Here is a 72089-nt window from a genome sequence, read left to right on the forward strand (position 1 = left end):
CCAGCTTTTGGACAACAGATGTCAGGTTGGGAAAGTTATATTCCAAGCAATACATGAAAAATGCAATCTTGGAAATAGAGCTCTTATCACTGTTTCCACGGTGCCAGTAAAACACGTAGTATGTACATATATTGTGGGCCAAAGATTATAGCTAATATGTACTTAAATCTAAAGAGCATGCAAATTTGTGGGTAAACATATAGATAACGTTAACCAGAAGACTAAGACTTTTGTGATTTCTTTAGCATGACTGCTTTCCACATATTTCATACTGATGAAGAACTGAAGTCTAAGTCTCTGAAATAATTAGACTGAGTATATTTAAATTTGATTAGGATGACAGAGTTCCTCAAACAGTAGCAACTTGATTGACTCGTGCCAATGTTCTGTAGCTTTCATTCTCCAGTTAGATGAAATTTTCCTACTTGTCCACATATGAAAATTGTTTTATGCTTACTGAATTTTCATGTCAGTTTCTTGTTTGAGTATATTTAATCTAGATCAGTTTTCAACACACTGCACAAGTGAGGGCACAAAACATTAACTTTATTTAAGATTTTAGTTTGGTACTTGTTTGTGTTTCTCTGTGTTGTCCTCCAAAATCTGACTGATCACACTGGGTTTTTTTTTTTTTTTTTGTCATGGTCTTTCTTCAGGCACGTGATCTAATAGATCTTTTCTCTGACTTAAGGCTTAGAATGGACAGCTCCAACAAAAAGATTTCCTAACAGGAATTAATGAGTATCACGAAACCAAAGTGAAAACATGAATTATTTTAGCAACTTTCTTTTACAGTAATAATGAATACTTTATTTTACATACTAAGTAAAAATGTTTAACACTGTGTTACAAGGTCTTGAAAGACCCGAGTTTTATATTATTGATAGCATTTTCCATGTTATATATAGTCCTAGACAATTATTACCTTGCCTTCTTGACCAAATGTCTTCTGGGCCAGTATTGAACATTCACTTATTTCCACAGGTGAACTGCAAGTAGGTTCAGTTACTAAGATTACATCTGAGGCCTGTAAAATCTAGACTTTTAGTTTGTTTACAATGACTTTCCAGCATTGTGTTGACACAAAGTCTCTGCAAGTAGTCTCAGATGTTTCAGTTAAAATGTTAGAATGTTTCAGGTTACCCAGAAATTTCTCTGCTTCCTAACTTTCAAATAAAGCATTTCCAAATATTTGTTGAAAAGAATATGTAAACAAAGTTTACTCCCAGTTTCCTTTTTTATATAATATAGCAATATGCTTTTATATAATAAAGAAGTTAGATACCTACATATCATGTTGATAGAATACTTTGTAAAATATATATTATGTAAAGGTACCTATATAATAGATGATATATTTAATAAGATTTATTGTTTTATTTTCAACAAATGAGTTTTGTAATGGAGATCATGTTTTATGAGCTATTTTTAATCAACTGTCAATAGAGAATTCTTCTTAAAACTCTTTGCTGATACATCTTTCTTCATCCAATTTTTGAGCTCCTATTTCTCTGCTATCCTAAAAAGTAAGAACATCTCTGTTCTACCAATATTTGTCAATTATAGAAGCCATTTATATCACTATGACACTTATCTAACTTATCTAACACGTTCAGACTTATCTAACTCTAAATACCAAAGTTGTGGTTTAACCTAGAAAGCAGCTGAACACCACACAACCTTTTGTTCATTGGATAACAAAACAAGATATTCTACGTGATCAAAATGAAACTCCTGTTTTAAATTAGGACAGATTTATTTTATTTGAATATTTATTCAGTCATGGTCTGATGGGTAATACTTACTGACAATGAGGAAATCAAAGTGCTAATTTCACACACATTGTTTGGCAGTGTCCTTTTTTTTAAAGCATTAGTAATGGTGTAATATTGTAAGTCACTATATGACTCATCTGTTTTTGCTGTATCTTAATAATTGCGAATATGGTCTTCTATCAAGTGTATTTCTATTGCCCTTAGCTGTGAAAAAACTTGAATCCTTTGAATGTAAGAAAATGTGATCATCTTTCTCTAAAAGAATTAAATACTGATTTATAGTATCCAATCTGGTTTAAAAAAAAAAAAAAAATTAAAATTAGAGGGCAAGGAGAAAATATGTTATTATTCAACATACTTCTCCTTTGCTTATTTAGGTTTGGAATTTAAAAGTAATACAATTGAAACATAACTTCTATCTGAATTGCACATAGAATACAGAGCTACAAAAATAAAAGCGCTGTTTGCAGGAATTTTTCTGTTTTGTCTAAATTGTAAACTGCTGTTACACACATTTTCTATAGCTATGAAAGCCTGTTTGTCAAAGGCATTTTTCATAAAGATTAATTCCAAGGTGATAATATTAGTCACACTTATTTGCACTTCATGTTATGGATAGTCTCACTTAAATATATTTAAATAAATTAACTGTGTAGAAATGCAACAAAATCTAATTCCATATATTATATATATAATAATGAAATTTCAGTTTTCATACTCAGTACATATGAAATTTCAGTTTTCATATTTGTCTATTTCCCTTTCAATCATAAACTGTTGGTCAACATTATTATGATTGTTATGTATCTTGTTAAGAGTAGTACAGTAAGAACCACCCAGGTTAAAGGATGAACTCGGAACTAGTTTCTGCATCCAGTTTCTGCATCCAACCTAATACTGTGCATCATCCCTCCTGCACTGAAGGGCTGTCATAACAGTTGGAGCCCAAAGTTTTGAACTAAATGAATACCATGAAGAATTTACATGGATGCTCCATAGATTATGGGAATAATATGTGTGTGCATGTATACAAAAATGCAAGATATGCATTGGTAATTAGTTAGGATGTGTAGAAATTATGGGATCGAACTTTGATGTAAATGGCATGGAGTAAGAGATGGATATTGTCTTAGTTTCAGCTTGGAATTAGTTGTTTTCTGAATGATATGATCCCATTTTTGGTTCTAGGAGAAAAACAACGCTGATAACACACTGATGTTTATAGCCGCTGCTAAGCAATGTTGTACAGAGCCAAGGCCATTCTCAGTGAAGAGTCCAAGTGGCTGCGAGGGAACTGCTCCTGCTGGCCACACTATTTCCAATGCAGGCCAGGATGCCGTTGGCCCTCTTGGCCACCTGGGCACACTGTCGGCTCAAGTTCAGCTGAGCATCAACCAACACCCCCATGTCCCTTTCCTCTTCACAGTCATTCAGCCACTCATCACCAAGCCTGTAGCACTGCATGGGGGTTATTGTGGCCAAAGTGCAGGTTCTGGCACTTGACCTTGTTGAATCTCATCCCATTCACCTCAATCTAGTGATCCAGTTTATCTAGACCTCTCCGAAGGGCCTCCCTACCCTCAGGCAGATCCACACTATGTCTAAACTTGGTATCATCTGCAAACTTAGTGAGGGTACACTCAAAAGCATCATCTAGGTCATCAGTAAATGTATTAATCAAGATGGGCCCCAGTACTGATGCTTGGGGGACTCTGCTCATAACGGGTCACCAGCTGTACTTAACTCCATTAACCACTACCCACTGGGCACGGCCCTCTAGCCAGTTCCTTACCCAGAGAAGATTATACCTGTTCAGGCAATGAGCAACCAGTTTCTCCAGAAGAATACTGTGAGAGATTGTGTCAAAGGCTTTGCTGAAGTCTAAATAGACTATATCAACAGCCTTTCCCTCATCTATCAGGCTTGTCGCCCAGTTGTAGAAGTTCAGTGTTCCTTGAAGTTCCTTTGAATTCAGACCATCTATGATTTTAAGTGAGAACTTGGCAGACTCTGGTAATTGAAAGTAGAAGAAGAAACAAAATCAGGCAAAACAGAAGAAAAGAAGAAAAGAAGCAAAAAGTCCTTCCAAATCTCCCTATTTTTTATACTGAAGTCCTATTTATGATAATACAAATGCTTCCTGTTCCATAGCAATATGAATTCATGAGGTAACAAACATATTTTCCCTATTTTGACATCCAAATGCCATTTTCTACTTATATTTCTTTCTAAGAACAATTTTGAAGCAGTGCAACTAAAAAGAAGCATAAAGTCAAAACATAAATTATCTTGTCAGAGTTTTTTTCCTTCTTCCCCACTGTTGCAAGCAAAACATTTACTTTCCCTTTTGCTTTGGTACTTGCAATAAGTCTCTATCACAAATTAAATATTTAGAACAGTTTAAGGGTATAATATACATCCTTTTATACATTATCATACAGATTTCAGGTTCACCTTCATCAGAAATCGTCACTTCAATATATATATTTTTAAGCAGAGCAAAAGACTTGTTTATGGTGTAGCTCAGCTTTATGTCTAAAATTCTTGTGACTTAGATTTATCCTTGTTTTGTAAGACTGCTTACAGTGTCCGTAGAAGTGATAGTTCCTTTAGAAAGTTTCTATGTTAATATGAAGTCTGTATGAAAGGAATCCTGTTTATTTTTCTTCAGAGACCTATGAAGATAATGAAATGCATTACTGATGTTCTTTTTTGGGACTGCAGTACTTCTTGAACAAGATAACATATGTCAGTTTGTCAAGAATTTCTGCATTCTAGTTTAACCTTCTGTGCCTATATTGCTACTTGAACAACAGATACAAAGATATTTTAGTATACTAGCTGGAAAAAATCTTTTTTAACATTTGTCATCTTGTGTCTGGGTTCTTATAACCAACTCTTGGCCAGCCTTCCTACCTCATTTATTTTCTATTTATATTCCATTTAAAACACATAGTCAGCATGTCGGATATCTTCTACATGTCACAACTCCCATATTATGCTTTTATGCAGTTGGATACAGTACTAGTCTTGGGATAAATTTACACAATTTGCATTGAACCTTATTCAAACTTCGGCTTTTTTTTTTTTTTTTTTTTTTTAATTTATATTTATAATAACCATTGGGACTAGGACTCTGGGTTAAGCATTTTGCTTGTTTTATCATTTGTACACTGTTTAATTTCTGGGTACAGATCACTTTCACGTCTGACTTCTAGCTAATGACAAGCTTTTGCATATAGTTTCTGCTCCAGTGAACTTCAATGTTTCTACAGTAAGATGTAAATTCATATTTTGTTTATTAGTTATTTTTTGTTTATTGTTGTATCTAACATTTTGTCTGAAGTTTTGATAATGTGGCGATGATTATGATTTGCAGACTGTAAAAAATGTTCAACAATTAGAGCAGGTTTTGAACTAAAGGAAGGTGAATAATTATCAACTTGACTCAATAACTGCGTTTTATTATTGCACTGCATTATATTCTAGTATATATTGCAGTACATTATCCATTGCATACTTTTTATATCTACTTAAATATGAACACTGTGGACTGCTTTGAATAAATATGAGTGAACATCAACAGATGCAGGTTTTTCCGGTGATGTCCTGATTGGGATTTACCTTGTCCTTCACGGAAAAAAAAATGCTAATCCTGGCATTTTTTATATGAAGAAAACTATCTTTGACTCCTGAAATAAACTACTCTGTACTAAATATGAATTTCTATTAAGATTTTCTATACTATAAGTTTCAGAAAAAAATGATTGCATTGACTCATCATCTGTATTAAATTTTTGTTTTATAAAATTCTTTGAAGTTTATTGACTGCATGGTGTCTACAGCAAGGTATGGCTATTATTGTGTTTGACATTCAAATTCACAGCAGTCATAAGCAGTTGTATAAGGAATCCATGCAACATACAAATTATCCAGCAGTATAGAAACTCAACTGTTGAGTCCCGAAGCAAATTTTGAAGTTTTTGCCTCTTTTTTTTTAAAAAAAAAATAAAAATGAGAGTAAAAGTTCATATGAATATTCTTATTAAAAAGTTGCAGTTGTCATATGCAGATAAAATGAAGAAGTTATATTAAAAAATGGAAGGTGATACATGATAGTTGATCAGTCCTTAGAGATTTCATTAGCAATTCCCTTATCTATGGAATCAATACCATATTCACAGTACAGCAGATATACATCTGTTCTAGAAACAATATATATATTTGCATCAATGTTATGAAGTAGTAAGGAGCATTACCTGTTCTAGTAAATATTATAGCTAACGGCTGTTGGCAGAGTATCATCATGGGTGCTGTTTTTCCCATAATTGTAATTATAATTGTCTGGAAAACTTTTCCCATACAGATGTGGAAAGTAAATGTGAAATACTCTGTAGTCATCAATTACACATCTTGCTCAAAGTTACAGATTTAGATGCTGAGAATCAAATAATTTCCTTAGTTACCTAGGTAGTTCTCTTAAATTTCACCATTTCCTAAATAGTTTCCTTAGTTTTCTAGGTACTTTTGGTTAATTTTTGGTTAATTTTAGGTTTTCTATGTATTTTTGGTTAATTGTTCTGGTTTGTCATTAGACCATAAATGCTTCATCTTTTTGTCTGTACTTCTGTCTTCATCCATTATTTCTAGGTCTGTAAAAACAGTGAAAAACTTCGACTAACAGATATTTCAGTCCTCCAGTACTAAATAATTTAGTAAAATTAATCTGCCAGCATTCTCCAGGTGCCTGTCTCTCTGCTGTTTTTCTGAACTGAATTTTATTCTGTGTTTTTGGGTTATTTCACAACTCTCTGTAAGTGACCTTCCCACTTCTGTCAAATTTCATCTTATAACTGACTTCTATAGATGTTTCAGAAAATTTTCTATTCCCCAAAGTACAGAATCATGCTCTTCCCTAACTAGGGTACTCATGAGAAAGTATGGTACTACCACTAGGCCAGAAGGACTAACTGCCCTTTGTCTTTCTGTTTTTAACGCTGTTATCAAATTCAGATCAGGTTTAGGATTTTAGTTTCTAAACCGTTTTCTGCAGTCCTTTTTTTGGCCAGGTCAGCCAGTTTGCTCCCTTGTTTTTGAGTGGTTTGTTTTACAACATCTGCCAGCACCTGTTACAAATGGGAGAGTGTGTCACTACCACTAGACAGAAGGAATAACAGCCCATTTTAACAATGCACATGTACAGTAGCAGCACAAACAAACAATAATCAAGCAAGCACCACCCATGACAACTACTGTGGTTTTGTTTAACATTTATCTCTAAGGAGAGACTCTAACCATGGGAGACTCTAACCTCTTACCCAGGTCTTTAGGCCTACCCTGCACAACTTTTGTTATGTCTGATGGGCAGACAAACAAAATAAATTAAAAATAATCCCTTGGTACCCACTAGTCACCAGTCTTCATTCTGGGGCACTTTAGTCCAGGGTCCTTCCACAAATATCTCAGTGCTGGCTGAGGTTCTGTGCTCCCAGCAGCCACCAAGGAGCTAGACCTTTATCCCATCTGGGTCACTAAATTGTTACCACAAAGTGGTTGGTTGGCAAACTCTCTAAGACTCAAGTTGGGGTGTTGGAAAGCAGACATTCTTTATTATCAGTGCTAGATGCATGGGAGTTGGCCCTTCCTACCATGCATGCCTTGCACAAAAGATTATCAGTTTATATACATTATTTGTGTCACATATGCAGAAATTTCCTAGAGGTAGGTTACGTATTCGGTAAGTGATTCCAAGCAGGGCCTCCTATTTACTTTGTCCAAAGAAGCAGCAGAACTTCCTTATCTCCTTGGTCCAGAGACACTGATCTTTCTGTCATCCAAACAAATGACAGGGATATCCACCAATGAACACTAGCAAGTTTAACAGTACCGTTACAACTTGTATCACTATTTTATTATGATGTTCCACCACATCAGAGGCAGATGTTGGTGGTATGGAAGTAGAGGCTGAATATTCCCACCAATACTTCATTACATTTTGTTCTCATGTGAAAAATAACACCAGAGGAGCAGTCTGACAAAATGACATCTGATATGGAAGTGCATACAAAGCAAAGGTGCGTCACTGAATTCTTCCATGCAGAAAAAATTGCATTTATTAACATTCATCAAAACTTACTGAATGTTTATGGAGATCAAACAGTGAATGTTAGCAGTGTGTCATAGGTGGTACATTTCAGCAGTGGTGACAGAGATGTGAAAGACAAGCCATTTCCAGATGTCCATACAGATGTTATGAGCTCGAATGCTCTTGTTCTTTGCTGATGAAAATGACTGGACAATGGTGGTGTGTAAGACATTATTCTGTTAACTTCTGTGTCTCAAAGCTTGCTGGGGACACAGATGGACTTGTTCAAGTCCCGAGCAAGGATTGTGAAATCCTTTGTCTGAAGGACACAGATGAACAAGTCCAGGCAAGTCCTGGGCAAATGTTGTGAGATCCTTTGTCTGAGGGACGCAGATGGGCATGAACCGTTGTTTCTTAATCTCACGTCAGGTATACAGATATTAAAAGAACCTCATGCTAAAGTCTCCCCTTAATCCCTTTCTTTTTTCATCTCCCTTAAAAATTTCCTTCATTTCAGTCCACTCTGTTTTATCTCCAATGTATGTGCAATCATGATAAAGTGCCAGACTTACTTTTAATTCCTGATGCTTTTCAAAGAGCTTATGTGATATACAAAATATATATATATCATCTGAGTGGGCTGCATGCAATGCTTCCCTGATTTGTATTACTGTTTCCTAAGAGAAACTATCATATGCTGTACCTGTAAATAGGCTCATTTTTCTGACATGATCTGGAATTCTCTGTAGACAGAAACCCTTAGTGGCATGCTGCAAGCAATGTGGCAGTTTTCATAACTCTAGCCCTTGATGCTGCTACATAAGGGGGAAAAAATCATCAGTGAGAAGAAAAATGTGGATGAAAAAAATGAATTTTTCAGTGTTCTTTTTCAGCAAACTATACAATTTTTATGGGTAAGACTTAGGTCTTTTCTACATACCAGTTGCAAGTGCATATTCAGGTGCTAAGAAGGGGAAAAGCACCATGTAAAGGGTGAGAGGTAATTTTAGAGTGATAGAGAAGTAACATGAAAAAGTGCAGTCATGAAAGACAATACTCCATACACAAGAATTTCCCCTGAAATCTCTTCTAGAGGTAGGTGGGTTCTCTTCTCTCATCCCATTTAGCTGGTGGCTGATGTCTTTCAGGAGAGAAATGTAATTTCTGAACACAGCCTTCTCAGTGGGGCTGTAGTTTTAAACTCACTGTGTAATGGAGTGTATTACAATTTACCATATGATGAGATGGCCTTGTCTGTTAGCCAGGAAGATGCTTAATGTTATATATATGTCAAATGAGCCAAAAAGAGGGGTACCTTGAACCCTCTAGCAAAAGGGGAAACTTCCCCTATGGCAAGCATCCAGGTCATTTTTTAAAAGATCTATTTTGTCCTGGAAATTTATTGAGCAGCACTAAGTAACTTAAGATAAAGGAATTCCAAGGGCAGGGCAGTATCTGCTGAATCAGTCACTGAACTGATCACAGTAACAGGTGATGTCCTTTTGGCAGAAATAATTTTCAATATTTGCAAATGCATTTATTTACATTAAAAAAGAAAGTATTTTAGTATTCTCTAAATACTCTGAGGTAATAGGTAATAAGTCCTTACCTATTCATATTTGTACACATCAAAAGAGTGAGTATTATTATCATCAAATCAACCAAATGCTGAGGATTTGACTGGGTGTTCTCTAGCACACTTTTGCAGTGATTGACTCAATGCATCTGAAGGCATAATAATATTTGTAATGCTTACATAGCATCTAGCTGTGTAAAAGCAGAAAAATACCCAAGCTAGAAAATACAGAATCTTACTGAATTAATTTTGTTTTAGCTTAAGTCAGTGAAGGTGTTGGTTTTCCAATAACTTTGATCATAAAAACAAAACAGGAGGTGCTCCAGGCCTTTTTTCATCTTCATGGCCCTCCGCTGGACTCTTTCCAGGAGATTCCTGTCTTTTTTTATTCCAGGGAGCCCAGAACTGGATACAATACTCCAGATGAGGCCTCACCAGAGTGTAGTGGGGATTAATTCCCTTGACTTGCTGGCCACACTCTTTTTAATGCACCCCAGGATGCCATTGGCCTTCTTGGCCACCAGGGCACACTGCTGGTTCATGGCCAACCTATTGTCCACCAGGACACATAGGTCCATCTCTGCAGAGCTCCCCTCCAAGAAGTCGTCCCCCAACCTTTACTGAATTTGATTCTTATATATAATGTATTCTCTTATATATATTGCTTTTGCAAGCATCTGGATGATTATATGCCAGAGTTGAAATAAGATGATAACGGAAGGTCTTTGTGGCTCTTAATAGATGCCTTCTTAAACATCATTTGTTGTTTTTATGATAGGACCTGCATGGTCTTCTAGAGATGTCTCATGCACAATTTTGCTGCAGGGAAGCAGCATCTAGGACTATGTTATAAGTAGTTTGAAAAATAACTGTGGGTACGAAAGAGGCCAGGTAGAAATATAACATTAAATAAGAATCAAGGCATTAAATAAGAATCAAGGAAATGGCACTTTCTGTTGTCTCATGGATGTTTATCAAAAAAATACAACATCTGCCATTTTCATCACCCAGATCTGATTTAATCAGATACACAACTGTCATGGAGTTCAAAGTAAGCACAACACTGAATCCTTCCATCTTAATTCTTATGCACTGTTCCTATGTACAAATAGAATTTTCAGAGAATAACCCATTGTTTGATAATTATAAAGTAGAAAATAAACTGTAATAATAATAAAAATAACCTGTCTTATAAAGACACCTTGAGACAGACACACTGTATTGTAAAGAACCAAAAAACTGTATAAACTTTATTCATGTCTTTGTCTTCCTTTCTGTGGTGAAGTGTAGATTTATGAAATTGTGGAATGGCTCACCAAAGATTGTACATAATTGTGTAGGAAAGGTAATCATGTGAATGGCTCAGCTATTCAGAAGCCTGGATTAATAGTGAGGAAATAATTAGTTTTGAACATAAACTAAAAAAGAAAGAATAAACACTCTGACATTTTAATTATCAATTTTATTATTTTGAATTTAATATATGACAAAAAATTAAAAAAGATGACTGATATGATAAAATACACCTGTGATATACTGCTCCTATTTAATATTTTCAAGTCATCTTTATTATCCTCTCAAACAACATAAGAACAAATCTGCATCTGTTCAGGTGAATTTTATTTGTCATTCTTGGGTTTAACTATTCCCTTGTTCTTTCTTGTATTGAAAAAATTATCCATTACAGAACACATGGCAAATACTTATTAAGATTTATTTTATTTTTATTGCCTTTGCAACATTTGATTTTTAGCTGTGGTTATAAAATCTTAAATCTTCTTCAGTTTGGAACCTGACATCTACCAATAAAAAAGCAAAATGAGATACACACTAACAGAGAATAAAGTTTATGTTAGCTTATATTTTCTGGGAAAAAAAATAACAATACAACAGCATATATCTGAACAGTGATAGAATTTCCAAGTTCTACCATTAAATTATAATCATCCTGAAGTGATAGATAGAGGTAGTGACTTATCTATGTGCCTCCAGGATTATATAGTTTCTTTTGAAAGAATAATATACACAGAAATAATCATTCCTTTATCTGATAAGCAAACCATGAGGATGACACAATTATGTGTTAGACTATAGACTCCCATAGGCTGTATTCACATATGAACACATGAAGATTTTATTGCTTTGATTTTCTGAACTACATGCAATTATTTAATATGTGTTCTACAGCAGATATGGAAACTATCTAATAAGCTGCAGAGAGCTATTGATACTGTGTAAATCTTTACGTACCCTGATTTGGGCTAATTTCTTTCTCTGAACAGAGAGAAACCAAAATAATGTGAGCAAGTAAGCATACATTCATTACACAGTCTATGTAGGTATGTTGGTATCTGCTAATGGTCAAATAATTAAATTATTTCTGGAGATGTACAATTGAAGCTGAAAAAATCAGACTCATAGCTGAAAGTGTCCCATAAAAGTTATCCAGTCAATGTCTAGGAGACACTTCTAAATAGGTATACTTGCTTTTTTATACTACTAGGTTACTATTAAAACTAGCTGGAAGGCCAAGTCCCAAGAGTAGTGGTGAATAGGGTTAAATCCAACTGGTGATCAGTCAAGAGTAGTGTTCCCCAGGGGTCAGAACTGGCTTATATCCTGCTTAATATCTTTATTGATAACCTGGATAAGGAAATTGAGTGCACCCTCAGGAAGTTTGCAGATGACATCAAGTTGGGAGGAAGTGTCCGTTTGCCTGAGTGTAGGCACGCCCTACAGTGGGATTTGGACAGGCTGAATCAATTGGCTGAGGCCAATGGGATGAAGTTCAACAAGGCCAAGTGCTGAGTCCTGAACTTTGGTCACAACAATCCCATGCAGCACTACAAGCTTGAGGTTAGATGGCTGGAAGATTGTGTGGAGGAAAAGGATCTGGGGATGTTGGTTGACACTCAACTGAACGTGAGCCAGCAGTGTCCCCATGTAGCCAAAAAGGCCAATGGCATCCTGGCTTGTATGAGACAGATTATAGTCAGCAGGATCAGGGAGATGATTGTACCACTGTAGTCAGCTCTGGTGAGGCTGCACCTCAAGTATTATGTTAATTTCTGAGCACCTTACTAGACATCAAGGCCCTGGAGCACATCCAGAGAACAGCGGTGAAGCTGGTAAGGAATCTGGAGGACAAGTCTTATAAGGAGCTGGTATTGTTTAGTCTGGAGAAGGCTCAGGGGAGACCTTGTTGCTCTCTACAATTACCCAAGTACATGAAAGAAGATTGTAATGAGGTGGGGGTCAGCCTCTTCTCCCAGGTAATAATGATAGGGTAAAAGGGAATGAGGCCTCAAGTTACACTAGGGGAGTTTGAGATTTGATATAGGGAAAAACTTCTTCCCCAAAAGAGTGGTCAGACTCCGGAATGAGATGCCCAGGGAGGTGGTGGAGTCACTGTCACTGGAGATGTTCAAGAAACATGTAGAAGTAGTATTTAGAAGTAGTATTTAGGCACATTTGATTTAGTGGACAGTATTTGTGGTAGGCATACCGTTGGACAAATTATCTTAATGGCCATTCAATCTTAATGTTTTCATGATTCTATTGATTCTATGTTTCTTTGATTCTATATCCTTTCTTATGAACTTCACAACATTGTTAGGTATATTTCTAAATGTTTGTCAATTACATTTGACTCCTAGGATTTCTGGAAGAAATCGGTTACATCTGCGTGATTGCTGACTTCAGCCTGATAACAAAGAATCTGAATAGTTATAACTTCAGTTTATACATGAACAGGAAATGGAAATTACTTCCCAAAATCAAGTTCAAAGGAAAACAGAATTCAGAATTTTCATAACTGATTTTCGAATTATTTTTATTAACAAATCCACAACAGTCTTAGGGAGCCATCTGTGACAATAAAAAATAGTCACAGAATCACAGAATAAATCATAGAATGACTTGGATTGGAAGGGACCGCAAGGCCCATCTAGTTCCAATTTCCATTCCACAGTCACTCAAAATCTATCTACTGTTAGCATTCTCGAACACTGAAGTGAACTCACTGAAAAGAGAAAGAAATATATCATTCTACCATGAAACCTGAAACATATTCAGTGTTAGAAATAGGAAAAATTAAAGTTCCGATGCCTCAATTTATTTAGATAGAACCCAGTGAGAAAAGAAGATAGCACAATATTCTTGCGACAAAGCTTGCAATATGAATAGGAACTGGTACAAATTGTATCTGTTCTTGTTATCATCCTCTTTTAATGTCACAATTCCCTGTAGTTACCTGAGTGCAAAGTTAGATAAACTATTGGCTTTCAAATTAAATTATACGGTTGGCAGTAGGTCCAGTTAACTGAAACTGCAGTTTTGATTTCACTTAAAATAAGCAAATAATGAGATACAATGTGCTGAGCAGTTTGAACTCAGTGAACAATAATGAATAGTTCATAGTTACAAAAAGGACTAGCTTTAACTCTTGGCTGTCTTTTGATTTTAGAGCTGATTATTCTGTACATGTTTTATGTTCCTATGTATCTGGAAGCTTTAGGTTAATTAGATGCATTTGTATTTAAGTACAAAGAAACTCGGGATGACACCGCTTATACTAATTCGATTACGTGGGATGTAGTGAACATTTAAAAATAGAATATGTGGCTATTTATCACAGGATGGGAGATTCAAGGTTATTTCAATACAAAGATATTTTCTGCTCAGATATTACAGTGAGGCCACTCTGATCAGTTCAAAGCATGTCTGCGAAGGATTCTTGTTGATTAGATCTGCACAAGACTGCTTTCTCACCTACAATATTTTCTAATGTCTTTGTGATACCAGAAAAAAAAAGTTGAATATTAATGTCTAATTCTTTGCCTATTCTAAAGCAAAGGAAATCCTATTCTGCGAATTCTCCTTATCCTTCTGGATAAGTCAAGAAAAATAAGAAATAATAGTCTTAATTTTCATCTTCTGAATGAATTGAGGGGTCTGGAACACAGGCCATATGAGGAGAGGCTGAAGGAGCTGGGAATGTTCAGCCTGGAGAAGAGGAGGCTCAGGGGAGACCTCTTTGCTCTCTATAACTTCCTGAAGGGAGGTTGTAGTGAGCTGGGGGTCGGCCTCTTCTCTCATGTCATTAGTGATAGGACCAGAGGGAATGGCTTCAAGCTACGGCAGGGGAGATTCAGGCTGGACATGAGGAAGTATTACTTTTCAGAAAGGGTGGTCAGGCACTGGAATGGACTGCCCAGGGAGGTGGTGGAATCACCGAGCCTGGTGGTGTTCAAGGAAAGACTGGATGTTGTGTTGAGGGACATGGTTTAGTAGGAGCTATTGGGAATAGGTGAACGGTTGGACTGGGTGATCTTTTAGGTCTTTTCCAACCTTAGTGATTCTATGATTCTATGAATAAAGGGGAAAAAATCTAAATGTGCTCTTTTATTATCTTCAGAGAATTTCACTGCAGCAGCATGAATGAAATGATAATGACTGTCTTAGAAAAGATAAATTTACTTGTAAAAATCATATATCAGGTATACTTCAAATTCCTTAATTTACTCATTTCATATAAGTGACAAATTGGTGGGATGTCTCCACTGAAGTACATTACATTTTTTTAAGTGGTCATTTTGTTTTTCCACCACTGGTTAATCTCCATTTAAGGCATCTCCAAAATTAACACACTAAAATGGGCAGACTTTTCTAAAATATTTTAAATCCCAAAGCTATGTAAATTCAGATGAGACAAATATAATAAGATGAAATGTTTAAAAGTAGAATTAGATGCAAAATATATTGCAAGCCATTTCAAAAAATTTTTCGCCTAAATTACAATAGGTATGACAAATCTGCCAAGCTGCATTTCATCCTGGAAAAATGATTAGATGATTTTTGTATCAATTTCAGTTAATAAAAATGAGAAAAACTGTAAAAGGATTAAAGCTACTCACCATTATGTATGGATAATATATTTGTAGTTCTATTGGGAGTTTAGGCATCTATCTAGTGTTTTTTAGGAAGGTACTGAATTTGCTGGATATGTGCATTTTTGCTGATATGAATTTTTTTAATTTCAGACATTTCATTTGAGATTGCTTGAGATCTGATTAAAAAATAAAATAATACAAAAGGAATTATTAAACTAATATAAAACTTTACTATCTTAAAATTCAAATATTTATTTTAAATGGGAAATCTGGTTCTTACAGGCTAATTTTATGTTACTGGATTTAAAAGATTTTTTTGCTCCAGGATCAAATATAGGTTGTGATTGTATCAAAATGAAATCAAATATATTCAATGATTTTTCAGTCCTGTATCATCCACCTCACTGTGCACCACACCCAACCAGTGGAAACTATGATTTACAGACTGGAGACATTACTTTTGAAATTCAGATTTTTATTTTTTTTTAAATTGACATTCAAGTTAGGCTTGCAATAAAGAAAGCATTTTAACTACCTTTCTACTTATGTTCAGACACAGGCCAGGTATTCTAAAATTTGTCATATTTGCCTGAAGTATCTATTTCAATGCACAAAGTATGTTGTTTTAAGAAAGATTTTGTCACTGTTTTCATAACTTTTATGTTCATATCTGCAGTATTTCTATTAAACTCACGTTTTAAAATTCACCTATTTAAACCTGCACTTTTGTGAGTTTTCTGGTTATATATATTCAGTTTTACCTCATGAAATGATGGTCAGCTAGCTGGAAATTAGACATAGCTGGAGGTTCATATTACATGCCTTTAGAAATGTTAGATTTTCATCTAAGCCAAATATTTTTCTTTCTTCTTCTGACTCAGATCTTGTTTCTCATATTTCAATTCTCTTCCAAATAATCTTCAACTTTGATCTTTGAACTCTTGCTTGAGAACATGCATAAATTTTTCTGCATTTTTCTAGTTTTTGTGGTAACTGGATATACATAAAGTATTATACAAAGGCTCAATGGCTCTTGTACAAATTGTTTGTTAAATGGAAAGACTAATTTATTTGGATTTTGAAAAATGATAACATTTTCATGCAAAATCAAATCTCTCAAATAGCATGGACAGCTTCTGTTTCTTGGCAGTAAACGTCTCCACTGTAGTAGCATCTCCAGCAAGATTGAATGAGATTCCATTTGCCACATGATCCTACATGACCACTCCAGCATATGAATAATCTACTGATTAGCTCAAAAAGCATCTCTTGTATATCTCAACTGCACACAAAGTGCTGTACTAGTTTTGCATTTCCATGAACAGTTCTCTCTTGGCCTTTAAGAAATGTTTTATCTATGAACAGTCTGATCAGTTTTGCAGCATTAACAACCTGTGGGTCTTTGGAATACTTCAAATGGAATATTAATCAACACATTCAAGGCCAGTATTCGAACAAGACCCATCAGGTGCTGCCTGAGGGAATTGCTTGCACTGTCTGAAATTCCCACCTAGAGAGCTTCTATAACAATCAAGCAGCTGCTAATAGTAAAAGTGGCCAATGGTGCAGTCAGTCACTCGGTATCAGGTTGGTCCTTTGTTTCAAACCAGCTTATGACCTTCTGCACACAGACAGCTTGTTGGGATGTTCCTGAACCAACCAGGGAATTAGCATCCCAGCCCTAATAACCAGACACATCACAGCTTCAGGTGAAAGGCAAGCTAGAGTTTTGACTTATATCTCACCACTTCATAGCAATCATTAATTTATAAATGAAAATGTTTTGGCACTTGTAAGATTAAAAAATAAATATACCAATGCAAAGAAAATGTGATTGAAGTAGGGATAGGGCTTGATAATGTCAAATTACTGGGGTTTATTTTGATTCTGCAAAAGAGTAGGATTTCCTTTCCTTATCAGTGGTAAACAGGGTTAATACATATATACATAAGAGCAGAAAATCTGCAGAACAGGCATGCATATTTGAAAGACACTTCTTATATTATAAAAATGTACCCTCATAAAATCTTTTGTGTAGGATAACATTTGTCTTCACCCTTGTCATGATGGATTTATTTGTTGTTCATCCTTTTTTTGGCATCTCACCACAAAATACACCACAAAAAATGCGATGCAAAAGAACAGTCTTTATGAGGATGGAAATGGATAAGTAACATTTCTTTGTACTAAAAGCAAGAAATTGTTTCTTACTTTTTGACTGTCTGTTCTACTCTGACTTGGTTTTGCTGACATACCTTTGCATTTATCTATTCTGTAAGAGAGAAACATCAAGGTTACAGTAGCAGTGTATTATTACATTTATTTACAATATTATTATGTGTACAATGTTGCAAGCATTTAACAACTAAGTATTTTAGCCCAAATGAAACTGAGCTCTGTTGCAGTCATTCAATGCAATTCTCTGAATCTTGTCTCTTCCTTTACTTGCTTTGTTTCCAGTTTTATTGATTCCTTTGCCGTACATGCTTGCCTGATTAGAGATTTGTGTGGACAAAATAGACACCTGCTTTGCTGTCATTAGTTTGTACTGTTTCTATCCTGTCTACAGCTATGGAAAATGCAGCTGAAAGGCAAGATTTTTTAAGCATTCAGTGCCTGTTTCCCTTTGCCTCTACCAGCTATGGAAATTAAAGAAGGCTTAAATTATTTTCTATCCTATCAGAGCACCAAGTAACTTGTTTCCTAAGGCAATGGCACTTTCAATCCCTGTGGACTGCCCTTTTACAGAAACTTGGTCGTGTGCAATATCTTTTCTTCTACCTCTGTTCTCTCTCCATTCCTAGCTATAATTGAAGTCTATCACATGGAAAAGTTTTATCCTGCTGTCTTCAGACCATTTCAAATTTTTATCAGTTTTCCAAATATTTTATCAAGTATCACTACTTTATCAAGTATTATTTTCATAATAAATGTATACATATTTTATGGAGGCATCTTCAATTTTTATCATTCTACAGTTCCGAGCGTTTCCTCTGAGCCTGTTCACCTCATAGTACCTCTGTAATTCTTTTCTCTTAATTATATTTTAGCATGCAAAAACAACGGGACATCTCTGATGTTATACAAAACCTGTCACAGATCTTACTAAAATTTCTTGCCAATAATGATTTTGCTGATAAGTCTCATAATTACCAAAACAGAACACTGTTTAGTATCATGTGTAGAAAATCATAACAACCTGATTAAGATACTGACAGCATAATAATGCTTCTTGCATTCATAATGATGGTTGGACAACCCACCTACGTGACTGACAAGTCTAGAAAACCATCTTTTTCATTTCATTGTCTAGAAAACCATCTTTTTTTTTTTTTTTTCCAAGGACAAAATTATATATGGCTCAATTATAATTTCCTTCAGGGTAGAATTCTGTACACTTCCCCACCTATGAATACCATGTGCTAGAGCAGCTATATTAGGATTTACTTATCTGGGGAAATGAAGGCAGTGCTTAATCTTCTCACCAGAGAGGCTGTGATCGCTATCCCAGAGAAACATGGGGATCTTATCCCACTGATCCTTTTATGTCCACCTGCAGCACCCGAATGGTTTAAACATGATTCAGCCTACTCTTTTCTACATTAAGTATCAAATGCCATAGAGAGCAGCTATATATCACAAAAGCCAGAAGGGTGTTTTTCTCAAACTGAGTGTTGTGGTTTGAAATTTTGATGAGTATAAGAAAGAAATTTACTTAAAAAGTAAAAGAAAAAGCTTTGTTATCAGCGAAATGTACTTGTGTAATGTAATATTTAGGGTTTTGAGTATGGCTTACTTGTCAGTGAATGCTAAGAAGCGCTTCTTCAATCAGTGTATTTCTGCATTCAGATATGTAGCAGGCAAAAAACTCATCTTGCTTACACAAGAAGTGGCATAATGTCTGTGATTAGGACAGCTGAATTTAAATTCGATCTGCTAAAACCCTCTGCTTATCTGATTTCCATTTCCAGAAGCATAAGGACTGATTCTTGTCATTTTCCTCACAAAAATAAATGCCTTTTCTTTGACAGTTTGTGAAATGAAGTGAGCTTGGCACTCAAGGAAGGCTGCTCGCTCATACAGTTCCTTCATGTTATGGTATGCCAGGCATTCTGCAGCCTAAAATTTCTTGGACCAAATGGCTTTACTTGCAGAATAAAATGCAAAATCAGATGATATCAAACAGGTCTCTGCCAATGCTCTACAGCATCTCTTCATTATTTTGTGGTCCCACTGAAGTTAGGAAATATATTGAACCTGGCTTAAACTAAGTCTGACAGATAAGAAGACAGAATCTTTTTGAAATAAATTGAGGGGACACTATTGATCTTCTGGAATGGTAACTACTATCTAGGTCACTTTTAATGGTGGCAGAGGCCTATGTTTAAGTATCTGAGTAAAGCCTTTAGCTGACCTGTAGCCAGGGCTTAAGTTGTCTGGGTCACAAAGCCCAATTCTGTTCAGCATGGATGCATGATATTCACTCAGTTTTATCAGAAGATTGTTGCTGAGCTGTGAAATAACATAGATGATAATCCAGGCTAGATAAAATAAATGAAAATATAGAAATGAAAGTGTTGAGATGGTAATAGCAATTCAGGGATCTAGAGAAAAAAAAGCACTGACAAGAGAAGAAGAAAAGCATAAAGTCATAAGTGAAAAAGCAGGGGCCTGGGAGATCTTAACTTGACAATAAAAAGGATCATCACATTCTAAGGACTGATGGAAGCTAACACTCCTCCAGGTGCCTAATAAGAGGCTAGTCAGCACTGGGGTACTGAGAATGCACTTTAGCCCAGTATTTTGTGAGACCTAACTCTTGTATGCATTTCTTAGCCTCTAAATAACTGCTGAGTTCTCACGGGAATGCACATGCAGCTCTCACAGTCTCTCTGTGCACAGCAAAATAAGCCTGAAAAAAAATGTAATTCAGTGAGATAAGGTTACAAGAGAAGACTAATTCAGAATGAGTTGAATCACACTCCAGAGGATAACTTTCAGGCAGATAATACAGAACATCAGTAAGTCTGATCTTTAGAGCAGCCTTAGCACCGCTGTGAACAGATAAATCAATCAATGCAACCATCCAGACAAGATATTTTTTATTTATTTTTTTTTTTTGTTCTATGATATCCACATCTTCCAGTTTGATAGAAATAGTTTAAAAATTCCTTGTATCTCTTTTGTGAGAAAATTTTTCACTGTTTCACTGGTCAGGGAAGTACTGTTGTATTACTTGTTCTTGTACAACCTTATCAACATATTTTCTTTGTGGGAATTCTGAATAGATTTTTAGTTTTAGTTTGATATTTACATATGAAAGAAAAAAGAAATTATTTTCTCACATAGCATCAGAAAGGCAGGACTAAACAAACAAATACAGCACTTATGCAATCCTGTTAGTACCTTGCTAATTAATTTTCCATGGATCTGAAATGCTATGAGAGTTTATTTGCACAAAACAGCACAAATTCTGGAATTATTCAACCTCACTTTTGTCTTCAAAGGGGGGCATATGAATTAAGAGCATAGTAAATCAATGCACCCTCTATAATTTTTGCAGTGAATTGGGGTCTCCACGGGGTGCACCAGATCTTAGTTTAATTCTCTCATGAAGTGGCCTTCTGTTAAACACAGAAACAGCTTATGTCATTTTTTATCTAGGCTAGGCTCCTCAGGATGATGCCAAAAGTTAATAAATTAATTTGATGACAACAACATTAGATAAATAGGTGGATAGATAGATGGGTAGATAAGTGTCCTTCTAATGGGGTAGATAGATAAGTGTCCTTCTAATGATATATATCATATCTAAAAGCTGTTAATATGCTGAAAAGGGAGGAAAATCCTTTCCTTCAAGCTTACTCCCCAGTTTCCAGGAATATATGCCCTGTTAACTCACCTGGCTGCAAACCTGTTCAGTAGAACTGAACTGCCTGTGTTACTCTATTAGCTGATAGATGGTTACTTCATCACTTGAGAGCGACATACTGATGCACTATCAGTGTTCAAAAGACATTTGATATATTTTTGTTCAGTTCTTCTGCTGTGAGATAGGAAGTTTTGTAGGGTTATGCTTCTCCTTCCATAAGGTCTAAAGAGCTGACACTCTCAGCTGTCTAATTCCATGAAAACAAAGAATGCAATCAGAACCCAAGCTGCCTGAAATAATGATATATTTGATCTGACTTATATAAGAAATCTATTTCTTCCTGGTATTATTTCAACACTACCTCACAGTTAAAGGCAAAACTATAGTCATAGTGCAACACATCTCTAGACATCAGTGCTTTGTAAAACAAAATGAAAAAGAAATTAATTTAAAAAAAAAGAAAGAAATTGAACTCCTCCCGGCTATTGGTTCTGTATGCACTTGAAAATCTCTTTATCAGAACCAGAGGCAGAAAGGCTACGGTATTAAGATCTAGGGCTCTGAGCTCAGACTGAATAGTGGTCATAAGAACTTGATGAATTATTGATGAGTAAAACCAGAATATTAATTCACAGAGTAGTAAGATATTTTTGTATTTTATCTTCTTCTTGTGTTAGTGGTAGATTATTCTGTATAAGTTGGCACACATATATTTGATGTATCTGACAATGAGGTATCTACATCCCATGTCTATAAACATGCAACCTTTAATGCTTTCTAGCTCCTATTCCAACTTTAAATGCTGCTGGTGAAATCAAAATACATTAATTTTTAAGAACAATGATTTTGACAGGGTATTCAGTCCCTCTGTCTAGAGTTGGTAAGTCCTATTCACATGTTGTCAAACTTAGAAAAGCAATTATGACACAGATATCAAATAAATTTTTATTTCTGCCTCTCTGTAGGTTGTGTTGTTATTTTAATTGTATGCCGACGGTTGGACTGTGAAAAATACAGAGAGAATGAGCATTTCACAGATCATTTCTCTAAACCATGGGAGATCAAGGTCCTCTGCCTATAATAGTTGATACTCATATTGGCCAGTTAGCTGGAAAATGCCTTAGATACCAGGCTGTAAAAAACGCTGGCATTTTTATATTATTTTGTTTCATTTTTGTTATTTTTATTTCATCCTTCCTCCTAAAGATTGGCAATATAAAATGAAAAAAGAAATTAATGTGGCAAGAGAAAAGTGTCTGATTTTGCATCCTAGTAAAATAACATTACTACTAATATAGGAAATAATCTATATTTTCTTTCCAGTATTGCCTATTTGGTATATCTAGTACTCCTTAAAAGTAAATTTGTAGATTTCCTTTAGACCTGTGCATTCTAACAAATAATTTTCAACACTGGAATTTTGTCTAAGTTGACTGTTTAAACAGAAACAGCAATAACTTGACAGATTTGTTAAAATAAATAAAATCACAATTTCTAGATCAGAGAGATAGGTTTGGATTTCCTTGACACTCAGAATAGTTCAGTAAGAACAGTAAAACTCATATTATTTTCCATAAGAAACAAAATAATACCACAGAAATCCAGAATCAGAAATCACATCAGGAGGGGCCTCTCGTCATCTAGTCCAGACTTCTGCTTAAAAAAGGATGAATTAGGTCAGTTTGTGCAGGGCTGCGTCCTGTCAAGGCCTGAATAACACCAGGGATGGACATGCTCTCTGGGCAACCTGTTGCAGGATTTGGACAAATGTGGAAAATACCTTTATCTGACTGCAATGTCTCAAGTTTCATCTTCTACAGTTCACCTTTCACTCTCTCAATGGGCACCTCCAAGAATCATCTGACTCTGTATTCTTTTTATCTGTTGATCAACTAGCTGTGGAGAGCAACAAGGTTTTTGTGTTTAGCCCCAGTATATATGGATACATGGGGTTATTTCTCCCCCAGAAGAGATTTTTGCATTTGCTAGTTTGGACTTCATAAGGTTCTTGACAGCCCATTTCATAAGAATTTCCCACCTGTAAAAGATGGAAGAGAGGAAATATAAGTTTCAGCTAAACTTTAGAAGATTCACAGGCCTTTAAACAACTCTAGCTGCTGCATCATACCACCATTCCATTCCTTCTTATATATTTTTTTTCCTCTTGTGACATTAATATACATTAATTATCAGTTAAGTGCTCATTTGAGGCTTCGTAATAAATTTTCTTGATAAAACTCTGTCCTTATATATATATATATGTCCATTGACCATTCAAATAAATATTTACATTATGACTTAGTTTAATCAAGAATATTTTCTGAATAGAGATGTCTAGATCAATTATTTAACAATCTCTACAATAAAATTCTACTTGAAGCAGCAGTAGGACATATTGGAATAACATGTATACTGCATTGACAAACACTGAGAAAAACATGTATGTCTTTTTAATTGGCATTATTATAAAAAACATTCCAAGTGACTTAATTCTTTTGCTCCAGTTTTTTGACCAAATTTGTTTTACTCAGTCAGGGGAAACTAAAGCTGTTTGTAATTATGATTAATTTTGCACAAACCACTTAAATTAGAGTGCCATAATAACTGGAAACTAAAGAGCTATTAGACTGTGTGCAGTGAAAGAAGGGTAAAGCATATTTTGCCCTGTAATGAGCTGCTGGCAAAGGATATAAATTCTGCCTTTGAGTTATTAAATCAAAGTTTGGAATGAAGTGTGAAGAAAGGGAGAAAAAAATCCAACTTATTTAGAGTCCGTTGCATTATTGTTTATTTTCTTTGAGAATGTAGATGTGAAACATTACTTCCATTCCAGTCAACAGAAAAACAAAGGCTTAACATTATGTATATACATGTATACACACTTACATTTAACTCACAGCATTTAACATGATTAAATTCTTCTGCCCTTATTATGAGTTTAGGGGGAAGAGGTAGGAAGAGGTGTGCTTTCTCCTGGCTGTGTGCTGAACCAGCTGTGTAGGGACAAATCTTGGCCTTGATATGAGTTGATTTTCATTGGCTTGACTCTTGTACCTGGTGACTGTATCTGCTCTGCTTTAGCAATGGTCCCATTTGGGAGGGGTTGGCACTACCACAACCACCAATCACTTTCTGACAAACAGCCCTTGTGTGTAGGTGTCCAGGGCCATTGCCTGTTGAGAATGCTTACAGATAGAAACATAAGCAATGCCCGAGCATGGGGGAAAGATTCCCCCAAGCATTATATCCTCCCAGTTAAGACAGTATGAAGCCGGCGGCTCACTGTCTTATCCCAACTCTCTGTTGTAGGACTGATAAAATCAGCATTATATCCAGTGGAAGAGAATGAAAACAGATAAAAGGAGCTACTCAGAGTTCATTGTATTAGTAATTGTGCTGTGAAGTCTCGTGGAACCACTGTGATTGGACTACTAGCAACTTTTGTTTTCTCATTAAATTGTTAAGATTATAATTAGGCTACTAACTTACATACATACATACACTGTGCTGCATTGTTGCCTATAACAATGTTTGGAGTGAAACATATTGTATCTAGTGACACAAAGGAATGAACTGCTTTAAACAGTATCATCTGCAGTTGCATTTCATGTTCTTGTCCCATAAGAAATCTTCTTATCCACAGTTCACAATTAATTCTCTGTTCATTTTAAGAATAGAGGGCAGGTCTTCCTTCAGTATATAGAATGGTAAGATGACAAGACTGTTTTATGTGCGTGCCTATAAAAGTACAGCCTGAGCTGATTCTGTCTTACTCCTCACTGGTGTGATTAAATAAAATTCTCAGTTTTGGTCAGATCTTATATTTTTTTTTCCCTATTTTTGCCCAGTCTACATTAAGACAGGAGAAAGAGTTTACTGAGTTTACTGAAATCCTTAAAACTCATTTTTAAAAATCCCAATAACATTTACTCTTATTTAACTGTAAAATTAATATTACACTCCTCAATTTAGCCATGAAGAGAAAGGTATTATTATTGTGGCTTCCTTTTGCATCCATGTACAGATTTATTAAAAGAAAAGATGTGTCAGAAAAGAAAAGGTCTATCTACAAATCTCATTTTGACTTCACAGATTCATTTAGCATGGCCCTCTGCTACTGAACGTTCAGGCTCTTGAAGATGTAGGAACTTGGAGAAAAAACTGTTCAGCCTCATTCTCATCTTAACTAGTGATTTACACTCTCCTGGCCTCCTCCTTCAGCTTTTTCATTCAGATGTACGCTACCTGAAAATTAGTGTATCACGTACCTCAAGCATTCCCTACAGTCTGATGTTTAAGAGCTGCATCCTCCTTACGTTCCATTTTAGTTTGAGAATTTGACAGAAAAGAGACATTGTCCCTAGCAGCACCCAGGAGCCCTATTCTCAAATTCATATCTTTAGGAATATACATGCTAGAAAGAAAAATCTTGCTGGCTACTTCTTCATGCTCCTCAATTATACCTGTTGGCTATGTCTGAACGTTGTGCTCCAGGTCTGGTTATTATATAGGCCTCTTGGCAAGTGAAAAAGGTATTTGACCCTCTCTTATCGTCTAGAACAAAGGCTCCAGGAACTCTTCACTAAAGGAAAACTGACAGAGTTTGTTAAGAGCTGCTAGAGCATTACTTTTAGATTCACAATGTGACAAGCAGCAGTAAGTTGTTAATTTGTTAAATAGACCAAATCTGTTATGTAATAATCTGTTTAATTTTCTAGTAGATTAAGGAAAGAGATTCTCCTCTACTCAGTACCCAATAGGCCACATCTGGAGAGCTGATTCCAGTATAACTGAATTTTCCAGTATAAGGAAAACACTGAGTAATTGGAGTAACTTTAACAGACTCTATCAATCTGCTCATGGGCTGTGGAGCATTACTCCTGCAAGGAGATGCTGTTAGGCACACCCAAAGCTTTCTCTTCTGTATGTTCATCTAATTTAACAATGCCTTTTTCCCATTGAATCGTTCTGTTCTCCTGTTCCAAACCTGGAAATTTCTTCCAGTTCTCAAAATGTAAGTATAGTCTTGATTCAAAATTATGCATCATAGTAGCGATATAATTGCTATAATAGCCATATAATTGCTATAATAATCTGCTATTGTCCCTGGGAAATTAACTATCACTAGAAAGAATATAACAAATAAAATAAAAAATAATAATAAAAAAAAAAAGTGGCAGGAAAATAGTTCTAGTTGTTATTACTGTTTTCTTATTTGAAAAGCAAAGAAAGTGTTAGTAGGAGGACATGTACAGTAAGCAAAACTCAACAATGACTATCATAAAACTCCCTTTTGGATGAGGAGACAACATATCACCGGATGATAGATAAACAGCTGAAAGTAGATGAGAGGTCAACAGCTGAAAATTAATCTTTGGAATCATTTTTTGGTCAAGAAAATTTATTAGTTAAATCTTTATATACAACTAGTACCCAGAGCTGTCATTAACAAGTAGTATATAATAGTTGAATTAAGAGTACCCGAATGTTGACAACTGTGGTATCATTATAATTCTTTATATTATATTGAATTATTTATTCCTTATATTATATTGAATTATTTCATGTCTTTCAAAATCTTATGTGATAATTGCTGTGTAGGCACACAAAAAGTGATTCCCCATTGCCTCATTACCATCAGAATTCTTGACATTCTAATAATTTATGACAGAATGAAAATCCTCGCTATCTCTAGGTATGGATTTGTTAAAAGAAAAGTTGAAAGTGGAGATCTTGAGTTCAAACAGAGTACTCAAGGTAAATAAATGCATTTATTTAAAGAATGTTTTGTAAGAAATATGCTGGATTTGTCAAAATTAGTGCTCCACATCTCTACTATACAAATTAGTTACTGGCAAACTGTGATTAACACTAGTGTATGACATAATCTATATATTTTTAACATGGACACAATTCCAAAGAATCGATGATGAATGTACTTGAAACGTATATTTAGTATAAAACGTCACTGCAGCATACTGAAAACAGTGTTTTCTAGTGGGACAGTTGACTACCTGGAATGCAGTTATGTTACTAAACAGACAACCATGATTTTTATTGTACAGTCAGCAACAGCTTACATTTGTCTGAAAATGTTTTGAGTAAATTTGTAGTTGAATAATTTCGGCTATGGATTGTTGAACAAGAGTGAAATAGTATTGCAATATCATTTTTAGATTCTAAATGATGCCCAAAGGAAAAAAGAAAGAAGAAAATCATGACTTGCTGGTTAAAGATCTCCAGGAGTTGAGATCTTTTAGAGCAATACGTTTGCTTGTTATCAAAATCAAGCATTCTGCAGAACTGAGATCACTATAAATTTTATCTACATATGTGCATCATCTCTTTTCTCTTGTGACAGCAATAGGATCTGAGTGAACAGCATAGACATGTGTCAGAGGAAGGGTGGGTATTAGAATATTCTTCACCACAGGATGGTTGGGCACTCAAACATGCTCCCTTGGGCAGTGGTCAAAACCCTGAGCTACCAGAGTTCAAAAATCATTTGGATAACATTCTTAGACATATGGAATTATTTTAGACTTGTTCTGTGTGGATCCAGGAGCTGCATTTGATCTTTGTGGGTTCCTTTCAACTGAAGATTTTCTGTTTTTCTATAATTGTATGCTTCTTCATTGTAGCCTGTATAGAAATCATAGAATCATAGAATCACCAAGGTTGGAAAAGACCTTCAAGATCATCCAGTCCAACCGTTCACCTATTCCCAGTAGCTCCTACTAAACCATGTCCCTCAACACAACATCCAGTCTTTCCTTGAACACCACCAGGCTCGGTGATTCCACCACCTCCCTGGGCAGTCCATTCCAGTGCCTGACCACCCTTTCTGAAAAGTAATACTTCCTCATGTCCAGCCTGAATCTCCCCTGCCGTAGCTTGAAGCCATTCCCTCTGGTCCTATCACTAATGACATGAGAGAAGAGGCCGACCCCCAGCTCACTACAACCTCCCTTCAGGAAGTTATAGAGAGCAAAGAGGTCTCCCCTGAGCCTCCTCTTCTCCAGGCTGAACATTCCCAGCTCCTTCAGCCTCTCCTCATATGGCCTGTGTTCCAGACCCCTCACCAGCTTTGTTGCCCTCCTTTGAACATGTTCCACGGCCTCAATATCTTTCTTGCAGTGAGGGGCTCAAAACTGGATGCAGTACTCGAGGTGTGGCCTCACGAGTGCTGAACATAGGGGAACAATCACCTCTCTGCTCCTGCTTGCAACGTTGTTTCTGATGCAAGCCAGGATGCCATTGGCCTTCTTGGCCACCTGGGCACACTGCTGGCTCATGTTCAGCCGAGCATCAATCAATACCCCCAGGTCCATTTCCTCTACACAGTCCTCCAGCCACACCGCCCCAAGCCTGTAGCATCGCCTGGGGTTGTTGTGGCCGAAGTGCAGCACCCGGCATTTGGCCTTGTTGAAACTCATCCCATTGGCTCCAGCCCAGCTCTCCAGCCTGTCCAGATCCCTCTGTAGGGCCTCGCTACCCCCAGGCAGATCCACACTTCCAGCCAATTTGGTGTCATCTGCAAATTTACTGAGGGTGCACTCAATGCCCTCATCGAGGTCATCAATAAAGATACTGAAGAGGACAGGCCCCAGCACCGACCCCTGCGGAACAACACTCACGACCGGTCGCCAGCTGGATTTGACTCCATTCTCCACCACTCTCTGTGCCCGGCCCTCCAGCCAGCTCCTTACCCAGCCAAGAGTGTACCCATCCAAGCCTCGGGCTGCCAGCTTCTGCCGGAGAATGCTGTGGGAGACAGTGTCAAAGGCTTTGCTGAAGTCTAGGTAGACCACATCAACAGCCTTTTGTGCATGTATATGTGTAATGTGCATGTGTATATGGTGCTTTGTTTTGAACTTGCTCATTTTATAATTTTAATAGAAGAGTGTTGGTAGCACCCTAATTTTTTTCCTTTTCTTGACAGTGATTATACAGTGTCAAGGTTTTTGCTGTTTCTTACTCTGGCTCATCAGTCAGTAGGCCTGGAGCTGGTATTAAGCTAGACAGGAATGCAATCACATCATATGCTGTAATCAACCAAAGGCATATACTGTGATATATAGCATCATTCTCAACAAGAACTAAGGGGAATGTTTTGGGGGGAGAAAGGTAGCTAGCTTGCAGACTGATGGCCTTCTTGTGAGAGGTGGTGAGCTATTGCCTTTACATAATTTGCTTTGTTTTGGTATGTGATTTCTTTGTCTTTCCTTCACTTATCAAAATATCTTCATCATAAGTTTTCTTGCTTTTTCTCCTCTTGTTCTCTTCCTTATCCTGATAAACTGAGGAGCTGAGACAAAAGCTGCAAATTATCTAGCTGTTGACCAGGGACAAGTCACCACATTTGTACATAATTATATTTCTGAAAAATTTCCATATGCCAGTTTCCTTTATGAGCTTTATAGGATTTGTGTTTATCTTGTTTAGATTAATTGCTATATATATTTCCCTTTTTTGTATATATACCCTTTCATAAGTTTTTATGGCAGTACATGTACGATGTTAATATGTCATTGCTCTAACCATTCCAGTCCTAGGAACTGTAGTTTTCACATGGCTGATGTTCATAAAATCTCTTTATTTTTTCTTGCTTAACACCTTAGATCAATAAATAATTGAATATTTCCTTTTTGTGTCCTGGTTTGTTCTGGTATCTTGATTATGTGTTAAATTCCATTAGTTCCTTTTATCCATTTCTGTCGGCACATCTACCATGAAGGTTCTGCTTCTGATTAAGAGAGGACCTGAAGTGGTTTATCTTTCTGGAGACGCTGGAACAATGACCACAGGGGGCAGGGGGAAGTAAAAACATAGAGAAACAACCAAACCAAAACAAAACAAACATATGTAAACAACAACAAAAAATTATTAGCTTTACTTCATCCAACTCAAGCATAATGATAGTTTGTCTTATGTTGTGTCAGCCATGGCTATGTTTAATGTCAGACTGATAGAACCCAATGTATCAGAGATCTTAATCAAAGGCTTTTTGAAGTCACTAGTAAATTATGAATGGATTTACTACGTAATGGATTTTAAAAGAAGGCATAACTGACTGAAATTCAATATTCTTTGTCTGCTCATTGATAGCTGACAGTAGAACATGTCATTATTTTTTGAAGACAGTCTACACTTCTCAGACTATACTTGAAAGTGCAGGCATAAAACTTCTTCCGCTATTTTTTTACTTTAATTGATTTAATCCCTCAGGCTATAAGAGACTATAGCCTTTGGTTTAAGCTGTCTCAAGGCTCAGAAAGTTATTAGCTACTTCTGGTGTATTTTCTTGTTTGTTCTCAGAAAGCAAACAAATAATAGTAAAAAAAAACCACCAGGCCCAAATTCAATCTGTGTTTTTCAGAGAAAGGGATGAAACTGTGTTAGCTATTTTGCAGTAGATACATTATTCAGAAAAGTTTGCTGTACTCCAGCTCAGTCAGAATGCTTGTCTGTCTTGTTCTACCTCTTGAAAACAGAGTAATGTAGAAAATTTCTCTTGGAGTACTACATGAGTGTATCTGACCTGCATGAAGAGTATCACATCCCTAGGACCATTCCTAATGAATCCGTCCCCAGCCAGACTGGAAACCTAATGTTCTTTAATATTCCAGTTTCATTATTCTCATTTTCTATAATTTAACAACTTCTCATATGATACTTAATGGAAAAGTCATGCAATATTGAGCAGTAACTGCTGTTAATTTCCTGCTGTATATCATTTGCATTTTTTGTTACTAGTGGAGAGTAATTAACATGCTCTAATTATCATACTGATTGTCTTCCTATCTTACGACAATATAGTCATCTCAACCCTCATTGATCTTACATAGTACATTTTATCACCTTCAGCAATAGTACCCAGGGATGAACAAGGCTTAGTTTTTTACTAAAAGATTATGTGATCCAGCAGTAAACGGTTCCTTAAATGGTTCGATTTGGAACAAGTAATGTAAGTTTTTATAGTGCCTATCAAAAAATATGCAGCCCTGCTACTGCAGTAGTACAATGCCATCCTTCTGAAGGAACAGAATTGCAGCTCTATTGCCTTCATCACAGGGAAGAAATGTTTTCTTGTGTTCCATTCAGATTATCTTTTATTCCTCTGTCTGGGAATAGTTAAAAAGAAAATACGCTCATCTGGGAACATGCTTACAAGTAATAATGAGTTTATTTTCTTGAGAGGATACTTTTAGGAGACTAGACATTTATCTATGGGAAAAATAATTTATTTAATCTAAAAGTTATTCATAATCTAAGTCCTTAGTCAATTTTAGGTTCATCTACAACTATCTTATAAAGAATAACGTGGATAGGAAAAACTAAGTAAAATCATATATGTTTGAATGTTGTACGCAAGAATGCTGAGACTTATTGGTTTGGGAAAGAAAAGAAACATTGAATACAGCGAGATACATTTATTCATACAAATATATTGCATCTTTGTCACAAATTCAAGTCAAACAATTGGTGACATTCAAAAGGAAGATTCCGTATGACTCTATTCTGCATTTATTTAAACATGATTGTTTAGGCTAGAAGACACAGATTTCAGCAATTAGGATTGTGTCATGACTTTCTTAGAGTCAGAATTTCACTTCCAGCAGAATATTACAGGGGACCAGCAGTTACTAAGATTCATGTCTTCATTTTAAATATTCTCTATTAATGCTGAACTGGATATAATTTCTCTGGAATAAGAGTGACGTACATTTTTTTCTACTTCTCAGGAATATCCACACTATTTACTTCTTTTGGAAATCTGTAGGAATCTAAAGATTTAGAGGAACTGGGAATGCTGGTGTAGGTCTAGGACAAGCTGTGTTCTTTTTCTTGTTTTTGCATGGTAAATTCTGTTGCATTATAGATTCATTTTTCTATGCAATCACAGGGCAGTTGTGCTCAGAAGGAACAGAAATACATTTCATGAATGGTGATCAAGACTGGTAGCTGTAAACAAAAAAAAAAAAGGAAAGCAAAGAATTACAGACTTCTCAGGAAGGAATTTACTATTTACCACAAAAATTTGCTATTTATGTGGAAGCTATGCTAAAGTGCATGGAAGAGAGGGAGGTGATATGGGACAACCAGCAAGGCTTCAGCAAGGGCCAGACCAATCTTATGACCTTCTACAATGGCATAATTGCATGAATGGACAAGGGAAGAGCTATTGATGTCATCAATAAGGAATTCAGTAAGGCCTTTAACATGGTCCAATATCCTTCTCTCCAAATTGGAAAGATCTGACAAGTGGAGTGTTTGATGGAGAAGGAGCTGGTTGCAAGATCGTGCCCAGAGAGGAGTGGTCAATGAATCAATGTTCACATAGAGATCAATGACGAGTGGTACCCCACAGGGTTTGGTACTGGCTCTGGTACTTTTCTTTACTATCTTAATCAATGGTATCAACAGTGAGATTGAGTGCACACTCAGTAAGCCTACAGATAATACCAAGCACTGTAGTGTGGTTGATATGCCTGAGGGTTGGGATGCCATTCGGAGAGATCTAGACAAGTTCAAGCAGTGGGCCCAGGAGAACCTCATGACGTTCAGCAATAGTCTAATTAATTTGCTGAAAACCACACACTTTCAACAAATGGGAAATTAGGAATTAGAGAATTTTAGAAAAGAGTTTGTTAATGCTTAGAATTCTAGAAGAAATATAAGATTTTTTTTCCCCTCATCTCTTTTCAGTCCTTCTTTCTCCTTTAATACTATATTTGGGTTAAGGAAAAAGTGGTGAGTCATTCAATTGAGGAATCTGCTCCAGGATTCTATCAAAAGGCTGTACATGGCCTTTCTGTTCCAGTGATTCATAGAAGTATTTAACTTTTTTATATTTTCCTTTTGGTTTCTAAATACAGATATGTAAAGTAAAGAGTAGGTACAATGACCCTTGGAAGAATAGAAAAGAGATGACATCCCAAAAATAATCCCAGGTATTCAGTCAGCATGAAATGTGACTTGTTAAGTTCCAAGGTAAAAGCAATAAACATGTATTTCTCTAAATCAGAAAATATCTCTCACTGAAGTAGGTCACTCATTGTTGTAGTCTCTTACTCTTTTTTTGAACTAATGTAAGCATTTTAAAATAGTATTGCAAAATAAGTATGCAGTTATTAAAATAATAACATAGATGATTTATTCTTCTGCAATTTTTTTTTTTTTTTTTGTGGAGACTCAGGGTTTTATTTCAAATTAATTAAAATTGGTCTATATGTTGTAAGCAATTTATTCTTCAGTTAACCTTTCTTCTTTAATGTTTACTAACCACCTTTGATATTGGCTCTCAGTAGATCCTCACAAAAAAGAGAACAGATTTGGCACTCTTACAATATCAATTTGTTTTCCTCTGCACAGTCATTCAACTTAATAAAATACAATAAAATAAATTTATAATTTATCTTGCTAGTAGACATAAAGATGTTACGGCCTTTCAGCTTTTGAATGTGGATTTTTAATGAGTTTTAAGATTTCTTGAATTTATGTTTGAGTATTTATTATTTGAGCTTGAATTAGTTAAACTATGCATACAATTAATAGAATTAATTAATAGATAATTAATAGAAACACATCTGTCCAAAGCTGAACTTGTCTCTCTATTCTAGGAACTGGCCTTGTTTCCTTTTTTTTTTTCAAGGACACAAACTTAATTACTTCGTTTAATAAATTGATAAAGAATAACAGCGTGCTTATTCTTCTTTAGTCTCTAACTAGGTTTACCAAGGTGATTTTTTGTCTCAATGCTTTCTTCTGGGGATTCCAGGGGCAGAAGTAGTCACTGGCCTCGCAATTTAATTGCTGGGTGCTAAGTAGCTAATACACAGTGTACCCAAAAGGATATATAGATACTGGGCAAAGGTCTGAATTAACTTTTGCATGCTCCTCTATAGTTAATTCCATTGCCAGTACAAGCCAGAGTTTTTCCACAGATTTCAGTAGCTATGTCTGCATATGGCTGTTTCGCATGTGAATAGAGAAAGACACTATTTTCCCATTTCTTTCTCTTTCAAGGTTCAGGGAGAGCAGTGTGGAACAGAAGACTCCAGTCAATAGTTCAGGGGCCCTGAATAGCTGCAAAGATTGTGCTTCAACCCCTACTGCCTTGTGACAGACTTAGTGATTTGCCCAGGACTGATCTAATTATGTAAGCTTAGCCCGCTCTCAGTTAGGTCCAATGTCTCTAATAACTATTGCCCTCCAAACATTTTGCCAATAATACTGCAACTGTCATTTGTATTATATTGCAGAGATATCAACATACTGGATTATGTATAAAAATTTATTTCAATAGCAATGGATGTTTTACAGTTAATGTCCTTTAAGATTATGAAACACTTTCCTCGTACGGACTACTGGCCAAATTAATTTCCTAGAGGAGTACAGATTAAACACAAATCATGGCTTCAAATGGGAAAGGTCATGCTGTTCACCCACAAAGCTTCAATTCAAATTGTGACTTTATGACTTCTACCACTTCTTGCCACTCTGAATTATTCATCAGGATTATATTTTACTATCATAAGTTTTCTTACCCTTTGAATTTGGAAAACAAAGTTTGGGCGCTTATATCAATAAAAGTAACTTTTTAAAGAGTAATGTAAGCCTCCTAACACTGTCAGGGCAAGAGAGAGAATAAAACATTATGTTTTAGGTTGAGAGCAAATTCTGTTAGTCCAAATATTGTTGAAAATGAATAAAATTTGTCCTTCAGATTTCTCTTCTTGGATTTCCATGAAATAATCAAGATTCAAGGGACCTAAGGAGATACCCAGTCATCTGCTTTAGCAGAGTCTGCTAGGGCAGGTTGCTTAGAGGCAAAACCACTCACGTTCTGAATTTCTCCAAGGATGCATATAGCACAGCCTCTCTGGACAATGTAACCCATTCCACTGTTGGACTAAATTCACAGTAAAAAAAAAAAAAACAAAAACAACAAACAACTAAGCTTTTAATTTGAACTTCCCATATTTCAGTCTTCAGTCTGTGTCCTTTTTCCCTTTTATTAGACATCACTGAGAAGAGCCCAGTCTTAACCCATTCCCTACCCCAATGAAATATTCTTACATGTTTATTTGAATTGCATACATTTGAAACAATGCATGCATTTTTTTTAATATTAACAAATATTCTGCTGCCCAGGGGCGTTCTGGCGTCTCCTTCTCTGGAGATGTTCAAGTCTCGTCTGGATGCCTACCTGTGCGACCTGATGTAGGGAACCTGCTTTGGCAGGGAGGTTGGTCTCAATGATCTCTAGAGGTCCCTTCCAACCCCAACAATTCTGTGAAAAAAAAAAAAAAAAAAAAATCTTTTGTAGAAGCAAAACATTTTAATATATTATAACCTGCATGTTATCAGAAAAGTTTTGCACTTACCTAACATAATTAATTGTCTAGATTTGTAAAAGAAAATACAGCAGAGATGCACAGATTAAATACATTGTATTTTTGTTTGTTTGTTTGTTTGTTTGTTTGAATTTCATCCACCCAAGGAATGTGTTCCCTTAAGAAGCTCTGGGGAAAAACAAACAAGCAAAGAAAAACAAAAGACAAACCCACCCAGAATGTTTTTTGTAATTACTACTATAGGTTGAAATAATAACAAGAATTAGTTATTCTGAATATAAAACTCCTGAATATGAAACTATTTCTTCCATGTAAAAATGCAGTGATGTAATCATTAATCATTTAACACCCTTGCAAAGTTAAATAGGATAATTTTAACTGAAAGTATAAAAAACCGTTTCACTGCAGATATGAGAAATATTTGGAAGATAAAGAAAACACAGATAAGTAAATTTAAATCAATGTATCCAAAATAAGAGATGCATAGCTTCTTGAAAGAATTAAGTAATGTACTGTAAAAACATCCATCATTAAAAAAAAAGACATTTAGCATATATATAGTACATGCTATTAATACCACTGTAAAAGCTTCTAAATGACCTTCCAACAGTGATGACACCAATGGCCAATTACTATTGATGACTATAGTATGAAAATTTCACCTCTAAACTTTTTTGGACTACTAAGTGAGTTATAAATAGTAGTCCTATTAAGTGAACGACCCAGTATTCAATTAATGGTTAATGATGCATAGGGAAATAGCTTCAAATACTCTAAAATGGACTTGAGATGACTTGCAAATTTCACGAGTCTTCTGAATACTGAATTGTGACTAACATCAAGTGATACCACTTTTACACTCTTCCTTCATGTATTCTGTTACATACAGAGTGAATTCTGGAAAGGATCAGTTGCAGTAATTTATGGAAGTGTCCCAAAATCACGTGAAAGATTAAAAGACAGAAGTGGTCAAAATGTTTTGATTTCTTGCGGAGTTTTTATTATATTGAAATCACAAGTTTCTGAATACTTTTAATTATGTCTTCCCATATTCCATCCCGTTCCTGAATCTTACTCTAACTACTTAAAAAAAACTTTCTTGGTGAATATTTGAATGTTTATTCAATGAAGTTTTGCATGTGACCTCTAAATTCTGAGTATATTTTAGTTAGGAAAATCACAGAAAAATCTTGGAATTATAAGAAACGTTGAAATTTCATATAATCTCTTCCCAATCCATAGCTAAAAATACCATGTGAGTCCGGAAAAAATCTTTAATATTTTGCAAGGCATCTATTGATTGACATAACATAAGTTCTATAAACTGCTATAGTGTTTCACTATAAATAAGATTATACAGAACATAGCATGTTTTGAAATAAAGCCTTTTATTTTAGTATTTGACTAGTTCTATTGTGATACAAAATAAGTCCATCAAATATATATATATATATATTTATAGTACCTTACGGTTCTGCAGTCTCAGCTGTCAACCACATTATCTTTCACCTACAATTTCTCCGCCTGCTGTCATTTGTGAGCTCTATCTATAATATTAGGCTACAAATTATGCAGCAGGATGTGTGTTCTTTGCATGTAGTAAAAATGATAAGATAGTTTTGGTCACTCTTCATGTGACTAGTATAAATTCAATCACATCAGTATATGGTTTTAAAAAGCATTAACACTTGGATGCAGGGTTATCTTTAACTGAAAACAGATCTATTCCTGAAGATAATTTATGATTGTCCAAATAGGTTATAGGTTAAGGACAATTGCTACAGGTGATCCTCAAGATTCTGAGTCCATTGATCTAATGTTTCATATTTAAGGAAATTCTTACTAATTTCTGGTTAAATATGTAAGATATTTAATAGTAAGAGTCATCACTTCTCTGCCACTGATCTGGTATATAAATATTTCCTATTTTCATCAGAAATTATTCAATTTTTTATTTTTTTTTTTATTTATTTATTTTTTAAATTAGTGTCCTTACTGCCATGAAATTCTTGGGAAAAGTAGTATAAAATGAATGTTGTTTAGTCTGGAGAAGAGGAAGCTCAGGGGAGACCTCATTGCACTGTACAACTTCCTGAAGGGAGGTTGTAGTGAAGAGGGATTTGGCCTCTTCTCCCAGGCAATGAACAGGACCCAGGGAAATGGCTGCAAGTTGTACCAGAGGAGGGTTAGATTAGACATGAGGAAAAACTTTTTCTCTCAGAGAGTGGTCAGGCAGTGGAATGGCCTGCCCTGGCAGTGTTCAAGAGGCGTCTGAATGAAGAGCTAAGAAGACAGGGGTATAGGTCTCACTGCCTATGTTCATTTTTTGTTGTCTTCCATAATGCTGAAGAAGTGGAACAATGCGACCAGTGGTTCCTCTCAGCAACGGAAAACGAAGGGAAAGGACTGGGAATAAGAAATATTCTCCTTGGCATGTATTGTAAATCTCCATGCCAAGGGACTAAGCAATGCATTTGTTCTCTAGCAGACAAAAAAAAAGGCACCAAGAAAGCCGTGGCAGCTCACTGCTAGGTCAGCGGTTCAATTGCTTTTGGTTCTCTGAGCTAAGGGCTAATCATACCTGGTCAGAACAGCATTTAGCCACAAAACGATGAAAACAGAAGAAATTACAGCAGCAAATTTATATTTGTCTATCTTGTGAGAGGACTTTAGGTGGTCTTCCTTTGAAATTGATAGCTGACTAAAGTTGTTACTGACAAGAACAGATATCTGAGATTTTCAGAAATGAATCTCTTAAGCTTCCTTAAAGAGCCATGTATGAGCACTGAAATCAGTAGCTTAACTTTTACAAGCTGGAGTACTTTCTCCAGAATCAAATTTCATGATGGGTTGCTGGTAATTATTTTGAAAATCTTGGCTTACAGTTCTGTAAACTTCTTTACCATATGCATGTCCATGACTTCATAACAAAAAATCTGATAATGCAGCACCAGAGTTGCATGAATGTTAGCTACGAAAATTAATGGAACAGAGGCCTATCTTTTAACAGCAAATAGCAGACATGGAAATAGGTCAAATAGGTTCATCTAATGACTGTCACCTACATAATCAGCAATCTATGAAGAGTAATGAGACTCTCATAGGATATTCTGTACTTCATCTGAGCGCACATTAAAATCAGATTAATCAGAAAGGTCTATATATGTCCTTTCATATTTTAAAATATGAAAATCAATCCCTATTTATTAAACTAATATGTTAACTAATTATAGCAAAAATACTTCATGCAAATCAGTTTTCAATTTTGTTGTTCATACATTATTATGTTCTGGAGGAGAATCTTGTAAAGGAAATGTTCAATTCTGAAAAAATAATCCAAAAGATTTCTTTTGGAAAGAAAGTCACATTATACATTCCCAAATTTCTTGTCCTATATTTCTGACTAAAATCTTCCAAGACCTTGAGGCTTTTCAGCCAGGAGAAGAGAAGGCTCTGAAGGGACCTTATAGCAGCTTTCCAGTACCTGAATGGGAGTAACAATAAAGATGGAAAGGTTTTAGAAAGGCATGTAGCAACAGGATGAGGGGAAATGGCTTCAAAGACAGTAGAGGAAGAGGGTATATTCAGACTAGATATTGAGAAGAAATTCTTTAATGTAACGGTTGTGAGACACTGGAACAAGTTACCCAGAGAGGTTATGAATGCCCACTCCCTATTAACATTCAAGGTCAGGCTGGATGCACTTGTGGGCAACTTGCTCTAATGGGAGGTATCCCTGCCTATAGCAGGGGGTTGGAACTAGATGACCATAGAATCATAGAATCATAGAATCACAGGGACCTACAAGGTCATCTAGTCCAACCATCCTCCCATTACCATTACTACCACAAGCTACTAAACCATACCTTGTAGTTCCTCATCCAGACACCTCTTGAACACTGTCAGGGAGGGCAACTCCACTACTTCCCTGGGCAGGCCATTCCAGTGCTTGACCTCTCTCTGAGAGAAAAAGTTCTTCCTTATGTCTAAACTAAATATCCTCTGGTACAACGGTCTCCTCTGAGCCTTCTTTTTTCCAGACTAAACAATCCCAGCTCCCTCAGCTGTTCTTCATAAGACTTGTGCTCCAGACTCCTTCATCAGTTTCATTGTGCTTCTCTGGGTCTCAATGTCTTTCCTGTAGTCAGGGGTCCAAAACTGAAGACAGTGCTTGAGGTGCAGCCTCACCAGTGCTGAGTAGAGGGGGATGATCACCTCCCTGCTCCTGCTGGCCACGCTATTTCCAATGCAGGCCAGGATGCCCTTGGCCCTCTTGGCCACCTGGGCACACTGTCGGCTCAAGTTCAGCCGAGCATCAACCAACACCCCCAGTCCCTTTCCTTTTCACAGTTATTCAGCCACTCATCCCCAAGCCTATAATGCTGCATGGGGTTATTGTGGCCAAAGTGCAGGTTCTGGCACTTGACCTTATTGAACCTCATCCCATTCACCTCAGCCTAGCAATCCAGTTTATCTAGATCTCTCTGAAGGGCCTCCCTACTCTCAGGCAGATCCACACTACCTCCCAACTTGATGTCATCTGCAAACTTACTGAGGGTACACTCAACAGTCTCATCCAGGTCATCAATAAAGATATCAAAGAAGATGGGCCCCAGTACTGACCCTTGGGGGACTCTGCTCATAACAGGTCACCAGCTGGAATTAACTCCATTAACCACTACCCATTGGGCACGGCCCTCTAGCCAGTTCCTTACCCAAAGAAGGGTATACATGTTCAGGCCATGGGCTACCAGTTTCTCCAGGAAAACTCTGTGAGAAGACGTGTCAAATGCTTTGCTGAAGTCCAGGTAGACTACATCAACAGCCTTTCCCTTGTCTACCAGTCTGGTCACCCAGTTGTAGAAGGAGATGATGTTGGTCAAGCACGACTTGCCTTTCATGAACCCATGGTGGCTGGGCCTGATCCCCTGGATACCATGCACATGTGGTGTGATTTCACCCAAATGATTTGCTCCATAACTTTCCCTGGTACCAAGGTCAGGCTGACAGGCCTGTAGCTCCCCAAATCCTCCTTACAGCCCTTCCTGTACAGGGTAGTCACATTGGCAAGCCTCTAATCTTCTGGGATCTCTCCAAACAACCAGGAACACTGGTAGATGGAAGAAGGTGGCTTGGTAACCCCCCTGCCAGCTCTGTCAGTGCCCAAGGGTGGAGCCTGTCTGGTCCCATGGACTTGTGATTGTCCAGATGGAAGAGGAACTCTCTAAGCATCTCCACCTGAATCGCTGGGGGTGTATTCTGCGTAATATCCCGGACTTCCAGATCAGGGCGCAAAGTGCCCTGAGGATAACTGTTCTGCCTATTAAATGCAGACGTAAAGAAAGCATCAAGGACCTCAGCTTTCTCCTTATCCTCAGATGATCTTTAAGATCCCTTCCAACCCAAACCACAGTCACCCAAGGTTATTAATGGTGTGATAGTGAAGCTGTAAGTCTTTGTATGAATTTGATCTTAGCATTAGCTTTTCTACTTCTTTTTTCCATTGTTATTAGCAGAAATGGCCGTAAGTAAAGAGAATATAGGCCTTCAGTAGATAAAAGGCTGAGAACAAGAAACTAATTATTTAATATATAAGATCAAAAATTCTCATGAAATATTTAATGTTTAATTAATTTCAAAATAAAATTGTCAGTTTAATTTTCTATCAGCTGACATTTATAGATATGAAGTTGAAAGCATAAGGGCAAATACTGTGGTTTCATGCTACTAGCGCAGGTTATCCTAAAAAATTAATAATAGAATAGCAGAAATTATGATAACTAAATAGCTTAATTTTTATTTGCTTACTAGTTTTGAAACACCATAGTGTATTTTGAAACGAATTATTTATCCTGGAAGAGGAACTTTGTAGAATAAAGCAATTTTAAAACATCTGAGATTTCATAAAATAAGATAGATAAATTGGTGTTAGATTCAGAAAGGAAATTCAACTCTATGAAAATTCCTAATTATTATATAGTGATTTATAATAATCTATCTAATGTAGTTAGCTTGTTTGTATTTTTTTTCCCCCTTATAACTAAACACTTCAGTACACTATTATCTAAATCACTGTTACTCCCTCTGAGTCATCTTTATCTTGGATCAAAGCACGTGGCTTGCAGATTGATGCATAGGCTTGCATTCAGAAAAAAACTAATCTATTTTTTCAGTTGTCCTAAAACACATGATTTAATGGAGAGGACATAAAAACTATGGATAAAGACACGATTTTTCATGTAAGACAAAATCTGCTTTTGGAGCAGATAAGAAAATATTTGTGTATTGACACAGTCCTTATTTGCAGTGTGCTGTGATTGTTCTTTCTGTTCTTGCTTCCACCACTTTAGATTTTGAAATACCATACAAGAGTAATTTGTTTCCCTACTCACTCTTATTTGCACTTATTATATATTCTGTTCATGCTGAGTAATCAGAGAAATAATTTTTGACTATATTTTTATGGGACTTTTGAGCTACAGGAATTGTATTTACTTATTACTGAAATTGGAATTTTGCTCCTATTTTAAGTGTTTGCCTTCCTAGAGGAGTTCATGAATCCCATCTGCCTACCGTTCCTCTGAACTTCTATGCTAATTACCACATGCAGGAAAGGCAAGGCTGCCCATGATGGGCACAAGTTCAGTGGTATAATTAGTGTTACCTAATGAGTCTGCTTTGACTCAACTCTTTAACAGGAGGGCTGCCTCTGCTCCCACCACCTGGCCCAAGTGGAAATACAAGTCCCTCTCCATTAAAATAAAAATGTGTCCAATTGCACCAGCTTATCTAAAATAGGAGTAGTCCTAGTGTCAGAGATGAAGAGAAGAAACTCTTCCTCAAACTATGTGAAATGTTGTTAAAGCACTGGAGAAAGAAAGGAACAGTACTGCTGTTCCATCAGCATGTACAGAACTGACTGTGTCTGATGGAAATATTGTTCCTCATGATTCGAGCGAATTAAATGAACAATTGTTTACAGGCTGGTCTATCTGTAACTGCTTTTGGAGAGCTCACTCATGAACCATTTCTTCTGTGAAATTACACTCATATCTACCTCTCTTTCTCCTTAGTGTGGTATGAAAACAGCTTAATATACAACATTTCCTAAGAAAGAAAGATGAAATAGTTAACTGCTCTCTTTCTCATCAAAATCTCATGGGACAAGTTGAGTACCAGTTTTATTTAAGCTGTTTATTATTAAATATTTAGTCTGCCTGAGAGACATAGCTGGCATGTTTCATTACATCCTTGATTATGTCCACCATTTGTCATACCAGATGGGTGACTAAACAAATCATGTTTATAGTCTGTATATGTGAAATATCATTAAAAAAAAAAAAAAAAAAAAAAAAAAAAAAAAAAAAAAACAAAAAAACAAAAAAAAAAAAAAAAAAAAAAAAAAAAAAAACAGATTGATATTTGTAGTTAAAAAACAATAGAGATTTTGGGACAGAATCTCAATTATTTAGAACAAAGTCACTTCATTTGTTTCAACAAAAACATGTCAGTTTATACTAAGATTTTCATACATTTTTCTATTAGTCTAATCTCTGCTTGATTTCTGAAGAAATAGAACTGTAAAGGTAAAACCATACTCCCCAAAATCACAGTAGTTTTGTTCCTTTTTACTTCTCCTCTTGCATATTTCTGACTCAGTGATCCTTCAGGCACTATGAGGAAGGAGCATCTCTGTATCATTATTGATTGATATCATCATTATCACACAGAATCACAGAATCACAGAATTGTAGGGGTTGGAAGGGACCTCCTGAGATCATCGAGTCCAACCCCCCTGCCAAAGTAGGTCCCCCACACCAGGTAGCACAGGTAGGCATCCAGGCAGGTCTTGAACATCTCCAGAGAAGGAGACTCCACCACCTCCCTGGGCAGCCTGTTCCAGTGCTCCGTCACCTCACCGTAAAGAAGTTCTTGTGCATGTTTGTGCGGAACTTCCTATGCTCCAGTTTCTGGCCGTTTCCCCTTGTCCTGTCTCCACTCACCACTGAAAAGAGTCCGGCCTCACCATTCTGCCCCCCACACCTTAGATATTTATAGACCTGGATCAGGTCCCCTCTCAGTCTCCTTTTCTCAAGGCTGAACAGACCCAGTTCACTCAGCCTTTCCTCATAGGGGAGATGCTCCAGGCCCTTCACCATCTTCATGGCCCTCCGCTGGACTCTTTCCAAGAGATCCCTGTCTTTTTCATACTCTCCATATGATTTCCCACAGTCCTTACTCAATCCATCCCAAAGAAGCACTCAGCCTGTCCTGACTCTCCCTTCCCTTCCTGCTCAACAAAGCATTTTCCCTAACGTTATGTTTTCTGCATGAGGTTTTCTAGACCCCAAGCCAGGAAAATAATGGTATGCCTACGTTTTATTTCAATTACCAACTATCCTAGCTTTGACTTTATATAGTGAATAATCATTTTTTAGGATGAAGTTCTGCATGGCAATTTTAGTATAACTTTAGCTAAAAAATTCAATAAAAATTTTTATTTGCGTTCCTTGGACTCTTTTATCATTTTCCTTCCTTCATAGCCTGATGTTATGAAACATATTTCAGGAAGCTGTACCACAACTTTGTTTTTCTTGTGTGCAGAGTTTGTGAGGTTGGAGTTTGAGCTTCTTGAAGATCTAGTAAAGAAATTGCAGAGCTTGCACTATTTCATATTTTACACCCATACCTATTGCTGACCCAAATTGTAATTCAAATGCATAGCCAAGTCCGTCCATGAACAGTAAATAAAGGATATTTAAATAAAACAATACCACAGAGACCATATACCTTGTATTCTTTTATATATATATATATAATATAATATAATATAATATAATATAATATAATATTATATTATTCTTTTATATATATATTCACATATATATATATGTGAAAATAAGAACATCTGTTTTTTTAGAAAAGCAAGTGACATAATTTTATTGTTATTTTATATTTAGTAAAGCTATCCTTAAAGGCTTTACCCAAGTCTCTAAAATTCCCTGCTATTTTTAGATCTCATTCATCATACTTATAAGCTTTAAATTTCACTAGTGTAAATTAAGCTCTTACTTCCTCTTCAGGTTACCTGACTGTGAATGTCATGATATACTTCCAGACTAATTCAGTTATTCTGGACAGTGAAGCTCTTGACTATTACATATGCTTGGGAAACAAAGACTGCAAAGACTGAAATTGTAGTTATAAGATGAGAATAATGGATGATTTTTGATCAAAATCCTAGACAGATTTATTGTAATGTTGGATTCGGGCAAACTGCTATGGTTTAACCCAGCAGGCAGTAAAGCTCTACACGGTCATGCACGCACTTCCCCTGCAGTAGGATGAGGGAGAAATTCACAAAAACGTACAACCTGTGGGTTGAGATAAAGGCAGTTTAATAGGACAGAAGAAGTAGTGGAAAAATATAAAAAATAATAGAATAAATACAATTGGAAAAGACCTCTAAGATATCTTTGCCCACATTTTAAGAGATGAATCCATCTTTTTGGATTCCATATTAACTCAATGTGTACATATGAAAAAGTTTGGTTAAGGATTTTAGCTGCTTGCAAGTAAGAGCTTGCTCAGAAGAATGTGAAAAAAAGGGTGAAGAAATGATGACTTCAGGGACAAGCTCTTACAAAAGTCCCCACAGAGAGAGTCTTGAGGAAATGGAGTCATAGTGTTCAGAATGGAATATGGTGGAAGGATGAGAGACAAACTCACACTTTGAAACGAGTTAAGATTGGGTATACTGAAAAAGAGTTTGCCCTGGTCCAAGGATGCAGCAGGTTTACTAAAGAGGCTGTACGGTCACCATACTTAGAAGTTTTCAAGACCTAACTGGATAAAACTCTGAGCAACCTGATCTGGTCTTTTAACCAACCCTCCTTTGAGCTGAAGACTGAACCAGAGATGTCTTGAAGTAACTTCCAACCTTAGTTATTTTGTGATTTAATAATTATGATGCTGTTCATGTTGTTTCTTTTTCTTTTTTTTTTCCCCTTGTTTTTTTTTTTTTTTTTTTTCATTTACATGGCTTGAAATCTAAATATGTTAGCATCAGGTTATGAGGTTGTCTTCGTGATTTCTCATCTAATGAAACATTTGATATTTAAGTTTTTCAGAAGTAAAGACTAACCAGCAGAAAGAATAAATAATAGTCAAATAGTAAATCTTCACTTTCAGCAATGTGTAAAATAGATCTTTCTCTTCTTTGAATTCAGAAGGAAAAAATATATCTATTGCCAAACACAAAACAACTATATATTACTAGGTACTCCAAGTTGCTTTGTTTGTTTGTTTGCTTGTTTTGTGAATTTCTTTCCTAAGTAAGGCACAAAGTATTGTGATTTCTTAAGCTCTTCTGTGAATCTGATTTAGGTTTAAGACCTACAGTAAAATATTAATAATATTCTATACTATATACTATAAAATTCTATTTAGGAAAGCCAAATCACAGATGCAACTGAATTTGGTGAGGGATATTAGAAACAGCAAGAAGGGATTCTGCAGGTACACAGATCAAAAGAGACATGCCAAAAAGAATGTACATCCTCTGCTAAATGGGAAAGGCTAGAACAGATACAATCAGATACTTAAATACTCAGTGTGTTCTTTGATACAGACTTCACTGACAACCAGGATTCTCACATCCCTTGACCTGTACCTTTAAGTGGGAGGTGTAAGGGCAGAGCAAGTCCAAGACTGACTCATGAGCCTAAATATGTACATGTCCATGGGGCTGGAGGACATGCGTCCCAGGATCCTAAGGGAGCTGACTGATGTGGTTGCTGAGCTGCTCTCCATCATATTTGAAAAGTGGCTGTCAGGCAAAATTTGCAAAGACTGGAAAAAGGGAAACATTACTTCCAGTTAGAAGAAAGTGAGAAAGAAGGAACTACGGAACTACAGGCCAGCGAATCTCATTTCTGTGCCTAGGAAGGTCATAGAACAGATCCTCCTAGAAGACATGTTGAGGCACATGAGGGGCAAGCAGGTGATCTGAAACAGCCAGCATGGTTTCACACAGGGAATATTGTGCCTGACTAACCTGGTGGCCTCCTATGATGTAGTGATGGTAGACAAAGGGAAGGCAACTGATGTCATCTACCTGGACTTCTGTAAGGCTTTTGACATGGTCCCTCACCACATCCTTATCTGTAAATTTGATATATATAAATTTGAAGGGTGCACTATTCCTATTCCTCAGATGACAAATTGTTTGGAAGGTCACAGCCATAGTGTTTAATAAATGGCTGTATGTCCAAGTGGAGCCTGGTAATGAGCAATGTCCCCCAGGGATCCATCCTGGGTCCAGTACTCTTTAACATATTTATCAGTGACATATATGGTGGGATTGAGTGCATCCTCAGCAAGTTTGTCGCCAAGCTGAGTGGTGTGGTTGATACTGCAAAAGAAAGGGATACCATCCAAAGGGACCTTGATAAACTGGAAAGGTTGGCCCACATGAATTTAGTGAGATCCAACAAAGAAAAGTACAGGGTTTTACACCTGGGTTGGGATAATCTCAGATATGTATACAAACTGGGAGAAGAGCTCCTTGACAGCCCTGTTGAGAAGGACTTAGGGGTCCTGGTTAATGAAAAATTTAACATGATCCAGCAGTGTGCACTGCAGCTTGGAATGCCAATGGTATCCTGGATTCCATCAGCAGAAGGGAGGCCAGCAGGATGAGGGAGGTGATTGTTCCCTTCTACTCTGCCTTCATGAGGCTCCATCTGTGTACTGCATTCAGGTCTGAGGCCCCCAACACAGGAAAGATGAGAAACTTTTGAAGAGAATCCAGAGGAGGGCCATGAATATGATCTAAGGGCTGGAGGACTTCTCCTTTGAAGAAAGGCTGAAGAAAGTGCTCTTGCTCAGCCTGGAAAAGAGAAAACTGAGAGAAGACCTCATTGTGGCCTTCCAATATCTAAAGGAAGTTCAAAAACATGAGGAAAAACAACTTTTTACATGAGTAGATAGTGACAGAAGAAGGAAAAATGGTTTTAAACTAAAGGAAGGGAGATTAATACTAGATGTCAGGGATAATTTTTTACTGAGTGAGTGGTGAGGTGCTAGAACAAGCTCTCCAGAGAAGTTGTGAATGTCCCACCCCTGAAGGTGTTTAAGGTCAGGTTGGATGGGGCCCTGGTCAGCCTGATCTTGTGCTTGATATAAAGGCTGGCAACCCTGTCTGTGACAGGGACGTTGGAACCTGATGACTCTTGAGATACTTTCCAACCCAAGCCATTTTATGACGATTTTATTTTCCAAGGCTCAAATAATGATTAAGTGCTTGAAAAGGACACAAGACTTTGGTCCACTGCTACATGAAAACTTTTATCTAGGAAAATATTTTTTTTATCATGAACTGTTTACTGTGCAAATCACAAATAAAAATCACAATGAAAAACATCACTTTAGTTTTTAATGGGACATATGTATTAGAAAATTTAAATTTATGTATCACCTATGCAAAATATGGTTTAGCTTAGCTTCTTGGTTTATTCTACTTCTCCTAGAGAATATTCCATACAAGCAAATCAGTTTAAGTCAATCTTATATCATGAGCCTAAATGCTATATTCAGTATAACACAGCATGGCAGTGTATGTCAGACAATATACGGACTCCAAGTGCATAATATTGTGAGTATAATGCTTCAGAAGAAATAAAGAGATGAGGAAAAACTGTCATTCCTATGTTAACAAAGCCAAGTGTTCATACAGGAAGGATGGATTCTAGACAATCATTCTTATGTTAACAAGGCTCAAAATGAAGGAGACCTTGAAGAGCTTGTTAATTGCTGCAATTCTGAGAAAGAACCAAAGAATGAATATGTGACAATATGGAGAGATTGTTTCTTGGTTGAGCCTGCAGGAGTGGTACATCCAGAAATATTTCAGCACAGAAGTGGTGGGTAGGAAACAATTACAGACTGCTAGTTTTTAGTCAGTGGGAATATTTTTAGTTGCGATAAAATTCTTAGCTGCTTTTCTCAAATCTTAAATATTAACTGTACCGCAACTGTGATGTAACAAAGTCCATAGATGTGAAGATGATATTAATGGCAATATGTGGAACATTAAAAATGTTCTGAAATACAGTTTTGGAAGTCTTTTGTTAAACTTCTCCAATCTTTGTCCAAGTATTTCTGAAAAGATATGCAAAAGCATTTATGCATGTATAGATACAATTAATGTGCTATAATCACAGAGAGAAAATAACATAAAAAACTACCTAATAACTTCATACTTTTCCATACCATCAATAAAGAAGTATAGAAACATCATCTAGTAAATTCAGACCATACAAGTTTTAGATTTATAGTTAATTTATTGTTAGTTCTAGATTTATTGTTTATACTTGCTACAAATACTACTGAAGACACATTTTGTCAACATATTGTCATATACTGTAGGGGGGGAATTATAATTAGCTATTTAACATCTTTGGCAGATGTGTATGAGAACATTTAAAATTACTATATAAAATTTTCTTCATTAAAAACCATATTCTGCCTCAAGTATAATTTGTTTCATTTTTCTGTTTAATGAAGTGTAAAACAGTGATAAATTGTAGAATTCTTTGTAAAGAGTGTTCATATTATTTATATAATACACTTGGTGAACTAACTGTTTCAAATATTATTTATATAATACATTTGGTGAACTAACTGTTTCAAAAAGGAAGAGTTGATGGGATGGAAATGTAATTTAGAGCTTAAAGATCAAAAAGCAAAGCAATAACATGGCACCATTGATAGTTAATTAAATCAGAGTGTATTTCACTTAAAGAAGCAGCTTCAATGCTTCAGCTCAGTAACCCCATAAGCAAATCCAATGGACGTGTACTGAGGCACTTAAAAAAATGAGTACTGCAATCTATACTCCACTGTGAGTTGCTTGTGCAAACACAGAATTCCTTGATATTATTAGGGTACAGAAAAGAACAAACACAGAGAAAAAAACACAGTCACTTATAGGATTGGGGCTTAGGCAACTTCAACTTTATGACTACTTTAAAAGAGATAAACAGAATATGAGGAAATAAGCACACTTGCTAAGATTTTGACTTTTCTTTTTCCCCTCCATCTGGACTACAGAAGGAAAATTATGAGGATGAATATATGACTAGCACTTTAGAAAATGTGAACTGGTTAAAATGCATAAAATCTAGTTGATTTTAATGAACAATTATTTGCTCATGTGCTTTCATTTATTATAAAATTTCCATAAACTAAGACAATCTATCTCATGCAGTTTATCAATTTCATTACCAAGAATGAACAGTAATAATGTCAGATTTTTTACTTTAAATATGTCCCCACTTGATCTAACAAGATAAATCTAATTCAAGGGATGATTTTTTTTCACTGTGTGCTAGTATTGGAGCTGGAACTACAGCAAATCCTTAGCAGGAAATGCAAATGTGTTACAAAATATTATTTAAAATGAGTTACTCATTGGTATGAAGTTTTTTTGACAGTGGAAGCCACTGAAAGCTACTTATTGTAGCCATTGTGAATAAAGTGTTGTCAGTTTTAAATTTCCTGAAACACATTCAAAAAAGACAAGTGCTTGGAGAGGAGACATTGTTTTATTCTTCACAGGGTGCCAGGTGGGAAATCCCATATGTAGTGTTAGTATTACTCATGCATCACATACTCAAGGCGTGAATTAGTCAAGGGTGAATTAGAATCAAATCTATTTAAACTGGAGACATCAAATGCATTTTCTCTCAAGTTTTATTAGGCAGAGATGTCAAAATATTCTCTATGCCTTTAAAAGTTTTTTATTAATCACATGACTTGATAAAAGTATCATAAAAATGTAACAGTAGTTTCCAATCTACAGAATAAACAAGCTTAGTTACCAGGATAAAATAAATCCTCAAGAAGAAAAATATGTAGAAGTGGTGACATAATTTCATAACTGTGAAAAGGCCAAACATTGATTCCTTGAAAGTTTGTGCTCTGTTTGATGCTGCACAAATGATAGAGATTCCTTTTATTCACAACCAGTAAACATACAAACAAACCTAGTGTATGTTGGGACACTGAAATAGTGAAACAATATAGAAGTTTTAATAGAAATAAAATTCCAACAACCTGAGCACTTATACTAAATAAGTCTAAATATTACTTTGCAATTGCTTGAATATTTTTGAACAATCTGACAGAGAAAAAGGAAATAATTTGCTGACAAAGTGATGGCAAAGGAACATAAGGAACTTCTAGACTTATAATAATAATGCAGTGTCAATCTGCCTTATACTGATGTTCAGCACACACTTTAAATAACAGTTCCTCTAGTTTTGTCATTTCTTACAGTGCATTCATGTTGCATTCATTTCCTGCCTTCTCTTTGTGATGCTTGTATCCTTATTTTCTGACTTAGAATTTGAGACAGTCATAACAGGGCTGGAAAGAGACAGATTGTACAGAAATAAGAAGTAAATGGAAATCTGGGGCATTTTGACAAACTAAGGCCTAACTTATAAAAGTGGTGTTGAATTACTGCATGATCTGAACAAACATGAGAGACGTGAAAGTCTATTTGTGGCTTGGTTTAGATAGGAAAACATGTAAAGTTTAGATTATATTATTTGATTACCACTCTCTTCAGTGTACTTCCAATTTCTCAAAATGCTCTTTAGTTAGTATATATCAATCATATACTTATGAATTATATATATATGATCACTAATATACTGAAAATAATTTCCATACTAATATATCTTGTTGATTAGGAGACTAAGTGAAAATTGGAAATTAATTATCTATATGAAAGATGATATCCTCCTTTCTATTCAATTAAGTTGTGAAATATATTTGAGATGAGATTTTATGTCTGTATTTTGGAGTTACAGCCCATGTTGATGAAGAAGGGAAGTTTTAAACAGACATAGGTAGAAGTATGAGTATAAACCAATATTAATAAATCTCAACACTGACATTAAAACTAAGATGCCAACAGAAATAATCAATAGATTCATTGCATTTTTTAGGAATAGGGCAATAGTCTTTCTCACATACACTGCAGAAACTGGACATACATACAAACACACAGATACTTATATAAGCCTTTAGTCAATATTGTTATTGTCTCATTCTCTTTAGCAGCAATATTATTTGGAAATCACTGTCTGCTGAAATCAAGTCACTAGCATCCAAATGAAAAACAAAAGACCAACAAAAAGAAGAATGTGTTGAGAATAAAATGTTTGTCAAAGATAATTCAAAATCATTTGTATTCAAAAGCTATGACTTTTAGGGTAACCAGTTTTAGGAACTACTAATGGTGTGTACGGCCTTTTTGCAGAATATTAACACTGTCCATTGGCCTCTTCATTAGAAGACATGAAATGGTGTGGAATTTCAGTTCCTGCTGTGAAGTTGTCTACATTGCAATGTTCGTGCCTGTGGCAGTCTTAGCAGCCAGATCAGGTACTAAATGGTCCATAAAATATACTGTGCATCTTAGATAGGTCTTTTTTACAGAAAAAGAGAGAGGAAAAGAAAAATCCAAGGCACTTTCTAGATAATTAAGGATGAAACAACAGCATTATAAGCAAAACAATATTTGCCCATTCTGTATTTGTACCAGAGTCTTTCCTATAAATACAGTAAGTTTAATTATACCATAAAAAAGATTTTATTGGCAAATATGGAATCTAGTCTCTAGGCAACTAATTGTACTTAAGACTGAAGAAAAGTTGGAGCCTGAATCATTTAACTTTGACGAATTATGTTTTTTATAGAAAATGTATTTACTTTTTTGGAAGGGACTCAAGAGATCATCGAGCCCAATGCTTCTGCTAAGCCAGGTTCCCTACAATAATTCAGAAAGGTAGGCATCGAGATGGTTCTTCAGTATCTCCATAGAAGAAGACCTCCACAGCCTCTCTGGGCAACCAGTTCCAGTGTTTCATCACCCTTACCATAAAGAAGTTCTTCTGCATGTTTGTATAGAAGTTAATATGTTCAGGTTTCAGGCCATTGCTCCTTGTTCTATTGATAACACACCATTGAGTAGAGCCTGGCCTCATCCATCTGCTTCCCAACTCCCTTTAGATATTTATAAATGTTAAACATATCACCCCTCAGTCTTCTTCCTCAGGCTGAACAGATCTGGGCTACTCAGCCTCTCTTCATGCAGGAGATGCTCCACGCCCTTCATCATCTCTGTTGTACTCCTCTGGAATCCTCCTGGGAAATCCCTGTCCTTTTTGAACTGGGGAGCCCAGAACTGGGACACGGTATTCCAAACGTGGCTTCACCTCCCTAGATCTGATGGCCATGCTCTTTTTAATGCACCCCAGGTTACCATCGGCCTTCTTGGTCACAAGGGCACACTGCAGTCCTGTAGCCAACTTGTGGTCCACAAGATCACCCTGTTTATTCTCAGAGATGGATGTTTGGTTTTGTTTTCTATGTCAGCTTTAGCAAAAGCCTAGAAAGCAGATACAACAGGTATAGCAGCCACTCAATCATGCAATTTAGTTCTTTAAAGAAGAATATATAGCAGTTGAGGGAGGTAAAGAGTGCAGCTGCCTCCTTCAGCTGCTCTGGTCTGGAACTGGTTGCTGGAGCCCAGCCCAGTGCCTAGGGACCTGGAGTTTCTGCCCAGACTGGGAAATGCAGCTCCTTTCTCTTTTGCAGGTTCAAGTTCAACATGTATCCCAGAGACATATAGGCACACATATACAGTGAGAGAAAGGAACTGACATGATCAGTCACATAGGTTGCCCTAGTCCAGATCTGCATTCAAAAATAGTAACGCACAGGACTCACATAAAGCATAGACACAGACAGCTGAGATCCCTTCTTTCTCTATGTCTGGTAGAGATATAAGTTCACTAGTGAAGGCACATAAAGCACTCTATAGGTTCATAATCACACACATTTGCAGAATATTTGAGTACCACCATTGCCCATCTCTCTATGGAGAATCACTGACTGGACCCCTTACCCACTTCACAGGTTGTCTACTTGCTTTCTGGTCCAGCTTGAAACTCACTGCACACACAACTCATACAACCATAATCTTCAGACCTGGTGAGTGTAATAGGATGGGTCAGCCCCCCCCCCCCCCCAGTTCTGTGTCCTCATCTTGAATCATAGAATCATAGAATTACTCAGATTGGAAAATATCTTAAAGACCATCATGTCCAATCACAACCTAACCATAATACCCTAATATCCCTCTGCTAAATCATGTCCCTGAGCACCACATCCAAACGGTTTTTAAACACATCCAGGGACGGTGACTCAACCACCTCACTGGGGAGCCTATTCCAGTGCTTAACAACACTTTCTGTGTTTTCCTGATATCCAACCTAAACTTAGCCTGGCACAACTTGAGGCCATTTCCCCTCATCCTGTCACCTGTCACCAGTGAGAAGAGACCAACCCCACTCTTGCTGTAAGCACCCTTCATATACTGGAAGAGAGCAATAAAGTCTCCCCTCAGCCTTCTTTTCCCCAGACTTAACAGCCCCAATTCCTTCAGTTACTTCTGTGACTTCAGCGACTGCAAGGTACACCTCGAGATGTGATGCGGCAGGACCTCCCCAGCTCTATGATTGTTGTGTGGCACATGCTTTAGGGGCATAGACGAAGCACATAGGGTATATAAGCTAGGGTTCATGTGCAACAAACGCCGTTTTGCTGTTCATCATATTGGTGCGTACATGCAGTTATTTGGTCCTGGCCTTGTTAAGGTCAGTAGCGTGGAAGGCAATGCAACATATGACTGAATATTCTGCTATAGCTCATAGAAATCTTAAGGCTTGAATATATTTGCAGAAACAAGTGAAGCAGTTTGGAAAAACAAATGGATATAAATTCCCATCTGCTCACAGAGACAGAATAAAAGGATACATTCAGCAAATACATGTCTTGTGATGAATACTTCAATCAGCTAAGAATAATAATGCAGATCCAAATGTCTCATAATACTTCCTCCAGGCTTCTCTTTGGACAAGGTGCCGGTGTTAGTGTGATCCTGATATTCCTAAGAGCAATCTGGCTTTGTTTGAGCATGTACACTTGAATGTAAACAAGTAATTATAAAAACATTCAAACAAACATCAGCCCAAATCATTAAATGAAACTTCCAAAACTAGGAAATTTTGGGAAGATATGTAGGTATAGCAGGAAGAAGATTATAAAAATGATAATCCACTTCAAATAAAATTTATCTCAAATCTATTTGTCACTGCAGTTTCTGTAATGAAGAATTTGTGTACAAGACCTTTGAGGAAAAATTTGAATACAATACTGAATGCAACATGAAGTTACATTCCAAGGTAGTGTGAGCACAAAAAAATTTACTTACACAGTATAGTCCACTTAAAGCTTTTAGAATTGCCCATAAACTATAGATTTTCTACGGAACTCTTATCTTTTTTATTTCTTAGGGAAAAAAAGTATAATAATAACTTAGATTTAATTAAAGTAGTTCTGGTGAGGAAATAAACTCCTGTTTAAAGGCTGGATGTTGTGTTGAGGGACATGGTTTAGTGGGAGCTACTGGGAATAGGTGAATGGTTGGACTGGATGATCTTGAAGGTCTTTTCCAACCTTGGTGATTCTATGATTCTATGATTCTATGTTTTAAACTGACTTATACAACTTTCTGCTCTCCCTCACAAGTGCAAAATCATTATTATTTCGTTATATTACTGATTTGACATATGCATTAAATTCACTGTGAGGAGACACAAAGCAGAAAAGAAAGAACATGTAAGTAGCGAGATTCACTTTTAATCATATTTCATGGAGATAATCATATCTCTGTGTGAAAAGCTACTTTGTGACATTTCAAAATAGTTGATTTTATGTAGTTTTAAGTTGTTATAAGTAAGTGTTGAGAATCTCTTTGTATTAAGAACTGTATTCAATTATAACAGTGTAGAACAGTGTGTATATATTTATAAATATTGATTGCTTGAATACTGTTTCAAAATTTTTGATTAGCGACTCCAACATCTCGTCTCTATGTTTATATGAATTTTTAAGATGATTTTTTAAAAAGAGAAGAATTGAGAAGTCTTAGGTTTCTTTTTCAAAGAGTGGTTTTTCTTGCTTCTTTGTTTTGAAAGGGAATAGTAATTCAGGACAAAATTCATCTAATGTAAATTCACCTGGTAAAATTTGACATTTGATGTGATTTGTTCCATTGGGTTTACAGATCTGCTTAGTGCTCTAGACTCTAGAGACTAGTCTTCAGATTCTCCATAACAGTTACAGAAAATACAGAAAATAAACTGAAGAGAGAGATTAGTACTCCTGGTCTCAGATCTAATGTAGATTGAATGAATCATCACTCCAGGCATCAGTTTCTCTTCAGACTGAGGAAGAAAGAGGAGATACAGCTGTGGCCTGAAGTCTAACTGTCAGATGACCACAAGTATGAGAACTGCATACTGCCTTCATGATTGGTATTTTTGATGATGTCACTGCTAATTGTTTTTATCCAGCTTAGTGTGCTCTAGTGCAATTATTATTTTGCTTTTTCTGCTTGTGAAGTGAAAATTCAAATGTATTTTTGCTGGAGACAAAGGGCATCCCTTAATGCTCTGAAAAGCTATTTTTCAACCTGGATGACCTTCTTTCTAAAAGTCCATATAGTACTGTATCGTTACCATTTTTAAAAATGATGATGGAGGAAAACATCCTTTTGTTCTGGTTTAACCAGATAGGCTGCTGAGCATCATGCAGCCCCATCCCTGCCAGTTTGACAGCGGAGGTGATGCACAATGCAAATTTCTTACCACCTGTTGATAAGTGTCCATCTTGGCCCCTGGCAAATTCCATCAGTTTCATGATTGAGCCATATGGTATGGAACATCCATTTGGGTCAACCTTCCTGGTTCTGTTATCTCCCACCTGATTCTGCACCACGAGACTCCTCACTGACAGGGCAATACGCAAAGCCCAGAGTCCTTCATTTACTGTAAGCAGTACTCAGCAATGACCAAAACTTCAGTGTGTTATCAATATTTGGCTTAATTTCAATTTTTGGCTTAAATTCAAAACACAGCACCATAGCAGCTACCAGGAAGAAAATTATCGCAGCCAATACCATGAAATATCATGTTATATCAGTCTCCACAGTGGGCACCTGAAGTTTAAACACAAGTTAATTCAACACCAGAAATGCCTTTTCACATATTCAGAATAAATAGCACTACATCATGGAAAGGTACATTTTTATCACTCTTTCATAGACTTGAGAGGATCTCTTAAACAAAGCCCATAAATTATGCAAATATTAACTATCATGAACCTGTTATAGTCCTTTCAATTCCACCTTACAAATATGATACCAGAATCTGTTTCCCTTTCTCATTTCCTGGGTTCTTTGCATCTCTCCACATGTAAACTGTGACACCAGCAATCAGAGATAGCAGGGATATTTGCTTGTGGCTTGATTAGATTTTACATATAGTTTATTATGTTTTAATCATCACTCAGACCTATGGAAAAAGGTATGGTTGCAGTTTTTTTTAGGTGGCAGGAGGGAGATTTGTTGGTTGGTTACCACTTCACTACTTCACAATGTTCTAATAATGAACTATCTTTAATTATAGAAAATAAATTTCAAATAGTTTTCCTATTAAAATTAAATGTCATATTATCATTATAGAATGGGCTCTGAGGTTAGTTATAAAAATATTACTCTCTCTGAAAAATATATACATACGTATTTGTCTTAAGCATATTCTGAAAAATAGATTAAAATATGCATTATGATGCACAGGAAAATTACAAATACACAAATGTGTACTTATTTATGTACACTGAAAGAATGAAATAGTAAACCTTTAGAATTTTGAGTGAGAAAGCATTCCTGTGATACTCTCTTTTCCTGATCGAATGTGTAAATATTTGTGACTTCAAAAAATTAAATGGCCATGCCAGGTAGAAAAATCAAAAACTCGGAGATAGTGTACCATGAAAGATGAATACTGAGTGGCAATAATACTATGATTACTATAGAAAATTAAATAGGAATAAGTGGATTATTGAAATAATTTAATGATTTTGCCATAATTTTGAAGTAAGTAGCATCTAGAATGCCCCTTACAACATTATTTTTCAACTGTTGAAACTGCAGTTTGTTCCTGTTTTGTATTAGATCCTTCAGTATGATGAAAATGCTTTGCACAGCAACTGAATTACACTGTCTCTAAAGGCCAGTCTCCCCATTTCTTGCCACTATGGAGTTATTATCTACAGAAATGCTTGGAGGGCCCATAATGATGCCAATCCCCACTTGACATTTTTTACCCTTTTGTCAATATCTTAAGCCATACTAACTTTCAGCATAACAGAGAATCATCAAAATACTGTTACACTGCTGTCAAGTAATGCCATGAGGTTTAGAGATGTGTAATATCCAGCTATAAATTACTATTACAGCACTTCCAATCTGTGCTTTTGGTCATAGACAGAAAAGTAGCACTACTGAGTCTGGATAATAAAGCTTCAAAATAAAACTGCAAATTTTGCTTTCTCATTAGGTTTATTGCTGTTCATAATCCAAGGTATCATTTTACTGCTCATTAATACATAAAAATTCCATTACATCAGTTCATTTTTTACATGTTCATCAGAATGCTTCAACTTTCAACAAAAACAGCCCAACAGACATAATTTTAATTCCATATGAAGAAAGTGTGTTTGTATATTTTCCCAGTCTATTTACCACTGTATATTATATGAGCTACAACAAATATAAGCAAATAGATATATAAATACTGATATTTATATGTCTACTTTGTAGGTAGCAAACTTGAGACAGATGTCTAAAGTATTAAGAAATATGTGTTCAGTTTTTTTCCATCATCTGTATATCAATACATAGGTGAATAATTTATAGGTGAATAAACTCACATATCATCTGTATGGATATACAAATCCCAAATATTCAAAATCGTTGTAGGTGTCAACTTTCAGCAGCAAAATATGAGAATGTGATTATCATTATATTCTTGCTCCAGAAACTGTCAGTTAAGAAGAGCTGTTTTTATTGAAGTGGCTTAAGCAATGAGCGATTGACAAAGCTTAACCTTAAAAGTTCCTCTTATCATTTCACCCCACAATGGAAACATAAATACTGATTAGAAATAATCTTAGATTTATTAAATATAGAAAAGGAATTTAATAAAAACAAATAACTCTTTGAATTAAAACTGATTAATCTCCTATTCCTTTTCATTTTGGTTCTGATAAATGAAATACATTGATAATTGCTGTATGTTTTCACAAAAATTAGGAAGAACAATGTTCCATTTCTAAGATAAATAAAAATGCATTTTAAATTTCAGTACCTATTTCAGTAACTATGGGAAATGCTCCAATCTTTTTTCTATAAGTATTTTAGAATATGTGTCTTTTTTTGTCCTGTATAGGATGGACCACATGCTAAAAGTTACCTGTCTCAAAGTTAAGTCAATAAAATCTTTCTACTGACTTCGATGAAAGCTGGATCAGACTCAATGTGAAGAGCTATTGCTGCAGTTTCGGGACTCTGACAGTATTGGAGAATAAAAGCAATGTGGAGAATATGGTTCTTAACATTGTGCAGAGGAGGTAAGATCAGCCAGGTATTCTGTGTTTTTTCCTTTATGACCTACCAGTGGTGCTTCGTGCTTTGTTAGCTTCCCAGAATGTCAAATCAGATAAAGTCAAGTCTAAACTTTTACTTACATTTTCTGGACTTTTTCTGTATGTAAGTGAAGTAAAAGTGAAGTTTCTGGGACCTCTGGGATAATGTATTTGAAACAATTTTATTTTCTGCCCTTCTCTAACATAAATAACAAGGACCAAATGTACTCTGCAATGAATATAAAGAAAAGCTAGAGAGAAGAATCAGAAAACTTGTCTTTTCTATGTGTTAGTTCAGCTTATTCTTCCTGCTTTGTCACTGACTTTAATTTCCCCTCTAGCTCTATAAAAACTTCTAGCTGTCTCTTAAATTCATTTATAGTATGTGCTTCAGTGGATCTACCTGACAACTTATTCCTCACGTTTATTACTCTTAGAATGAAATACTCATGCTTGAAGACTGCTGTTGTTTCCCCTTAAAGGAATATTGTCTACTTATCAGACTTTGTTTTGTCTTAAATTAACTAATTTTTTAAAACAGTCTTTTTTACCAACATATTCTTCTTTTAACTTTACACACAGATCTCAATATCTATAATTGTATCTCTGCTCTACCAGTGAGGTATAGCACAGTCTTTTGGATAGGATAGAAAGATTATGATGCTTATCCTCTGTCACTGCAGTAGGTGCTGTTACAGTTACAGAATCTTACAAGTCCCCCACATAAATATGTGTTATCTTTTCAGATAAAATGACTGCATGGTTGGCACAATCCTGTGAGAGCGACTAAACATCAGTAGAGAAGTGATGTTGTCCAGCCACCTAACTATCTAAAATAACTGTCTGCCATACTAACCTGTATGTCTTTCAGCACTGAAAGTTCTAATAGTTATTTGCAGCACCAGCTGAAATTCTTTTGTCAACTTTTTCAAAAATGGTTATTTACTGACTTTCCTCCCTCAAAAATCATAAACACGGCTTTAAAATGGGGCTTGGTGGATGATGGCACTATTTAGTGGTGGATTTGGTCGTGTTAGGTCGGTGGTTGGTCTTGATGACCTTAAGGATTTTTTCTAGACTACACAAGTCTATGATGCTAAAATGAGTAAATATTGTGGCAAAATAACATTTAAAAATTTTGTTCAGAAATTTTTATTATTACTAGAGCGTCAGACTAAATTCTTTTTTTCTTTAAGTATTTTTAACTTTTAGAAAATGTAAAGTTACTTGTTAGTTTATTAACACTGGAAATAATAATGAAAAATCTTTTTGGTTAAATGACAGATGTTAACAACCATGCTGTTAAAAAGAAGGTTTCAGTTATTTGGATGTGTTTTGATATGTTGAGATCTCATGTGACTCTTCTTACAACGCTGATAGAGCACAGCATAGGGCAAATTATTTCTTTGGAATTATTATTTTTAGTATACTAAAAAAAAGAAAGAATAGAAAATCTACAGCATGACTTTTAATGAAGTCTACTAAGGAGCAGAATTTGAGAAATAGTCTGTTGGCATAAGAGAAAGGTATAAAACTGGACTGTAACTTAGCCAAAAGCAATTTCCTCTAGCTTCGTCAGGATACTGATATGACCAATATAGAGCAACAATTTCAGGTTTGTTTCTGAGTCTACATAATAAATGATCATATGCTCTTAGTGGAGAGCATCACAATGATGATCTTCAGGGCTGACTGGTTCTTAAGCAAGATTAAAATAATCAGCCTCATGATTCCATAGTTTTTTAGTGGTTGCTCCATGGTCACCATAGTACTTTGTGGAGGATAATGACATGTGAATAGTTCAACCTTGTTAAAGTAAACTATTTCCTCTTTTAAGAAGTGATTTACATCTGGCACTCTAGGCACATGTATGAGATAAGCTTTTCTTTCTTTTTGCAGTTTATACCTTTAAAATCTAACTCAGATGGTAGCACCAAAAAGGAACTGATCTGATGGAGAGACATTCCGCTGCTAACACTGATACGCTGCTTTCAAGAATGTCGACTACATCACACAGCTTGTTGCCACCTACAAACTTGCTGAAGGTACACAGGGAAATGGAACTGTTAGGTTGAACTGGTGTTTGAGCACCTGATGAAAGGGTGTGATTGGACTAGGGAGAATAGGCAAATGCTTGCATCTGTGCTCCTCATGCCACCAGAAGGGTGAAACCGGGGTGAAGCCACTTTAGGCTCCTATAAAAGCCAGCCACTGAAGGGCAAATGTTCTTTTGGACCTCCTGACCTCCATGACTTTTCAAACATCACTGAGAGTGACTTGGCAGCTAATATCGTTAGGATTCATCTGGATCCATAGGTTTATGGAACTTGATCTCTGTTTTTAGTGAGAGGAGCATTGCTGGGTCACCACCTTCTGAACCATCTGCTCAAGGGCTGTGTGATGAGTTGCCACCAGTGAAGACCAAGGCAGGAAAGATGATGAATACCTCATCCTCCTCCTTGTTCATTGTTATCAGCTTGCCTGTGTTGCTCACTTGCTGGGGAATCATAGGATGATTTGTGTTGGAAAGGACATTTAAGATCACCTAGTTCCAACTCCCCTGCTATACTCAGGGACACCACCCTCTGGTCCAGGTTGCTCATAACCCCGTCCAGCATGGCTTTGAATGCTTCCAAGTAGGGGGCATTCATAATCTTACTGGGCAACCTGTTCCAGAGTCTCACCACCCTCACAGAAAAGAATTTCTGGTATCTAGTCTAAATCTACCCTCTTCTAGTTGAAAGCCATTTACTCTTGTCCTGTCACTACCTGCCCTCTTGGGGCATGCATCTTGGACTTTTTTTCTCTGGTTGGCATAGTTATGGAAGTTCTCATTCTTTGCATCCCTTGCCAAGACCAGTTCCCGCTGGACTTGTTCCTTCCTCATTACAATCTTTTTGCAAGACTATAATTTATTTTAAGAATAACCTTTTTTTTTTTTTTTTTTTTTTTTTTTAAAGAAAAAAAAAAAGAAGAAGAAGTGCAATGGTTTAGTGTATCAGTTCCAGATATACTCTCACAATTTGAGAGCTTTTTTCTCTCAGTATAGTTATAACTGTACATAACTATCATAACCTCTTGGGAAGATACCATGAGAAAGCATCATGCTTAGACAACTGTGAGAAGGGGGAGACAGTCTTAGGTTAGAACTATACCTTCTGAGTAAAATATGAAGAACAATTCTCATGTTATTAAGCTGGGTTGATCCCTTCAGTCTAGTTAGCAAGCTTCTGGGCTAGTATCCACATTTGGCTAACTTTAGGTAGACCACACAATGTGACATGTTTCCATCTACTGATGAAGGTTTTAAGCATGTTATCATCTTAAAATGGATGTGTTTTCAGGCATCATCTCTACAGAACTGGTTTCATCAACATTTAGACGTTGTTGCCATGGAAAACTTTTATATTGCTTGAATAACTCCTTCACATATTCTTATCATGTTTTTCACTCCATCTTTGAACATATGGAGGAAGACAGCAGTCTCTGCTAAATATAAGATCTATCAGAATTTGAATATCTTGTATGCACCTTGAATGCATTATTATCTGATGAAATATATGATCCCAAATCAGATGTTTATTATACACTTTTGAGTGTTAGATGTCTATATTGCATTTTTATGTGTTAGCTACATCATATAACTCAAAGATTTTATATTTAGGGGAATTATTAAAGAGCTTCTTGATTTCATAGTTTCCTTCCTCACCCCCGTTACTTCAAAAATTGATTATGTCATACAAGTAGGGATGTTCAGTTAAGCTGTAACAAAGTATTTTTCCTCCTCCAATACTTTTTTTTTTTTTTTTTTTTTTTTAATTTCAGCAAGAATAGAATTATGGTTCATCTAAGTATGCAGTGATTAGTTTAGATTATTTGCATGGTTTCATGAAGCAATTATAGATTAAAAAAACTACCGAGGAACTGTCAAAACATGGTTTTGAATTTTAACTGCCAATGTAATAAAGCACTTTGTCTCAGAATGAACAACATTACATCCATTAAAAATAAACTTTCTGTTTGGATATTTTCTGAATGTTTGATAGGTCTCTAAAAGAAAAGTAAAGCATAATTCTATTTCAACGTATGAATCTTCCAAGAGAACGTAGCTGTGATGAGCTATGTGCTTTCAGTCATAAATATGATCTGGTTCTTTTTTAAATCATACTTATTCTCAATTGTTGTACTGGCATCTGTAGTGACATTAGTGATTTGCTGCGCTTTAGGGACCTAATATTGCAAAGATCTTGAGAAGTGCTTCGTTTTCTACATAGAAGCAGATCAATTAAATTACTTAGGACTTTAGAGCTTAAATATGGTAAAGTGCTTTCATAAATTTGCATTCAAAAGAAATAATTAGGATCAAAGATTTCTTCACATCTTTCACAGTCACTACTTGCATAGGTGATGCGTGTTTGTAGCAGATTGGTGAACTTTTTTTTCCCTTTTTATCCCATGTAAAACTGCACATTTAAAGTTAAAAATAAATTGAGAAAAGGTAGAGGGTCATCTTGCCTAGTTTTAGAACTATATTTTAATATGTCAAACTTACTAGGATATCTCATCAGAAACAGCAATTCTGGTTTCAATTCAGCAATTAAGAAAGATTTCTTGAATATCTAAATTAGTAAAACTGAAATGATCTACTATTAATAGAAGCAGAGAAATCAGAACGGAGATGTTGAAACAAAAGAAAAAAAAAAGTTGCATTTTGATTTTTGTTATCTTTCAAGGTTGATTCCATATCAACATTTGTGGTAATGTTTTTCATATAAATAAAAGAATGTTCAAAAAAGGCTAAGAAGGTTTAGAAGTTTATTCTTGACCTTGATGGTTTCTGGCAATGCAGCCACATCTCATTCAGGAAATTGTATCTGTTTCTTGCACTGAACATAAAATAGTTATGAAAACTATCTTTTGAGATACACTCATGGGGTACTGTGATATTTACAACCACAATGAAACTGTTCATATTTGGACAACAATGGGAAAAAAAATAACCTCCCATTAATTAATTAACCTGAAAAATTAAATGCAAATATTATTGGGAAAGATAAAATCAAAATTATTTTTACCAAAGTCAAGGCTTCTAATGTTTATAAAACTTCAGATCTGCACTTCTTGTAATTCTATCCATCACTTACAGGAAGGATCACTGATACTTTGAACATTGATTACATTTCCCAATTTTACTCATCAACCTACAATTGAAACAACATGAGGAAAGATGTAATTGCAGTGAAAATATGACCTTCTGATTTCAGTCATCTTTAAAAGGTCTTTGTTAATCAACTGTACTGCAGTGAATCTCAGGAGCAAGGGAAGAACTATCAAGCATCATTTTTTAACTCTTTTGTTTGCAATATCTTTCTTAAACACAAATAAAAAAGCATAATAAAAATGCTATGGTACTGTTAGATGTTTGTAGAGGAAGGTTTGGGAAGTCAATCATCTGAAACCCATAGTAATTCCAGACTTGATAGATTACAGCTATATCGTTTATCAGTCAATAATGAGCTGCAAACACTTCTAATTAAATGCTTGTATTAGATTCATTTATTAATGTGTAAGTCAATGGAAAACACATGGTTCAATGCCGGAAGCAAAACAATTTACACTGAAAGGTAAACTGCCAATAAAAGAAAAGGAGTTGTACAAAAATTTGTTTCACTGGCTAGACGACTGCAGAAGATATTTTATCAGGCAGGTGTGACACTTGCCACTTCAAAACAGTAAGGAATTGCTTAATTTGGCTATAACAGTACTAACTGTCTAATCTGAATTCATTTGAGAAAAGTCCAGTATTTATTTTCGTAACTATAGAAAGAAAGCAATTTAGTCTGTCCAAATACTCTAAACATACCCAAGGAGAGGTCCTACTAATCTTTACATTAGATCATGTTATTTCAATTAACTTGAAATTTGACATTTGCAATAGGGCAAAGTTATTGAACCAGCCATGTAGCTACGTAAGTCAGTTGGCTAAAAAAACACTTTCCAGACTGAGTTTTGTTATAAATACACAAATATTCTCTTTGATTTTTTTTTTCTTGTATGACTAACAACTTGCATTCTCATTTTTTTTTATCTGCTGCTAAGGATTATTTCAGCTTGAGAATAAGGTATTTGCCATCTATAGGTACACTGAATCTGTAAAACAAAGAACAAGGAGTCCATTGTGGAAATGTATCTAAACAGCATAATTCATCCCAGTTCTGTGATTAGCGGGTCAGAGGGATTTTGCGAATCTACACCTCCAGAAAAGGGAAAAAGGGGTTTCTGAATAATTAAAAGAAGTGGCAATGATCTAAGGAAAAACAAACTAATTTACTAAATATAGTATCGAAATGCAAGATAACACACTATAATGTAATATAATTAGAATTAAAGTTAATAAATCAACTATAATGACAGTGTCCAAAAGGTGGATAGCCCTCACCATAATGCCGAGGCGAGATGTGCAGTCCAGTTGAGAAGTAGGGAGGAGAGTCTGATGAAGAAGGGGAGGTACGATGATATCTGATCTACCAAGGCCTTATATCTGAGCAGAAATGATAACAGCACAGCAAACAATCTTCTGGGGAATGTAGTTCTTCTTCTCTTCTGGTACAGGTACCTGGAACTGGAGCATTAACACTTTAACTCTCAGTGCACTACATAATGTTATGATGTGGAATACCGATAACCGAAATTCATAAAACCATGACACTCCCACAGAAATTGTGCAAGCTATTCTGTAACACTGGGGAATGAAGAATAATAGGAAATACTTTGCAGCAGCTTTGGATAAACAAAAAGTTTTGCAGCGTGCAATGAGACAGATGGGAGCATTCCTACACCTGAGAGTTAAGAATCAAGCTGCACACATCAGAGACTCCAGCCTGGCATGTATTTGCTCTTTTATTATAAGTTATACATTTCAGTGTGACTTAAAAAAAAGTTATATTGCTCAATTAGTCATGCAGCACACAAGAAATTTGCTGCATAATGAATTTGTTCCTTTAGGTTGAGTAATATTTAAATGCCTACAGGAAATCCTTTTTCAACAATTTATGCCTATGCATAACCTATGATGCAACAAAGCAGATGAATACATGAATAACTTGATAACTAGTACTCACCCCACCGTAGTTCACAGATTCAATTCTCCATGCTGCTGTTACACAATTCATTATTCATACATGATAGTACTGATCAAAAGAATGTTGAAATCTGAATTGTGCACTGATTTCATTCAGATACTGTGTCTCACAGGCTTATTTTTTTCCTTGTATTTATTTGTCATAAAAAATGTCCTAATATGATATTTCCACAGCTGTCTTTGTAATAAATAATGAGTGTTTTTACTTCTATTCAGGTACTTTTGGAAAAGTATTGCATCATATCAACTTATTTTTCATCAGAATTTGGGTTAGAATTATAGTATCTTCTCAATTATTAGTGTACTGAAGCTTCCTAATGCAATAAATTTATTTATCTCTTTTCACTCAAACTTCAGTGCAGCATTTTTACACTCACTTTTTCCAGTTTTATACTGACTTTTCTTCAATCCACAGTTACTTCATATAAATCAAGGAAGTCTACACAGGTACAATTTATTTTATAGAATCATAGAATCACAAGGTTGGAAATGACCTATAAGATCATCTAGCCCAACCATCTTCTCATTACCACTGCTACCACAAGCACTAAACCACATCTTCCAGCTCCTCATCCAGACGCCTCTTGAACACTGCCACGGACAGCAACTCCACCACCCCCTGGGCAGCCATTCCAGTGCCTGACCACTCTCTGAGGGAAAAAGTTTTTCTTCATGTCTAATCTAATCCTCCTCTGGTACAACTTGCAGCCATTTCCCCGGGTTCTGTTCACTGCCTGGGAGAAGAGGCCAAACCCCACTTCACCACAGCCTCCCTTCAGGAAGTTGTACAGTGTAATGAGGTCTCCCCTGAGCCTCCTTTTCTCCAGACTAAACAATCCCAGATCCGTCAGCCACTCCTCATAAGACTTGTGCTCCAGACCCCTCAGCAGTTTCGTTGCCCTTCTCTGGACACGCTCCAGGGCTTCAATGTATTTCCTGTAGTGAGGGGCCCAAAACTGAAGTGAAAACTGCAGCCTCACCAGTGCTGCGTAGAGGGGAGCGATCACCTCCCTGCTCATGATCTGCACCACATTAGACCCAATTTTGCAGAAAAATATACATTGCATATGAATGTGGAGGTATTTCCTAAAATCCACATCGTTCAAAAGATTGGTCACTATACAGATGATATAAAGTCTGTTGGATACTATTTGAATAATAAGGGGAACAAAAAACCCACCACCTTATTCTTGTCTGTCTTCTTCCTTCCTTATTTTTATTTTTATTTTTTTTTTAACATAATATTTGATGCATTTGTAAGAGATTATTATCAGAGCTTCACAGTGTAATGCTGGAAGTGAACAAGAAAAAGATTTTCAGTTTTCAAGTGTTACTCCTGCTCACTTTAGATTAAATATTTATGAACTGGGGAAGATATGTACTAGATGAAATTATTCTAAGGCACGTTGTTACACTCAAAGTCATGTTACAGGCAAAAGTCTCATTAATAATGCAGTTAAAATTGTTTTTATAAAAGTTTTTCTAGTATGCCTTTCCATGGCTGTTATGGTTGCCCTTCCAGTGTCTATGTGGGTTCAGAGGTTGATGTTCCAACGTTCCCTGAGAAAAGAGGGAGACAAGAACGACATGGAATCATAGAATAGCCTGGGTTGAAAACAACGTTAAAGATCATTAGTTTCAACTCCCCTGTCATAGTCAGGGTTGCCAACTACTAGACCAGGCTGCCTAGAGCCACAGCCAGCCTTGCCTTGAATGCCTCCAGGGATGGGCAAGGCCTTTCCTCACTGAGAGAAGTGTGATATTAATGTTTTCTTCCTTCTCACTCTCAGGCTCTCCTTAGTGTAATTATTTGGAGGTTTCTGTGTCACAATCCACTTCCTTCTCCAGATGCAGCTTGACAGTGTCTCCCAATCTCCAAAGTACTGTATACACCAAGGGATTATTTTATCATGAAGTTTTTGTGTAAGAATAAGAGAGGAAAGACGGGCTAGAAAAATCTGTAATGAATTTTGCTGAGGATAGAATAGAGAGGGACATTGTAAGCTAGCATGATAAGCAAGCTTTGAGTCTGGAGAGAACTTGAAAACCTGGAACAGAAACTTAAAGCAAACTGAACTGAAAGATGAATTCTTATAAACTTTCAAGGCTTTTTTTTTTCCTTTTTCCTCAAATAAGTAAATACAAGTAAAATGTGAGTGTAGAAATACTGAAAGCTTTTGGGAGATAAAATGGTTTCTTAGATTGCTGTGTAGGTGGCAGTGTAGACTAGTGGTTCTTAAAATTGCAAAGGTTAGCTTGATTTTACATGTCTCTACATTAAAAAAAAATACTTGATACAATTCCTTCATTCCTTTATTATTATTGTTTTTTAGAAAGAGAAAAAGAGCATGTTACTGTCTGAAATTACAGTTAGACAATGGTAAAGTAGATTTTGCTAACTAAATACAAACACACACACACATTTTAAGGTGTTGGTTAATTCTGAAAGTATGTAAGTCAAAGAGAGTCTGTGTTAAACTGTTTAATTTATTTGGCTTTTTTAGAAGGTTTTCATATGACAAAAGGAAATTATAATAAAAATTCTGAAATAAAAAGGAATTTTTAATGTTCAGAACAAATATATACATCTGATTTTCTTTGTATAACAGATTATCTTTGTGTACCAAAGTTTAGAAAGTTATAAACTATCTATGACATGAAAACTCACTGCCCACTGCACAAAGAGAATACCATTACAGAGAGGATACCATCACTTTTCAAACACCGCTGCTATATACTTTATAATTTCTTATACTTTTTTTTTTTTTTTTTTAAGGCATTTTTCTGTATCATTTAGTACTGAAATTGAGCCACAAAATGCTTCTAAGTCTGAGAAAAGTAACTAGTAAAGTTAATTTTTAAAGGCTATTTGAATTGGGGTCTTACATATTTTTTCCATTAATTCTCTAAGGATCTGAGAAGCTAGATCTACTTTAAAACCATTTATTCTCTTTCTGTTACTAAGAGAAGTTGCAATTAATCATAAATGTACTTATTCCATATTCCTTAAGAACAATATCTGTTAGTTGATCAATAAAAATATTAGAACATGGAGGCAGTAAGAGGGATCGTGATATGACTTGGGAAATTTTCTCTTTCTTTTTTCTTATCAGAGATTCTCCTTTTCAGAAGAGTATTGATTTCCCAGGGCCTCCACTGGCAATTACCAAATAATTCATTTGGAAAGGATATACAAAGTTGCCTTATAATTCAAGAGGAACCTGAAATTCCCAATAAAATAAATAAATGGAGAACATGGATAAAAGAAGTGTTAAGAAAGTTCATAGTGCACAAGTGTTCATATGTGTTTCTGAAATGTATCCATAACCTACAACAAAAACAAAAAAGAAGTATTTTCTAAAATCCATGCACAAAAACACTAGCCATATCATTGCAGTATGTATTGAAATATATGCAGATCAGAATAATTTATACATTTTTAAAAAATGATTTATTGTTACTAATTAATATGCTACTTTGAGTGGTTGTATATGTTGATAACAGAACTATTCAATCAGGTAAAGTGAAGTTGCAATATGCCAGAATAATGCTTTCTCATACTCTTTGTAAAACTGAAATTTCTGCACAGTTTTGATCAAAGGTGCTTCAAGACCTATATTTTCTTCCTGATCCAAAGGTCAATTAAAATATGTTGTAATATTTAATAATAGAAGATCACATTTTAATGATGCCTTAAAAATATATTATTATATGAAAACACCTAAGACAAAATGCTAAAATATTTGTGGTATTTCTTTTTTATAGAATACAAATGATATTATAGTGTATTGTTGAATTTAAATGAAGTCAAATCTAAAATCCGCTAAAAATCAGAATTTTATAACAGAATTTACTATGTATTGTAACTGAATCAATTGCTAACAGGAGTTTACAATGTATCTAACATGTAAGTTACATTGTAGCAGATGATTTTTTTTATCCTTTCATTCCCTTTTATTTATTTTATGCTTCCTTCAGTACAAAAATTGAGAACATTCAGAAGGCAGAAAGTTTATTCTCTCTTCTGAATGTGTTGAGTTGCAACTGTATTATCATAGAATCATAGAATCAAAGAATGGCCTGGATTGAAAAGGACCACAGTGATCATCGAATTTCAACCCCCCCGCTATGTGCAGGATGGCCTACCGTCAGACCAAGCTGTCTAGAGCCACATCCAGCCTGGCCTTGAATGCCTCCAGGGATGGGGCACCCACGACCTCCTTCAGCAACCTGTTCCGGTGTTTCACAACCCTCTGAGTGAAAAACTTCCTTCTAACATCTAACCTAAACATCCTCTGTCTCAGTTTAAAACCATTCCCCCTTGTCCTATCACTATCCACCCTCATAAACAGTCATTTCTCTTTGTGTTTATATGCTCCCTTCAAGTACTGGAAGGCCACAATGAGGTCTCCCTGGAGCCTTATCTTCTCCAAGTTAAACAAACCCAGTTCCCTCAATCTTTCCTCATAGGAGAGGTGTTTTAGTCTTCCGATCATCTCAGTGCCCCTCCTCTTATTTACAGTGTAAATAACGTTGTCATCTCAGGATAATTATTCTAATTATTTATTATAGAAAATTACTGGACAATATTTATTGGGTTAGACACTATATTAAAATGAGTTCCACAGTGAGGTTTCTCAATATGGCATAAAGTAGGAAGTTAAGAATATAAAAAACTCTGAATTTGTATTCTACAGTGATCCATCATAGACAATATGTAATTTCTAGATGTGATGATATGAAAAAAAAAATATATATATTTACTTTTAGAAAACCAAGGCTCATTCACTCCTCCACACAAGGAAGCCATACAGTCATTTTGACGTGCAGAATCAAACTCTATAACCACAAAGTAGTTATAAAAGCAGGTATGTTTTATTCAGTGCTGTGCAGACACCAGGTGCAAGGGGGATTGTTCCTCCTAACTTGCACACCATAGGCCAAAAGCTTGGTACAGATATAGGCCGAATAAATGCAGTTATTATTATAATCAGTGATTTCCCCCTAATTCATATACATATTCATTACATTTCCAAGAACCCAGCAGCATATGGTCCCTCCCTTTGCAAGTTGAGTTGCACTTGAGGCAAGTGGGGGTCTCCTTCTGATGGTCATAGGATGAAGGCTCACTGTCTTCAGCAGAAGTAATCCGATCCTGACCTGTTCCTCTGTAATGTTTCTTCAAGTTTACAATAGAGTTTCCAAGGTGTTCTCTTCTTATCTGGCCCAGATCCTGCTTACCTGCATTCCTGTACAATGGTTAATGGATATCTTGTCTTCTCCTTACTCACATCCCAATGCAATGGTTAACTCTCAGTTTGTCCTTTCCTAATTCAATTTCAGGACCTCAGGAAGGTGTTCAAGTTGAGACAGAATTGATTCAGATCTCTCTGAATTTTAGGACTATAAATGACTTGAAGCACATTTAATCTTTTACAATATATGGAGCTAGGTGCTTTGTAAATAAGGTTTTACCCAGGTCTCTTCAAGGAATCCATACCTACAACAAATGACCAGACATCTCTTCTAAATAATACAAATCTTGCCCGTCTTATTCAGCATTTCTAATGCATCTGGAATAATACAGGAATTAATATTAAACAATTAAATATATGGCCAAAACTGAAAAATAAGCTGATCAGAGGTCCAAGCTGTCAATACTTTCCCTTCACTATCAAGCCCAAAAGGAATGCAGGATCTTGCCACTGAAACTATTCAAAAGACAACATAATGAAATATTTTATGTACATGGTTTAAATATGGA

The sequence above is a fragment of the Lagopus leucura genome, unplaced genomic scaffold (genome assembly GCF_019238085.1).
Source record: "Lagopus leucura isolate 7727_CA_CO unplaced genomic scaffold, USGS_WTPT01 Super-Scaffold_73, whole genome shotgun sequence".
Lineage (NCBI taxonomy): Eukaryota > Metazoa > Chordata > Aves > Galliformes > Phasianidae > Lagopus > Lagopus leucura.